This window comes from Brugia malayi (genome assembly GCF_000002995.4).
Source record: "Brugia malayi strain FR3 genome assembly, contig: Bm_v4_Chr1_scaffold_001, whole genome shotgun sequence".
NCBI lineage: Eukaryota > Metazoa > Nematoda > Chromadorea > Rhabditida > Onchocercidae > Brugia > Brugia malayi.
In genome coordinates, this window is record NW_025062475.1 from 11,818,060 (window position 1) to 11,890,148 (window position 72,089).

Below are 72,089 nucleotides of genomic sequence, written 5' to 3' on the forward strand. Positions count from 1 at the left end.
TTATAATAAATAAATAATAAATGAAATTAAATTATAACAAATAATGTTTGGAAATAATTCAGCCAGTAAGTAAGTTAAATTATTTAGTGAATGATTTCTCCTTGATGTGATTAATTGAATTAATTAATTAATTACTTGTTTACTCTCATATAGCTTTATTCTTTTAATTCGCTTAAAACATTTATAATTCTCATGAAATGATGGATTAGTTCAGCTAATTGTGCTTTTTCTAAATCAAATATTCAAATTCAAATTTAATCAAAGTTTAAAATAAATTAAAAAAAAAACAAAATAACTGCATTATATTTAAAGGCTCTATCGAAAAAATAATTTGTTGCCAAAACTTTTCATAAATTTTAAACTATCTAAGATAATTTATTTTTTACAAAATACAATTTTTTCTTTCAAAAGTTTATCATTTTTTTTTTTTTTTTACTCCAATATTTTTTAATTTTTTCAATTTTCTTTACATTTATGTAAGCCACTCCAAAGTGATTAATTTGCGAAATTTTCTTAACAAATATTTAATTAAACTTAGCTAATTAATAAGCAAATAATTAGTAAAATTAGGAAAAAGTTTGATAAATGCAAAAAAAATTTTAACTTGGATGCAATTTAAATTGGCCATAATTTGATAAAATATTTCAATCAATTATTTAATCATTCAATTTGCTGAATTAATCAATGCAATTAATCAATATTTTTATTTGAAACTTTTAAAATGCACTCATAATTCTCTTTATTCTTTCTCTCTCTCTCCCACTCTCTCTCTTTCTTCATTTTTTTTTTTGAATGAAAAATAAAAATAATTTTTATCAATCACAGTTTATGATCAAAAATTAAGAAATTAAAATGTGATCGAATGAAGAAATTTCATTTTTCTTTTTTTTTTTTTGTTTCCTTTTTACATATTATTTTGGTTCATTATCGAAGCAAAAATATATCTTAAAATGATAAAAGATTTCTCTCTCTCCCTCTCTCTCCCTCTCTCTCTCTCTCTCTCGAGACATTAGCGCCACGTTTGATTGGTGAAAATGAAATGCTTCTTTAAATTTTTTTTTTTTTAAAAAAATTTTTCATAACTTTAACATTTATCAGTTATAAATAGAAACAGTTTATTGTTGTTGTTTTTTTTTTTCTTCTAAAATGTTTTCTTTTTTCCTAAAATTTTTGATTGTTAGCAAAAAAAAAAAAAAAAAAGAAAAAAATTTATGAATATACTTAGAGGTTTTGCTATAAATATATTCAACATTTAGATACAAACTTTTAATTATTATTATTTCTTATTAATTTAATTTGGAATAAAAGTGATAACATTGATTTGTTAAATCTTTTAGTTGACATTTAGTTGACAAATTCTCATCACAATGAATTTATGAATTAGAAAATCTAATATCACAAAATAAATATTTAATTGTTTTTGGAATTAAAAGTTTGATTAAATCAAATTTAATTATACATTAAATAATTGTTTTTATTTTCAATTTAATTTAAAACTTTTAAATGAAATGAGTGAAATATTATCATGCATTACTACCTTTCATTGCTATTGAATTCTTTTTTTTTTATTTTTATTATTATTCTAATGACATTCATATTTCTAACAACTAAATCCCAATGGTAATTTTATTCTTAAAATATATAAAAATGAAAAAGGCATTAGCATTAACGTCACCAACAAACTTAAATATCGCACAATCTCAATTTTCAATTCAGTCATTCATCGATCATCCGATGACGCCAACAATTTGAATTGTTGATTATCATCGAAATGACAAGTACTAAAATAGGATATGCAAACATTTTATGAGTTAAGATTAAATGAAAATGAATTAAAATTAAATTACATTCAGAAATAAAAATTCAGATTTGAAATGAACGAAAATTATATCAAATTGAATGAAACTACAAATTTTTAAAAGCAAAATTAAAAAAAAAAAAAAAAAACTTGCTTGATCAAATATTAAAATATATATAAAAAAGATTTTATTACTTGATCAAATATTTAAATGATTTTTTTTTTTTTTGCAAACATCCCAATTTCTAAAAGTCTCTTTTCTGCACAATTTATTTCTTATCATTATTGTTATTAATTATTATTTACTATCATTTGTTATTATTAATATCACTATTATTACTACTATCATTATCACTAATCATTTTTACTCCTATTACTACTAATGCTACTATCACTATTACTATTGTTATTATTATCATTGTCATTGTCATCACCATTGTTCTTATCAATCACCATCACAACCATTGTCATTAATCAGTTACTACTTTAATTTGATGGATCAGTCTTAAATTTTTATTAATTGCCAAAGATCATTTTTCTATTTTGAAAACATTCTCATATATTTGTTACCTTTTCATGCAAAATTTTTCTTTTATTTTATTATGCATTAAAATTATTTTTCTTACTACTATATTGTATAAGAACAAAATCGAAATTTAATCAAATTAAAATAATTACTGTAAAATGTATGCTACATTCTCTCATTTCAAAGATCAAATTTGAAAATCAAAATTTACTATCAATTAGCATTTTAATGCATAAATCCATGATGTAAACATTAATTTAAACTTTCATTCCATTTTAACAGATTAAAAGTATTGTTAAAATAATATATGTTCAAAGTGTAACTAAAACTCATACATTTTATTGTAAAAATGACCAAATATTATGAGTAATATTTCTAAATTTTCATTAATTTTAGATTTTTCAAGAATTGAGAGGAAAAAAAAATTATTTACATCAATTTGAAAGTAAAATAAAAGAAAGTGTAATTGAACAAAAATTTTAATTGAGTAAGATTATAGCAATTGCTGCAATTATTTGATGTATTAAATGTAAGTTTAATTATTTTGTTGAATAATTGATAAGCACTTTAAGAAGTTACAAACAATTAATTTAATTCATGCATATATATATGTATGCTTTCATATTGAATGAAACATTATGTTATGATTTAAATTTTTTTCTTTTTAAAATAAAAAAACTTTTAAAACTTTTTAAATTTAAAAAAAAAAATAAATAAATTTGCATTTTAATCCATTGTTTTCTTTTCCTCTTCCTTTTTTCCCCTCATCTTTTTATTGTTTATATTCAAAAACTTGTTTTTTAAAATTTTAAAAGCTTTTTCTAACTTTGAATTTATTAAGTTTTATTTATTTCTACTTTTTTTTTTTCGTTTTAATTAGTTGAATTTTAGTTGAGTGTTTGATAGAATTTTTTTTTTAGTAAAATGTTTTACATTATTAATACATTTCATTAATTCATACCTATGTTACATTTTATATTTGATATCTAATTTTGAATATTATTTTAAAAATGAACAAAATTTTTATGAAAAAAAAAAAAAAAAAAAAGAGAAGCAAAAATGTCGTAGCATTTATAAAAGAATGTGAGTGAAAGATGCATATGAGATGAGTGCGTACCCATTCAAATTAGTTTTCATTTTTTTTTTTTTAAAATTTAATGTCGCTTTTTAAATTGCTTATTTTATAAACTTTTCTAAGCATATATTCTTCAAAGGATTTTTACTAGCCCAAGGGATTAGAAAACATTCGTCCTACATTTATATCACCACGAAACTTTTTTCTGAACATTTTAGTTACTCAGAAAACTCAATTCAATCTATTCTTTTTCTAAAAATTCTTCTCGTTTTTTGTTTTTTGTTTTTTTTTTTTTTTTTTTTTTTTTTTTAATCGATAAATTTTGATTTTAGAAAATGAAATTTTTATTTAAAAATCAAAAATTTTCATGTCATTTTTTGAGCTAAAAGAAATTAATTTGAATTTGCAATTTCTTAATTTAATTTTATCAAAAAAGAAATGAATTTATCAACAAAAGAAAAGTATAAGAATTAATTTTCGTGCATAATTAATTAGAAATCTTGTAATTATCTTAATTTTATAATTAATTATTCATAATGATTATCATTAATCCTAACATTTTCTTTCATAATTTAATTTAAAACATTTTTTTTTCCATGTAAAATTGGCCAATTCTTTTTCATTTATTATTTTCCAGTAGTTTCCAGTAGTATACTATAATTAAAAATATAATTAATCACTCATTAACAGTGATAATTTCCTTCATTTATTCTCTTTTAGCTCATTAAATCACATTCTATCTCACATATAGTCTAAGTAAAATATAAAGTAAACAAATAAAAATGTAAACAAATTTTTGTACTTTGATCAAATAACATTCATTAATGATAATGAATGAAATATTTTTACTTATATCTTTTTTTTTTAACATTTTTGTTAAATTATAATAATAACTCATTGAAAAATTAATCAAAAAAGTATTAAAAAAAAATTTTTGGAAGAAAAAATTTTTTCATATTTCTAAAATTCTATATTTTGTAATTGTTATTGTTTGTATTTTAACAGTAAAAATTATTGCAGTACAATTGATTTACCCTAATTTTCTCTCATTTTTTTTTTTTTTTTCTTAAATTTCTATACACAATTATTTAACTTTTTTAATTTTTTGGTATTAATTAAAAAATTAAGCTAAACATAAAATTTGTCAAAAGTTTATCATTTTCAATATATCTCTTATTGTTTTTTTTTTTTTAAAAAAAATTTATTATCTTTGAAAAAGTTTAATTTTTTTTTCAAAAAAAAAAAAAAAAAGAGAAACAATGGTGCAATAATTAAAAGTTTATGTTGAAAATAAGAAAATTTCAATGAAATTAAACAGAAAGCAATTTGTGTATGAGAAAAATTATTTAGTTTTGCTAGAAGAGAAATTCATTTAAGCAAATATTTTCGTTTAATATAATTTTATAGCATTTCTTTTGATGTGACTTATGCGCCTACATTTAACTGCATTTCTTTTCATGTATCGTTTGCGCCTTCATTAATTTCTTTTTTAAAATAACAAGTTACATTTAAATTTTCACCTATTTCACTTCTTTATTATTGATTGTTTTTTAAATAAATTTTATAGTAAGAAATAAAATGTAATATATTTAATTTATTTTCGAATATAAACTAAAAAAGAATCAACAAATTTTTTATTTAATATTCCAATTTATACAAATATTTTAACATTTTTTTTTTTTTTTTTTTGCATATCTTTTCTAACTAAAGTAACAGTAAATTAAACAATTGTAATTAATTAAACTACCTGTCAGGTATGTTTTTTTTTTTTTAACGTATGTTGGATAATTCATTAAGCATTTAAAAAATTTTTTGTCTATGTCTTAATTTAAGTAATACTAAAAATATCTCTTAAATGAATTGTAAAATCATTAACGAATAATTCTACTACAAAAATATAAAATTTTCTATTATTCCTTTTAATTTAAAATGCATGCGTTGAAAATTTTATCATTCAATTAATTTTGATTTAATAATTTCTCGATATTATCTCATTTTAATTACAATAATTTTGATTTAATCTTAAATACAACATATAAAACAATAATATTTTCTCTAACAATAAGATTTGATTAAATTTGATATTTTCATTTAATTTAAACTGAGCACAGGAAATATAGAAGAGGAGAAATAATTGAATCATTTAAAAAGACTTTATAAGCATTGAAAAATAAATTTATGCAATTGAATTGATCAAATAATGGAATAAATTTTTCCATTAGAACTTAAAGAAGGAAAGTAAACAAAAATAAAATTTCAATTTCATCAAATTTAGATAACACTTAAGCTTCATACTATTAACTTTACTTATTATTTATTAAACATTTACAATTAACTAAACACTATCATCACAAAGTATAATCAAAGTTTCGTTGTATAATTATTATCAATAATAAAAAACGTTTAGCTAAGATATTTGTATATTTTTTTTTTTTTTTTACTAAAAGTTTAAAATAATTTAAGCTTACAAAAAAAAAAAAAGCATCGATAGCATTTAATTAATTAATTAATCGAACTAAAATGAAAGCATTTTTAATTATCAAAATATATTTATGAGAAAAATTTTTTCACTTAATAAAAAGAATTATCATATAAATAAAAAAAAATAAAAATATTTGTAATAAAATTTTTAAAATTATCAATAATAAATTTATTGATGTGAAATAAATAAAAAAAAGGAAGAAATTGTCATTTATTAATTTCGATTTTCAGTGGATATTTGAATAATTTTCACCAAAAAATCTAAAATTTAACTGTTAAAATTTAAAAATTTTACAATATAATTAATTATATATTTAAATTTAACTAATTTCTTTTTTTGTTTAAAATTTACAAAAAAATATTTTTTGGAACATAAATTTGTTTCTTTTTTTTTTTTTAATTTGCTTAATCTCTTTTTTTTGACTTTTTAACATTAGAATCCAATTTTGATGACATATTTTGCGACATAATCAATAATCAAATACAAAAATCAAAAAAGATTTCATTTCGTTTTTTTTTTTTTTTTTTGATTTGATTTGATTGTTTTATTAATTTAAAAATTTCAGTTTACTAAAAATGTAAATTAATTTGAATTGTAAAAGAATAAAAATTAATAATTTATTTTTGGCAATTATTATTTCATTTTTATAATTTTTATTAATCATTTTTTTCTGCTCCATTTAAAATACAATAATTTGAAAATAGCTTAAAAATTAAAAAAAAAAAAAAAAAAAAAGAAACAAAATATTTTTTGTTCATAATTTTTTCATTTAAAAAATTGAGCAAAAAAAGAAAAACAAGGGAGAGAGAGAGAGAGAGAGAGAGGGACAAAAAAAAAAAAAATGGAAACAACAAATCAAACATAATTTTTTTTTTCTTTCATAAATAATTTTGCATGAATTTATATTACTAAAAATAAAATGCATGCATAAATTTTTGGTTAGCATTTAAAATTTCATTACCTCTTTTTTTAAAAAAATTTCTTCCTTTCTTTTCTCTCTTATTTATTAAAGAAATAAATAATAGAAATAAATTACTTCAATTTAAATTCTCTAACATTTTGTCAACAACTTTTCATCCTTTAATACTAATGATTATTGCATTATGCACGATGCGATCGTATTTTTTCATAAATTTTTTTTTTTTTTTTCTTTTTTAAAAGTACGTTTTTCTTCTTTTATTTATTTTATATAAATGAAAAAAAAAAAAAAATCACATAAATTTCATATATTAGTTATCGTTGAATTTTTTTCATTATGTAAAATATATTTTTTTTATTATTCAAATTACATTTTTTTGAATATTATAAAAGAATATTTTAAACTGAAAGTAATTTTGAATTAAAATTTATTTTTTTCGACTATTTTTTTTTTTTTCTTATTTTTTATTCCACTAACTTTTACATAATTTGTTGAAAAAAGAAAAAGAAAGAAAAATCACATCGAATAGAACTGTTTATTTCATTTACGTTTTTTTTTTTTTTCTTAAATTAAAGTTTTTTGTATTAAATAATACAAAAATAAACCGATAATAATCATCGTAATAAGTAATAATTAATTATTCTTAAACGATATAAGTGTTAATCATTAATTATATTTTATTAAAATTCACTTTTTTTTTTGCTTCATAAATTTATTTAATAATAATTTTTTTTTTTCTTAAATTTTAGAATTAAATAAATATTAGTTGTTTGAAAAAAAAATTAATTTGTTGGTAAAATATGAAATGAAAATAAAAATTTAAAGGATTATTATTATTATTATTATTATCTATATGGGAGGTGAAGCATCAAAAATTCGACATTCAAAATCGACGGTAAACAAAAAATCATTAGCAAATCGTCGTAATACACAAGATATTATATCTCCAAAAATTAATACTACTATTACTACTACTACTACTACTACTACTGCTACTACTACTAATTCTGATTCAATTAATTATACTGATCATTTACTTAATGTTGGTAAGTATTAATTTTAATAATATGTAATTGTAAAATGTTAATAATTACTTAAAATTTTGTCCTTAAATAAAAATAATTTAATTTTTTTTAGTAAATAATCAATTAAAGTAAAGTTTTTTTTTTTTTTGTGGTTTAACTTATTAATGTTATATTAACAGTTATTATCAAATTTTTCACAAAAAAATTAAAAAAATGACTGTTAATGTGTTTTTTTTTTTTTTTTCTGTATTATAAGCTAATGCTAATGAAATAAGAAGTGAAAATTTTCAATAAACTCAAAAACGATGGCTTTTTTTCTAATTTTTTGTCACTTCTAAAAAAAAAAAAAAAAAAAAAATTAAATGTCAGTAAGATTAATGAAAAAAAAAGTGTAAGCTAGACTTTGCTTTTACTATTTAAGCTGTCTTACTTTATATTATTATTATTTGAGAAACTTACTTTTAGGCTGTTTAGTCGTTTAGATTGTTTTCTTATAAAATATAATGTTCAATTTGACTTTATTTCTTTGCTTTAGCTAATTATAATTTTATACACTATTATTTGCATAAAATTAATAGATGCGTAAATAAGATTGAAAGTGTCAACATTATAATTAAGAAAAAAAAAAATTATATTTAAGTTAAAAAAGTATAATATTAAAAGTTCTAAAATGATTTAACAAAAAATGAATTTTGAAGATTATTCGTCATTATAATTAATTTCATAAATATATTAAAGTCATTGTAATTAATTTTATAAATATATTAATTAAATAACTATGTTACTAATTACAATAATTTATAGATTTTGGTAATCGAGCCGGAAATTCACCAAGATTATCATTAGAATTCAATATTAATCGTAGTCGTTCAGGAAGTTTATCCAGTTCACGAGGTACATCAAAGCAAAAGCATCCAATTCCTATTCGTGACCGAAATCTTATTCAGGTATTTCTTAGAATTTCTTCAGAACTAATTAATTATTATAAGAATTTTAAGCAACATATTTAATTGTTTATTAATAGAAGCTACTTATCAATGTTAGCATAAAAAGAAAAAGTAATTATTTAATTGATAATTGAAAAAATTATGCACAAGTTGGAATGATTAAAGGTACAAAGTTACTTTTTTTTTGAAATATTGGAAGCTTAAATAAATTAAATAAAAGTAGGTTAAGTAAAAGAAAAAAAAAGGAAAAATATGAAAGTATAACCATAAATGTAAATATATAATAGCAAAATGATTAAGCAATCATTGCAAAATTATTGAGTACAAAACTAAAATGAAAATTTTTAAATTTTCTATAAAAAAAAACAGTTTTCATTAGTGATATTTTTTCATAATTTTATAGCCGAAATTATTGGAGGAAATTTCAAAATTTTAAAAACAATGCAATAATTTTTTCATTTCTAAATTTTTTTTTTTAAATCAAAAAACTAAAAAATTAAAAATAAATAAAAATGAAAAATTAGTTTTAATTTTAAAAATAAATTATGAAATTAACGAGGATTTAATGATACATGGAAAATGGCATAAATTTTTGTAGTAAATATAAGATTAATTTTTGTTTATTTTATCATTTTAAACAAATTATGCAAAAAAAAAAAAAGTGCTAAGAGAGAAAAAATGAATTAAAATAAAATTTTTATAAAAGAAAAACAAATAGTATGCACAAATAAACAAATAAATTAACAATTTTATGAGTTTCATTGAACAAATAAATACAAAGTAATTAATTAATATTGTAAATATATAATAAATATGCCAAATAACATATAATGAAATATTCTTCTAAATAAACATTAACCTTAAAGAGTTATTTAAAATAATTAATATTAAGTATGGTTGTTAAGAAGAAGAAAACTAAATATAGCTTTCAAAGAATTGAAATAAATCAATTCAATAAATAATTCCTTTTTTGATTTTTGAGTAATGGAAATTATTAGCTGAATTGATCATTCAAATCAAACAACAATATATTTATTTGTTAATAAAATTTAATTCACTCGGAAAAGAATTAATTCCAACAATTGAAGTATAAACGAAAAAGCAAAAATGAAAGTGGAACGAGAAAATAAAATGAAATTTCAGTAAAAATTTAATTTAATTTTAATATTGAGAAATTTTTCTTTTAAAAAAAATGAAATTTCTCTGTTTTTTTTCTGTTTGCTTTATTACTTAATTTTAAATTTTTTTTTTTTTTTTGTTTTGATTATTTTATTATTTTTATTCAGAGTTGTTTCCAAAATCCACACGAAATTATTGGCCATAAAATTTTACAACGAGCATATGAAAAACGAAATGGCTTTGCAAATTTTTATGCTAAATTAAATAATGATGAAAAGGATGATATTGAAGAAGGAATTAAAGTGCTTCTAAAAAAAACTGTCGCAAATATTAATTTCATGGATGAAGTAAGTAATAATATACTATTTATACAGGTAAAATATACTCTTTAAAATAAGTAGTATAAGTAACATTTAAATTTTTTAATTTAAATTTAAAATAAGTAACAATACCATTTATATGTTATATGTATATATAATATTTAAATATTAATGTGTATTTATCCAAAATATTTCGATTTTTACATTTTGTATAAATTTTAGCAAATTTTTTCATGACTAAAAAATCAATGGATTAAATTAATTTCAATAAATGTACCAATGATATTATTTATCAAAAAAGAAAGAAAAGAAAAAAAAAATTTTTTTGATCAGATCTTATAAATTATACCATTTCTTTGTTATTCAAAATTTCAAAACATATCTTACTAATTTCATATCTTATTGAAATTTCATTCAATAAAATTTAATTATAAGTAAACAATATTTTGATTAATTTTACAACAAACACAAAAAAAAAATGAATTGTCTCCAATAATTTATTTTATTTAATAATTTCATTTGCATTTCAAACAAAAAAAGAAATTATTGAAATAACATTTTAGGTACAACGATTAGCAGAAGAATTTGGAGGAAAACATGTTAAATTTCGCTCTATTGGCTTCAAACCTGAATTTTTTGGTGTTTATGCTGATGCTACAATTACTGAATGTATATTTCTAGACAATGCTATACATCCTGCTCATCAAACACTTAATGCATTTTCATCATTTATTACTATGGTTTAAATTTTGAAATTGTTATCTTATAAATTTTGCAAAAAAGTTTTTTGAAAGTTTTTTACTTATTTATTACCAAAAATTTTAATTGTTTACTTTGTTCTTTTGTTTTTTTTTTTCGCTTTGTTTATTTCTTTAGCTATAAATTATATTCAAAAAAAAAGATGAAAATTATAGGTATATTCATCAGTGCGAGATGGTTTTTATAGCGAAATGCGTCGTATGAGACGTGCATCAAATAGTTTTAGCACGGGTTCGAATTCATCGTACGTACGAAAAACTATATCAGGCGATATAAATATTGAATTGCCACAGAGGTTAATATTACTATTATTCTTTTTATTTTTCATTTAAGAAAAATAATCAACTAACGATCAAATATAATTTTTAAAAGATATAATTTTGATGATGGAAGAATATCCAACTGATATTATTATATAATATTGCATCCTTGAAAATTAGAAATTGGAAATATTCACATCGAAATTTATTTCAGATCAGCAAGTCCAGGTAACGAATCTAGTGAATCGGATTTTAGTGCAGTGATAGTGATTCCAGCAGATGATGATAACATAGCGAAATCACCTTCAAATGATCTTTAAACATATTAAATTTTTAGCCAAACAGTGTATATTTGAAATATTTATTTTCTTTAAAATGCCTTATTTCTTACTGTAAAATAATTCTGTTATCAATTCCAAATTGAAGTAATACATTTCTCATCAATTTCTATTCAAAAAAAAAAGAGACAACAACGAAAATTATTCTTGCAACTGAAAAAAAAAATGAATGGTAATTTTTGCTTTATAGATTTGCAATTATTTAGAACATCTCTAAAACTTCTCATTCATGGATGAATGATTACTTTTCTACCTGGCTATGACGCACTATATTACCTTCAATTGCTAGAAACAAATCTCATATAATCCATCCATATTTACATGTGAAAATAACTACAACACTTAAAATTCAAAAGTGCAATCAAGGTAACAAAGTTAAAGTTGCATACACTGTTAATTGTTAATCAGCATCGCATATCATTCCGATTCAATACCTATGCATCTATGGCATTTTCTTTTTAAATAAAAGAGTAAAAATAACTTTCATTGTCGTAAATGTATGAAACGATGGAAGTCCATCCGAACGGAACAACCAAAAATATAGGAAACAAATTTTTTTTTTGTCCGTAAATTCATTTATATATTGATTCACTATGCAACACTGAAATGAAGCTTCCAAAAGTTTATTCAATCTGAATAAAGCAACAGAAAACGATAAGAACAATTACTTTTTTCTTTCATAAATCCATTTATACACCGGTGGTTTCATCAACTGTCCCTTTGCTACCTAAAAAGTACAGGCATAGAATCACATCAGAATATTAATTGCTGTGCTAATAAATTGAAATAAAAAAAAAAAAAAAAAAAAAAAGAAAAGTTTAAGTACAACTAATAAGATGTAAATGATTTGGAAATAAATAAGAAAAAATATACGAAACCGGACATTGTAAAAACGACGAAAGAAAATCTGGAACACTGATATATATGTAGTATAACCTTTTTGGGTCGTAGTTCTTTCCCTCTGCTCTCTACTAAATTCCTTTTAACTTCCAATTTCTCAACAACGACCTTCAATTCTTTTGCACGTTGCAATCTTTTCAATAGTTCACTGTACATCTTTCGTCGTTCATGATCTGCTTGCTAAAAAAATAATGATTCATAGTTCTAGAAGCGAATTAAACAAAGCTATATAAATAAGTATTATATACATACATAAGTAAAGTTTCTAATTTAATTTCTAAATTTTAGCCTTAGAAATAAAAAAGTTAATGAAAACACATCAAAAGTATTATTCATTGATTCATTTTATTCATTTGTTTCTATTATTTTCTTACTTTTCCTCTTTTCTTCCACTTTGCTTTTTATCTTTGTTTTCATATTATGTATTGTGTAAGGTCAGTAAGGATCAAAACTTGTCTCAACAAAGAATATTACTGAAACAACTAAATATATGAAATGAGGAGGAATTAATCAGACGAAAAAGAATATATCAACAAGTGAATAAATGAAATGAATTAATAATCTTCAAAAAATTAAATGATTAATAATGACCTTCAAATATGGCTACAAAGCACAATAAAAAAAGGTGCTCTTAAACATACCTTCACATCACTCTTGCTTTTAGCGTTTGTGATAGCATTGCTCTGTAGAGTAGAAATGCGCGGTCGATTATATCTTCGATCTAATACTTCTTTCGGCGTATTGAAATATTTCACGGGATCAAAATTTTTTGCTAAAAGGTATTGTTTAGACTGATTCATTCTAGTAAATGAACTCATTAGTGTTTAGCAAAATGGATCAGCTTCACAACTAAAACCGATAAAATCAAAAACGACAATTAAATTTGATGGAGAATGTTCTGTTGATTTCCAAAGCTCACCATTAGAAACACACTGAACATATAATTCACTGATATTAAATAGAGAAATATAAGTAACAGAAATATAGACCGTAAAGATTTTAGTTTACAAAGCATTACTTATTTCTATTCAAACTGTTAGTATCTGGATAATCTTCCCAAAACAAATATAGGAGTGAGGCTTCTCGGGAACAGTCTCGCTGTGCACATGTTATTACCTATTCCCAATCAACTAAAATTATAGATATTTCTCAAAACTTTTCCAAAAGAGAATGAAACCTTCTTTTGCTGTATCCACGAAAATGGTATGTGTATTTTTCGCAACTGTAGTGTCAGCAAAATGTAAGGTTGCTTTCAGCTTTTCAATTTTCTAAAAAAAATGACAGAGACATTCGAAAAATATATGACGAAACAATGCCTATATATATTACAAATTTGCATGGGGAATAATGGTTCGAATTCTTGCTCTTTATGTGCCAATTATAATTTTACTTTGCACTCGTGGACACTAAATTTCAAACATCATTCGGGAATAATTTCTTGTTCCAATAATTTCAATATAAAAACAAGAAATGAGTGAAATTACCTGATTTTCAATATTCAGTCGATGCTTCACATATTTCAAATCTTCTAAATTCTTTAATTTTTTTTGCACCAATGTATCCTCATCAGGTTCTGGGGTATTTTCATGATGTACTCCATCATCCTGCAGAATTCGATGTTAACATTTGAAGAAAAAATTTCTTGTTATTTTTAAATGAAATATCAAATCAAAACCAATATATACAATACAACAAGTTAAAAATGATGAAAGAAAAGAAAAGGAGGAAGATCACCCCAATATGACTTCGAATCATATGGAAATGGAATTCATCTGGATTCCGATTCAGTGCCTTCTGTCGCAATCTTTGCAGTTTTGCCTTTTTATAATTGTAATCTCGAGCACGCTGAACATAATCCTTCTTTTTCTCCAACAGACCAAACTGTGCTCGTGATTCGGGCTGAAACTTTCACTTTCAAGTATATTATTTCAAACTAGATGTAGAACAAAATGTAATAATGTTTCAAATTAGTTATTAAATTTCAAATTCCGTCGTCATTACCAATCAAGAATCAGGAAATCTCATTCACTTACGCGACTACAAATCAACTTCTTCCAAAAAATTTCTCAAAACAAAAACTGATAATTGTGAAGATAGTAAAGTCACAAACCTGAGGACGTTCACGATGGATCCGTTGACCAGCTTTCGATGATCGTTTCAATGACGACATAATTGTGAAACCTGCAATACATATGCAAATTACCAGATTACAAATCAGACACATTCCTCCTATGGAATATAAACCTCTCCTGAATCCCTCCGACAGAATATAATTTCTTCCTGAATCCTTCCGGAACATAATCTCCTGAATTCCTTCCACAAAATATAATTTCTTCCCAAATCCTTCCGGAATAAAACCCTCTCCTGAATCTCCCCTACAGAGTATAATTCCTTCCTGAAAATGCCTCTTTCTTTCTTCTTCCCTCCCTCTCTCACTCTCGTCACACTTAACATTCTTTCTCAGTCTTTTATCGCCTTACCCAACTTCTCCACTCACTCTTACTCTTTGATTATCCGACTCTCATGTGATATCTCAAATCCCTCATAATCTTCCTTCACTACAACGAAATTCCTTTATCGTCCGTATTCCACTAACTGCATTATAACTCGCAACTGTTATTTTGTTTGCAATCTCTCACTCCGCACTATTTCCTTTTCTGGCATCTCTGGTCTACTCTCTCTTTCTTTACACACTTCGTCACGAAGTCTAATAATAAACTGCAGCGAAGCATTTTGTCTCGAAGTGATTGACTTCTTTCTGTAATGTTTGTGTGTTTATACATTGTTATTGTTGCGTGAAGTACGTGGTGGGTATGGGTGGGTAAGTATGTGGGTAGATTTGAATTCGATGAAGGGAAGGTTTTTTCCCCGTAAATTCTTTAATTTTTTTTTTTCAGAAAAATTTTTATAGCTTTAGATATTAAAGTGAAAAGAAACAATGGAACAAAAATCGATGAAAGAGCAGAAGAAAGAATCGGAACGAGAATCAAGTAAATTTGGTGAGCTGCCATTAACGCTAAGTGAACGGTTGGCTAAATTAGATGCAAATGACTACCTGAATCGTTCACCGGATGATCCACGTTGGTTTGACCGAAAATACAATCGGAAACAACGGAAAGCTTCTGATAGCCCACTCTGGACAGCTCCATTAGATGCTCGTTATCAGCAGATAAAGATGGGACGCCATTGCGTCGATTATTATCAGGATTATTATCGATGCACCAATTTGTTGGGTGAAGACTATAAACCATGCAAATTCTTCTACAATACTTTTAAGGATCTTTGTCCGTCATCGTGGATTGAAAAATTTGACGAGTGGAGAGATGAAGGCGTTTACCCGGGACATTTTGATCGTTAATACTTCTAGGTGCACTAAGATATTTCTCTCTCTCGCTCTCTCTACATTAGTCTTTACGACTATTTAGGCTATACTGAGTAAGATTCTCTTTTTTGTAATTGTATCCTTGCGAAGTTTTATTTTTAATGTTGAAGTCTTTAGCCTTTGTTTTTAATTACACTTCCGTAGTATACATTGTTCATTCTAATTTAAAAATGGATTATTCGTAGTCTTTGAGTTTTCCCTCATGCAATTTTATTATTTCGTCTTCATATCTAAGTAATCTTTTTTAACTTTTATATGCATTTTGTTGTATTATAAAATTATGTCGAAGACGTTAATATATTTTGCGTCAGTAATGCTGTGTAACATTTTATCTGGATTTAATGAGTAAAAAATAAAATTAAGGGGATGTTAAAAAGCAGTACAGTGGATCAGAAAGAGTTGCAAAGACGTGAGACATTTTTACGCGATAACTCTCGACCCTTAAAACTAGCTGATCCGACAACTTGGCCACGTCGTTGGGGTGTGACTTCTTTTGCTATTGTTACTGGCCTGCTATCTTGGAAATATTATACGGATTGGTCAAGAAAACCATTCTTTTACAGTAAGTTTTGGTCATCAGTAATTAAGTAAGGATTTAAATATTCATTTCAGTATCTCTTTAAATGGATTTAGATTTAAATTCGTTGTAATATAGGTTGGCACTCATATATTATACTTGTGGACTTTGTTTCAGGTCTCGTTCCTCGCTTCATTCTTTTGACCTTTCTGGGTGGCATTGGATACGTAGTTGGTTCTCTTCGTGAATATCACTATAAAACCCGTGACGCCGTTATTGAACATTATATCTCGCTTCATCCAGAAGACTTCGAGCACTTGACAAATTGTAAGCTCTTGTAGAAATTTTAATTAGAAATGTTATCCTATGTTCTGAAGTTTTGAACTAAACGTTTTGTTTTTCCAGTATTTAAATGGTCTTTGATTTTTTCAGTGGACGGACGTAAATATTCGGAGGTGCTTACACCCTGGATTCCTCGACGTGCACATCATAGAAAATTTGATTAGAATCGATTAGCTGTCTTGTACATTTTATTGTTCGTTAGCTTCATCTGGGACGTATTTGCTATATTTTTTAATTTCGTTTATTAATGAAGTCAGAAACAAGCGTTGGTAGTCTGGAATCTGTTTCGGTCAACGAAAAACGTCAACGTATGTTGGCACGATTAGACGCACGTCATACAGGGGATGCAACTGGAATGAAAACATCTTCCAGCGAAACAGAATTTGATAAACTGCTAGCAAAAGCTACATGTATAATGAATTCTTCAGAATTAAACATTGAGCCTGAATTTTTGCAAGAGTTAGAAATTGCACTCACATTAATTCCACTCGGTCGTCAGTCACGTCGTTTAAAAGAAGTTTTGAATGTGCTACGCAGTCAAATGCAGAAGCAAATTGGATTGACGCATCAGCAGGCAGCATTTTCCTTTAGCACTAAAAAAGAAAATGCTACTGCATCAGAAGTACAAAAAGCAGCAGTTGCCAAATGTAATCCTCTTGATTCCACTCAGACAACAACTAAACTATTGGTGCAAAAAGCCATTACAATAACTGATGAGGTATTTTTTATTGTTGTAAAGTAGTTTTATTTATGAATAAATTACCACCAAGTGTTATTCCAACATTTGCATTCTAATGCGATATCTTAGAAAGTTAGAGTAAAATTCCATTACAGCATGGGAAGGAATTAGTAATAAGAGGTGATGATGGTGAAGATGTAACAATCAACGATGTCACTAATTCTATGGTTCGTGTTCCGTTTAAAGCATCGGCTGTACATATTAAGTCGGTGAAGGATAGCACTCTAATTTTTGCGCCAGTTAAAACTTCTCTGTTAATACGGAACTGTGAAAACTTAACGGTTGTGGTCGCTGCACAACAAATAAGAACACACGATAGCCATCAAATCCGGTTCTACATTGAGGTTTGTTTCAAATTTCTGGGAATGTAATTTTCTTGGAAATTTCTTCTCTAGAAATCTATATATCATTTGTTTATCATACTTTTATTAATGTCCTAATTGATGAATAATATATTTAGAAGTAGTTTATGATTAGATTTTAAAGAAAAAAGAGAATTGTAAAAATGATTTAAAAAAAAAAAAATAGTTTAGGTACGCGGTGCTTTGATAATTGAAGACTGTGATGGAATAGAAGTTGCACCGTACAACGTCGTTGGCTTTCAACAAGACACGCAAAATAACAACTGGCGTAACGTGCAGGACTTCAGCTGGCTTTCTTCGGAAGAGCATAGTCCAAATTGGAAAATCATGGAAGAAAATTCGGCAAAATACTTTAATTTATAATACGAATCATTAAGCTTCTCTTTCCAACAAAATTCATGTGTGTTCATCTATTTTTTCTTTTTTTTTTTTTTTTTTGAGATTTACAATTGACTGTTATGAAAAAGTGGTTCTAAATTCCAGTTCAGTAAGTTAGACCAGCATGGATTACACTGTCAGTTTGTTCGTGAATCTCATTTTTCTTTCATTCTTTTGATTCGATAGTTTTTTTTTTTTTTTTTTTCAACAAATATAGATTTATGAGAAAAAATAGTTAGTGTAGATTCTGAATTATCGGTTTTTTCATTTTTTTTTTATCTGCTTCATTTCAATTATCTTTTTCTGCGCGTGTTTCTGTTAGTAAATTAATTACGATGGCTATTCCGATCAGTAAATGTGTGCATAATTTCTCAAATGCGTTAATAAAACTAAAATTCTTTTAATTATTTTGCAACACTGAATTTAACAAGTTTTCTTTCTCATGGACTCCTTGTTCAAACTTTTAAGTTCCCTACTACTTTATCAGGAATATTTTCATATGCATGAATAAAAAGTATGGAACATTTTTCCTAAATTTATTTTTAATACGGAAGCATTGTTGTAAGGTTGTTGTCAGAACTGCGTTTCTGTTTTCATTGCATTAATAAATACTTGTGAGTGTAGGATTTTTTTTAACTGAAAAAAAGTAGAATAAATTCGCCAACTTTTTCCTTGTCGAATGTCTGGCACGAAATAGATTTAATTATGCAAGCTTCATTTTTAACTTTTAACTTCAGTTAAAAGTTAGTAAAGTTTGGTAAAGTAAGCTGCATAATTAAAACACCTAAATTTAAAACCCTTCGTGAATTATATAATATATACTTTCTCAGAATCCAACTGAATTGAATGTTTTTTCTTTTTTTTTTTTCACCAATTTTAGTTGTAATTGACGAAAGTTTGCGTTATTTATTCAGAATGGGTTGTTGTTCGTCGATTATGTTCCATGATGAGGAGAAAGGATTGGAGGATCACTTGTTTCCATATCTTGATTATCAGGAACAACCGGATGATGAATATAAACAACTAGATACTGAAAATGATCAAAAGGGTGATACAGCTGTGGAACATATATTTAAGAAAACAAAGTAAAACCAAATCAGATTAATAGTAAAAAATGACAATTTCTTAATTTTAAATTCATCGTAACTAATTGAGCAAACAAGATTTCTTATCACTTTCATTTACAATAGCCAATTACATGTTTATGCTTGTGAAAGTTCATCGTCATTTTATTCGAAATATTTTTGGTTTAATTTTTTTTTAATGAATAAGGCAATTTTAAAAGTTTGAAAGATATTGAATTAAATCCCAGTTACCACTATGATTGCTAAAATTCATTATTAATGCACAAGATTTAACAATAATAATATGATCAAGTGTTCTGCATGACATCAGAAATAGCTGATAATGTAAACAGTGGGAGAATTCTTGAGCTACCGATAGATCAATAAATCGATAGATTTAATCCTTAGGTATCGATTTATCGATCTTATATAGGAAATCGATTAGAATTTTTAAATCTCAACATGCTTTACCCTAACTTGTACATGCCATTAGTGCATAATACAGAAATATCGTGATAAAATTTTATTAGGAAAGAAAAATTAATTCTCAATTACGTACGTAATATTTAAAATAATAAAATGGAACTTTCTAAATGATTTTTTGTCATCCATGCAAACAATAAACAAACAACAGTCATAAAACTTTCATTAGATAATTATTTTGAATCATTTAAATTTCATCATTTTTTTAAACTTAATTCGTGTCACAAAAAAACAAAATAAAAAAAATGATTTTTTTTTTTCTCAGAAAATAATGTTTTATTATAACTTAAGAGGAATTTATTTTAATTTTTAGAATGGTATATGGACAACCACCTAAAGATATGAGAAATATTCAAATCGATTGGAAAAAAGAATATCATATTGATTTTAAGAATCGACCATGCCCATATGATTTTCCAGCATTTGAAGGCGATAAACCACCTGATTACGATGAAAATGTCTTCTTTTTTTTTTAAAAAAAAATTGATTTCAAAATGAATCAAAACAGAAAGCAATGCAAATAAAATAAATAAAATAATTTGACCGTTTAGAATGAAAATTTTACACATTTTAAAATTTTCGATTTCAGAAAGAAGAAATGAATAAAGCCACTACTGTAGATAAAGGAGAATCAAAAATGGAGAGTGAGGAAAGAGAAGGAAAAGGAGGAAGGAAAAGAAAATCGAAGAGTAAAGGCAAAGATGGTTAGATTTAAATTTCATTTCAAATCAAATTTATTTCAATTAATTAATCAATCAATCTAATTGCAGGGAAAAAGAAGAATGTTAAGAAAGATAACAAAATGACTTCTAAAAAGCCGAAACGTTCAACTAATGAACTTGATCAATGTAGTCTTAGTGAAAAGGATTGAACAAAAAGAAAGAAAAAAAGTTTAATAAAGTTTTTTTTTTTTTTTCATTTTATTTTAAAATTTCAATGGCTTACTGTTTCTAATGTATTTCATTTCAGAATCTTTTTCCATTGATTTAATTCTATAAAAATGCCCAGCATTCATTCAGAAAACTTTCAGCTAATACAAATTTGAAATTATAAATAATTTAGTTTGAACTTCATCAAAAAAAAAAAAAAGGAAAAAAGAAAGCCAAAATGTTATGAAAAATTTGCTATATCATTTCAAACTTAATTAATCTAAAATTATTTAGCTTACTGATTTTAAAGCAGACAAATTATTCATCTTCATAAACATAATTAGTTGATTTTTTTGTAGCAATAAGTGAATTAATTCAACAATTTTAGGAATTCCAGTTTCAGTCAAATAAGATTTTAATCTAATGTTTAATTTTATCATATGTTATCTATATTTAAATTGATTAAATTATATTTAATTTTTTATTTAATCTAATCATCAAATTGTATACCCAAATATTTTGAAAATATTTAAGTTTTAAAATTGAAACTTTTCCTAAATGTTTAATTAGTGCTTTCATACACTTTTACTCGAACATATTTTATTTTTTATAATATACAATGTAAATAACGAATTGATAAAAAGAGCAAAAAAAAAAGGGAAAAAAAAAGAGAGCGCAAAATAAACAAAAACAAAGGAAACAAAAACATAAATGAAAAAGAAAAAAGAAAACAAAAGGAAAAGCCCCGCAACAGCAAATGTCATGTTTACGATATATACCATGTATCACACATTAATAATGACAATAATAGTAATAATAGTTATAATCATAATAATAATATTAATAGTAGTAAAAATAATAATAATAGTAATAATAATAATGATAATAGTAATAATAATAATAATAATAATAATAATAATAATAATACAACTACTAGAAGAAGTCCTAAAATTTATTGTTTTTAACTTTTCTTCAAAAAAGAAAAAGAAAAACTAACTAAACCTACTTACTAGTGTAATGTTACGATATTTTCGTTTGATTGCTTAAAAAAATAATTTAATACTTTCATTTCTTCTTTCAAATTATTTTTATCAAATCGTTTTTTTTTTCTGCTTTTTGCTATTAATATCGGCAAACTTTAGCTTAGAAAATAATTTAATCAATTTATATTACAGAATGCTATAGGTAAAATCAAACAATCTTAACCAGAATTGATTAATTAAAAATCATTAATTCAAAATTTTCAATAATTTAATTCAATCTAATTCACTGCTATTTTTTTTTTTTTTTTTTTTTAAATTCATCATCTCATTTAAGTCATTTATTAAACAATCAAATAAAATGCGAAACATAAGTCCTATATAGGATAATTGCAATAACTGATTAAATAACCTGAAATCATGAAATGATCCGAGGTATTTGCCCTATGTGCAGGAATTTCTCGGTATCGTATCGAATCGCTCTGACTTTAACAAAAATCTTGAGTTTACAGTAATAAAATTTTTAATTTCTTCAAAAGCATAGTTGCAATCACTTTTTTTTTTTCTTTTTTTTATACAAATATTAGTCATAATTGCATGGCAAAAATTTTTTAACTAATTTTATTACTTTATTTGCTTTAAGTTTGTCTCTCAAAAATGTATTATCATTATTAGTATGTGCCAAAAATTAAAATTTAGAAAGAAAAAACAAAAATCACAAAAAGTTTCAATTTTTGTTTCTTAATAATTTCCAAAAAAAGAAAAAAGAAAATTTCCTTCATGATAATTGTATCATAGAAAGGAAAAGATATATCTAAGCGAATTTATAATCAAATTATCAATAAATAAATAAATGGAGGTTGAAATTAGAAAGCAAAAAAGCAAAAATTAATAATTGTACAATTACAAGTCAAACTTATATTATCAGTTCTAACACCAATTCTGGTATACCTCTCTGACATATTTCCATTTACGTTTTAAAAAAAAAAAAAATTATTTTATTTGCTTAGAAAGTGCTTTTCAGATAAAATTGATAAAATTTGAAAAATTCGCTTTCTTCCCAAAATTCAATTTTTTTTTTTACTCTCTTTTTTTCTTCTTTTGCTTTTTATTTTTTAATTTATGTTTGAAATCATTCAAAATCTTTTCAAATTCTATTCATATATTAATAGAATCATTTATAAAAAATATGTTAAAGAGAACAAATGAAAAATACAAAAAAAATATATATATATATATATAATTATATAAAAAATTTTTGTTGAGATCTCTTTGTCGATGCACTCGTTAATATCGCCAATGATTGATTGCTTATTAGTGTCAAAGGTTATACATAACATATTGAAAAGTGATCAGTGCATTATTTTCATTATGCTTAGAATTAATTAATTAATTTTACAAATTTAAATTGACAGTATTTTTTCACCTAATCAAAGTATAAATAACATTTTGCTATTAGCCGTAATAAGAGTGAAATTTTTGATTAATTTTTTTTTTTTTTATTTAAAACCTTTATCCCACTAATCCTTGTCATGTTGATGGTATCTGTTCATCGGCACTTTCATCACTTTCATTTACTGTTGTTACTTCACCTTTACATTCTTTTTTATGCTTCATTCGCCTATTCTGGAACCATATTTTCACCTGAAATTAATTATTCAATTTTTAAAAGTTTTTTTTTTTTTTAAATCCTAAATTTTATATTAATTTCAAATCAATCAATTCATTTATTTTATCACTAATTACTATTTCATATAAACAAACATTCGACAATCTTATTTAAAAGTTTTTTTTTTTTCTTTTTTGTCTTTAAGACAAAAGATTTTTATGATTAATATCCAAAAAAAAAAAAGGGAAATCAAGTCGGCAAAGAACAAAGAAAAGTTTATTCAGGGAGAAAAAAACGGAACGGGTGAAAAAAAAAAAAAAAAAAAAAAGAAAACAGAGGCTCATGTTTAGTATAAATGAAAAGAATGTTCATTTTTGTCCTCGGGACAATTCCCTTCTTTTCTTGCTCTAATGGGACCACCCAGGTGATGCAATAAATTAGGAAAACCCCATACCGGCGGATACATGCCGGTTTATTTTCATTACAAAGGGAATGAAATTCCGTTATATGATTAAATGAAACAAAAAAAAAAAAGAAATTTATTTTATAAATTTTGTTACGAAACTTTTTTTTATTCTGATATAAATATAATAATTTTGATAAGAGTTATTTCCTTCCCTTTTTCTTTCTTTCAAAACTAACTTTAGAAATGTAAAAAAATTACGGAGAGATTGTAAAGAAAGATAAAGTTTGAAAATTTTTGAAACTATAAAATTTTTTGTTAGCAAAATACTTTATCAAAGATTGGTGAAAATTTTTCCTAATATTGTCTTTTGAAATTGCATCATTTTCAAAAGTTAGTTTAACAAATCGAAATCAAAAAAATGACATTCATTTCTAATTTTGATTTGACAATATTCGATTGATGTTAATATTATTAGGTGAAAATTTGATAAAATTTTAAGTATAATTAAAGATAAAAAAGATATATGCTTAATGCTCAAAATACGAATATTATAAATAATAATATATGTATCATAAAGTAACTTTTAAATCTATCATAATTTATAAAGTCATCTCATAACTTAATTATAATATCTTAATTTGAGGCAATTTATAATACCACAATTTAAACTTGAATTTAAACAATTTAAACTTTCAAAGAAAGAAAACTTTTGCATTTATCGAAGTTTACGTTTGCGGTAAGTATTTTACCTAACATTTGCATTACAAAATTATGGATCAGAGAATTGTAATTATACTGATTAATTGTTATAGTATCCAAGGTAATCTGGTTGTAGCAAAAATTAATTATTAATAAGAAATTTAATAAAAAACAGAGTGAGAGAAAGAAAGAGAAAAAAAAGAGAGGTGATAAAGAAAGAAAGAGATTTTTGTTTTAAAAGTGATACTTTAAAAATCATATGATCAAAATGTCGCAAAAAAAAAAAAAAAAAAACAATTTACTTTAAAAATTTCTAGGATATACAAATATCATGATTAATTTTACTCATTTACAAGTATTCGTTGATGCAAAGAATTACCATCATTTAATTTCACATTTCACAAATACTAAAATAACATCCTCAAGATTTTGTTGATTAAAACACTAGCAGTAATATTTCAATTACTTGTCTACAATCAACCAATCACATTTCTGATACGTTAAAATAATTGAAAATAATACATTCTTTTAATGAGGTTCATTTTTTTTTTTCTTTTCTTTTCTTGATAACACTTCAACGTATCAAAAAATGATGTAAAAATTGTATTGCTTTCTCAGAAATCATCAAAATTTCTCTTGTAACCGACCAAAATGATGATAATGATTGATGTGAAGTGTTTCTTTTTTTTTTTTTTTTCTTTTAAATCGTGAAATGAAACATAAATCACATGTGAAACAACGGATGATCCTATTTTTGGCAAAAAAAAAAAAAAAAAGAAAAAAATAACTGCTTCACAGAATTCTGCAAATTATTGTCCACCTCATATCATTAATTTAGTGCTAATTTAATTTTTAATATTTGTCAAGTATTTATCATGCTCTTCAATTCAATCTTTATATAATTTTAACAAATAATATTTAAGGGATGAATTAGTTGCTAAGCTGATTTCAATGATACTTCAAATATTTCAAAGGTTGAAACAAACCTGCCGCTCAGATAATTGTAAACTTTCAGAAATTTCTTGTCGCCTTTTTCGCGTTAAATATTTATTATAGTGGAATTCTTTTTCAAGTTCCAACGTCTGATTTCTACTATATGTTTGTCGCGTCCTTTTTGATTCACCACCTTTACCACCTGAAACATATAAACAAAGATTAATAATCATTTTAACAATTCATTACCGTAAATTATTCCGTAAAATATAATTATAACTAAAACATAAATGGCAATCACATATAATATTATTTAACATAATGTTACATAATTCAATATAACCTTAAGAATAGCATAAGTGAGATTAGAGAAAAAAAAAATGAATATTTTTTGTAATTTTAAAATACAATTCAAAAAACATAACGTTTTAATTTGCATTTTCAGTTTCAACAATCAGTTTTATCACCTTTTCACTTAATATTAATAAATTTTCTTGAATGCGAATGTTTTCTTTTGTCTTAATTTTACTAACTTAATAAATATATAAGATTTGGAAAAATTCAGAATTTTGAATTTGCCTGAGATTTTCATTAATTTCACCATAACTAAAAACAAAAGTTGTATTTTAATCTTCTATGATGTTAACGTTCATTTTTGGAATAAGATTAATAGATAATTTAAGTGTAATATTGCTATAACTTTTCTGTAGATTATATTTATAAATTTTTTTTTTTTTTGATATAAAAATAGAAAAAAAGAAAGAAGACAACACCGCTAGAACTGCACCAATTTTTATATACTGATCATAACTAATGTAGAAAGGAGTACTGTAAACATGAATATAAAGGTATACTGTATGTGCCAAAATGTTACGGTACATATGAAGATAACGTTTTCTTTTTCGTTTTTTTGTTTTTGTATACCTTTCATAAAGAAATTTTGAAAACTTGTGCTTCTTAACCACTATCATCAGCCCAGTTCGTGATGAAGGAACGAATGAGCGGCTTTTGTCTTTGATGTGTAGCGGTGAAACTGTCAAAGCAATTTTCAAAATATCTGTTGATTTATATTGAAGGAATGATAAACCACTGAAAAATGGAATGAAGATGCTGCTTTTTTGCAAAAAAAAAAGAAAAGGAACTTCTTTTTTTTTTAAAACGTTTTCGTTTTAATCATTCTTGAATTTCAATTGCTTTTTTTTTTTTGTTTCACATGCGATGAATAATTTTTGAAAACTTCACAGTTTTTTTGAAAAATTAAATCAAAGTACAATTAATATAAAAATTGCATTATCCCTGCATTCGAAAAGTCAAATTTTAATTTAAAATATCTAAATTTTTTGGAAAAAAATGGATGAGAAAAAATTTTTACAGCATAAAGCAAATTAATGTAGATCAGATAAACTAGTAACTAACAATGGATAATATTGTAAGTATGAACAATTCCTCAATAGTTTTTGATGTAACATCACAAAAAAAAAAAAAAAAAAAAAAGATATACTTAACTATACTTATGGTACATTAAACTTTTAATTCTAACTTACCATTATGCAATTTCTTGAAAATTTTCAATATTTTTTTTGCAGTTTACGGTAATAGATAGAACAATACCTTTCAATACTAATAAGTTCTTATTTTAGAGTTTTTCTTTTTCTATCGTTTTTAGACAAGAAAAAAGTGAATAAATAAGGTGAACAAAGTGTGAACAAATTAAAAAAAGAGTGGCGGACGTGATACAGCCTTTGTTTAATTTGTGTCATTGAAAATATTGTCATATCTAGAAATGATTTACTTGGCCAATTTCACTAAAACGAGTACTGCTCGAGGGTTGTAATGAAAGAGCAGCGGTAAAACTTCAAAGAATCGTAAAATGAAATATATTCTTCTCAAATAACAACAAAATATTGTTACGTAAGCAAAACGAAGGAAAAAGTTGACGGAAGGATAAGAACAATAGCAGCAATACCAATAGCAATAATAATAGTAATATAATTAATTAATTAATAATAATAACAATAAGAATAATTAATAATGACGGTGATAATAATAATAATAATAACAGTAATAATAATTAATAATGACGGTGATAATAATAACAATAATAGTAATAATAATATTAACAATAAGAAAAATATTAATAAAAGCAACAATAACAACAGCTGCAGTGGAAAAAGTTCGAAAAAAAGTTACGTTTAATTTATGTATTAAATATGTACATACACACACACACACACACACACATGTATTTCGGAAGATAAAAAGGAGTTGTTATCATTTTCTTCATCAAAATCATTCAACAACAACAATAACAACAACAATGGAAAGACGGAAAATTGATAATTTTCACCTGTCGCATTTTTGTAACTTTCAGTTTATGTACATAATGGTGGAGTAATGATATGAGGGAATACTTTAAGATTACATACAGAGCAAAGATTATTCATGATGATAAAATTTCAAAAAATGAATAATTCTTGCAAGTATCTTCAGCACCATTGTAATTATTTTTCGAAATTTGTCATTGACATTTAAGTGAAATATATTTATGGTAAAATGATCAGAATGCTAATATAAATGATAAGTTTATTAATTCATGTGTGTATCTCGTATTTTAACAGAAATTTGTTTAGTTGTAAATTTAATGCAATTATTTCAATAATAGATGTAACTGAAAACAACTCATATCAATATCCCAATAATTTTTCATTAAGATTGAAAATACATTTAAATCGTTGTATTACTTTCCTGTTAATATTCACAATTTTAATCATGCAAAAATTTGAACAAAATTTAAAATTTCCCTTTGTAATTTTAAAATATGTATATCTTCAATTGATCTTATAATAATCTTTCGTATAAACAAACAGAAAAATTGATAAAAGTGAAATTTGTTAGCTTTCTCTTTTTCATTTGAAATTTCATAAAATCATCAGAAAATTTTGCATTTAATTATTGATCAGTATTACACATTCATGAATAGCACAGCACCAAAACACACCCATTGATTTATACCCATCCATTCACCATATCACATAACTAAACTAACTACTACCACTACCACTACTACTACTGCTACTCTATCATTCGATCATCATCAAATGAGTTCCATACGAATAATGCGCAAGCGGTACGACGTATTATCTATGCGCAAGCGGTACGACGTATTATCTATCTATCTGCATTAGCAACACACACACACACATACACACCTGCCTCTTTCCTACAGTATACCATTATTGAATGAAATGAATAGAAATACTACGATGACTCGATTCCATCATTTTATTAATTCAATTCAAACTATCTAACAAAAATGAGTAAAAATAAAAATCCCATTGCATTATCTGAAAAGAAAACAAAAATTTAAAAAGATGAAATAACTGTAGTGTTTAGAGATGAAATAGAAAAGAATGTTATCATTTTAAACTTATCATCTTCATCTATTTTCTTTCAGTAGGAAGAAAAAGAAAACAAAGCAAACATAATTATTTCTAACTATTATTTTGCAATCGATTTAAAAAATTCGGCATATAAAATAAAAAGGAAAAACTAAGAATGAGAAAAAGAAAGTAAACAAAAGTAAGTAAATAAATATGAGAGGTCAATTTAATTAAATAATAAGAGATCATATCTCTTGAAGCTTATGTTCCTTTTTTCTTTTTTTTTTTCATAATATCTGTAATAGACAAATGAAAATTAATGATATCTGAAGTGAGTGCATTTATCATAAGCTAACTGTATCTGTAATAAATATAGGATAAGCTAGTTGGATATTATTTAATTATGAGTATATTAAGATAATCTGATAGCATTATGACTGCTTATTGATGTATCAAGAATAATTGACTTGCATTTAGATTGTTGGAAAAACTGTCAAAGAATTATGAGAATGATAATATGATAACATATGACACATGAAATATTGTACAGTTTGATAAAGTTTATCTAAAATTAATGAACGAATTAAACAGTTGTAAGCAGTAAATTAAAATGGTAACAAGTGTCACAAGTTGGGAATGAAACTCGTCTGAATAGTAGTTCTCACGGGTTTCTGTTGAATGTAAGAAATTTGATAAAATTTATAGTCACCTATATTGGTAGCCTTTTGCTCTGCTGTTGCAAACTTTGAAATTAACGACTTTGTCTAATGATAAATTACAGCAAATACATGGGAACATTAATATAATTGGTAAATTTTAATAGTGCTTATAAAGAGTTAGAAATAAATATTGCTAATGAAGTAAGAGGGCTTTTGATTGAATCTTAATTAAATCATATATTAGATTAAGTCAGATTTTAATTTTCACACTAAAAAAAAAAAAAAAAAAAAAAACGAAATAAATAAACTATTCGTGGCATTTATTTTTTAAAAAATATTTTCAAAAATAGGTGTCTATGAAAAAAAAAAAAATTTTTTTTATTTATAAAAAATTGTCTTTCGAAATGGTCCAAATTAATAAAAATTTTCCATCCATTTTCATTTTATACTTCTGAGTTAAAATGATAGCATAGATAGGTACTACTTAAATTATCAGTATGAGTTATTATAATGTTATAATAATAACAACAATAATGATAGTATCATATCATATCATATCATTTTTGATTACTTACATATGTCAATCGTTTTTCTGAAAACACTACACATTCTTTAAAAGAAACTAATTTTTTATTCTATTACTGCTACTATTACTTCCATTATTACTGATAATGTAATAACTATCTTATAACAATTAAAAATAATAATAATAATAACGTAATAATAATTGATAATAATTATCATTAATAATAATGGTAATAATAATAACAATAATAATTCGTTCATATAATTGAAGTATGAATTGTAATAATTATTAGTGATGATAATCGTTCAAGCATTTTCATTCAACAAAATCATTCTAATATTGAAATTTATTTGCTGATAAGATGTTAACAATTGATAATAGCAATTGAAGATGAGTCCATAAGAATGTTTCCCGAACCAAGGGCATCCATCTGTAAAGCAGTTAATCCAGCTTACTGATGAACAAATGTCTTCTGGGATTGGCGCTATTTTTTGAACTTTCTTTCAAATAAATCACACACAACAGTCTTTTTTTTTTTCGCTTTTTAGCATTGGTATTTATTTTATCTTAAAAAAATTCCCCACAATGCAAGCATTAAAAATTTCCCTTAGTCGTTTTAAAAATTTCTCAAAATTTTCAGTTTTACTGAATAATGTTTATCATTCATTAAAGAATGTTTGTACAATAATAAATTTTAATTAACAAATTCACTTAGGTATTCCTAATAGATTAATTAACTGTTAGTCAATTGTACTTGATTATATGATAAATAAATTTATCGATAAAGAAAATAATGAGAAAGAAAGTGATAAAGGAAATAATCATCGTATTCTAATAAATTTTAAATTATAATTGAAATTTTTGAAGAAATAAATAAGCGGAAGAATGAAAAAAGTGAAAATACTGACTAATCTAATCAATATGTCTGTAATATGATCGATAGATTTGTATGTAAAATTATCAAATCTTATTATGGATAAAAATTCTAACTTTAAAATCCAACCATAAAATTTGGATTTTTATGAAATGATCAATTTATTCTGCAACAGAATCATTTATTATACGAAGTTTTCAATGGTTTTAATTTAAATAAACTGTAATATAGATTCAAAAAACATTTTTTTTTTTCTAAAAAAAAAAAGAAGATAGAAAGAAAAAACCATTTCAAGCTGAAGTTTTAATTTTTTTTACCTGAAATAATTTTCTTTCTTTGAGATATGAAAAATTTCCAAATTTCAATATTATTAAAAATTTTTTAAATTAAAAAATATATGCAAACAATTTCAAAATTTTGCGTTGAATCGATTGGTAAACTGCAAAAACTAAACATTGTTAGGATATGAAGAAAGAAACAAAAAAGAGAGAGAGGGAGAGAGAGAGAGAGAGAGAGGGAAGAGAGGAAAAAAGGGAGGAAAAACATTCGATTTGAGCATTTTTCCAATGGCATTGTCGTAATTCCATTTTATGGGTGTAGAAGAAATTTGGTTTCATATGAAAGATTCATTTCTCTCAGAGTCTGTCCTCTCTTAACGGTAAACTTTCATGTGCTCAATTCCTTTTTTTTTTTTTTTGTTTAGAATGAATTTTAAAATTTTTTCGTGACAATGTTAAACAGTCAGTCAGTCAGTCAGTCGGTCCCTTCCTAAAACCATTCAAACCACAATGCCAGCATTACTGTATGTAAACTTTAATTAATTAACGAATTCGAAATGCAAATAAAATAATTAAATTATCATTTAGAATTAACAGAAACATTGTACTCAATTATTCATTGGTTTTAAAATTGCAATATGCAAAATTACTGTATAGCTGATGACATCTGCTATTAGAAAAGAAATAACCTGATATGTTAATCGGATAATACAACGGATTTATTCACAGTGTTAAACTTGTTTTACACTTCCTAAATGTGACAAACTGCCAATCTCTTCAATGTGACAAGCTATCCATCTTCAGATCACTTTTTGAAATCAATAATATATATCCCTGTTTTCTTCCATCTTTTGATCATCACACATCATATTTGAAAACAATAATATATCATTTTTTTTTTTTTTTTTTGAGTGTAAGTGCAATAGTCTCATTGTTATGACTAGTATTAAACTTAAACATAGTCAAATTTATAAGGTGGACCTTGAACCCTCTCGAATAAGGGAAGTAATTTCGATGTCGCCTGTTGAACAGTTGCGCTCGTCCTCCTTACATATCCCGTCAATTCACACTCAATGGATTTCTAGCAGCAAACATATACACACACACACACACATACACACATACGCACACGGACATTTGAGTTTTTCTCTTTTGATCTTTGCCGATAATTTATTAGCGGGACAAGCGCATTGCATATCACCAAAGCACAAACACACATACACACATACACACACACACACACACACACATACACCCACAATATTAGCTATTTATTTTTGGAAACTAACAAAAATTTTAGTTTTAGTAAGCAAAAAAGAAAACTTAGGGAAAATTCCTAAAATTCAAAATTATATTTATCGTTGATTCATTCTAAGCATTCATTCATTATCAAATGTATGATAATTCATTCTTTTTTCCATATAATTAGATAAAATAATGGTTTAGTTACTGTCAAAATAACAACGGAAAAATTCTTATATTATTTAAATATCAAATTTTTCTTGTTGAATTAAATTAAAAATTTTTCTTATTGAATTAAATTTAAATTTGAACATACTGCTGAGCATAAAATTTGAACACAATAATAATAAAGAATAATTTTTCCTTGTGTTATTATCATTATTAGATGTAATAATAATAACAATAACAATAGTAATGATAATAATGATAATGATAGTAATAATAATAATAACAGTAGTAATGTTATCTACCTATTTGTAATATTTGTTATCAGAGAATGGCAAAGATGTATGTAGTAGCGTAGTGAGCATTTGATGCTAATATGAAGAAATTGTTCTTATCAATCAACAAAATTATAGCTTTAACATGTATTCATTATTCATTCCAAATTGCCATTCCTTTCTGTTATATTTATTCAATCATTCAAAAAATAAATAAATAAAAAAATAAACGAAAAAAATAAAAGGAAAAACCACATTTCCGACTATAGCAAAAATCAAACTATCCGTTTCTTATTCCAACTAAATTGTCAAATATTTTTGAAATTTTAAATAACTTTTTCAAAAATATTTTTTGATTTTTTTATAAATTATTTATGACTTTATTTTTATTTATTATTTATTTATTTATTTTTTTGGTTATAAAAACAATATATTTTTTGATTTACAAAATTCAACTAATTCACACAAATTTAACTAATTCATTCATTCATATTTAACTCTTTTTATTCTATTTTTTGTACTATTTTTTATTTAACAATTTATCAATATCAGTTGTGAAGTTATACTACAATAATTAATTATTACCCAATAGTTTAAAGTAAATCTTGATCTATACTCTATCAATTCCACAAAAATTACGATAATGATAATAGGAATAACAGAAATGGCAAGAGAGAACATCATCAGATCAAAATAAAAAAAAAAAATTGATCTCTCCAGCAGATACCAATCAAATCACTTGCTACCGTATCATCTTTTTCTGCTATACTTTACATTGCTATCAGATAAAGATTGTAATATTTTTTTACAAAGCAAATTTCTTCTCATAACAAAAATTTTCAAATGAGAAAATTAGCTCTGTGAATAATAAAGAAAAAAAGTATATTTGAATTAATTTTTAAATTATGAAATATTTTAAGCAATACTTAATTTGAAGTAAAACAAATTCACTTCTATGCAATGCAATTTTTACAATGAATAATTTATTTCCAATCATATTTATCTCTAATACAAATATTTTTTTTTTGTTTAAACACTTTCAAAACTTGTAAATTAGACTTACCACTCATTTTCATCCATGGAAACACCGGCTGGTTAATTTGCACCGCTCGTTCACCACTTATCACCGGCAAATGCGATGTTGACGCTGGTTGTAAAGCATTATAGTTTGGAAATCTGTAAATTATACAATTTAAAATAATAAAATTTCCAATGAAATTTATCTTATAGCAATGTTTTCAACACCACTTTCATTAATCCAAAGAAAAAAAAAAAGAAACTTAAGAGAGCAAAAAATGATATGTCCTGTTTTATTTTGTGGCTATTTGAATCGAACATACTGATTAGAAGAAAAAGCTTTTTTTCTTAAAGGAAAGATTAATGATTAAAACTACTGCTTTCTTTTCAGTCACTTTTCTCAATAGCAAAAGGTCAGGTATTTATGTACTGCTTTTTCAAAGTCTGCCTATGAAATCCTTTCAAGTGTTAGAAATTCCTTTTCTTGAAAAAAAAATTTAAAAAAAACAAAAAAGTTTCATCAAAATAACAAGAGCTGAGTAGAAAATGGCCAATGTATTGTCCTAATGATAGACTAAACTTCATTCCTAGCATTTTACAAAGTTTCAGAAATACAAAACAAAATAATTATAACATAAAATAAACCTTGTTGATAACAATTAAAAGTAAGTCTCATGGAATAATGATAATAGAGATAATATAAGTAAAAATAATAAAGTAGTAAGACTGAAATAAGAATTTTTGTGTTGATTATGGAAAATGTAACATGAAGTGTTGTTGAATTTCATTGAAAATGAGTGCGATTGAACAAACTGAATTAATGGGAGGATACCCACAAACCATGACGATAAATGATGACAATAATGATGGCATAACGACGATAACGATAAATTACGGTGATAATAATGATTATGATGACAACAATGATATGATGACAGCTAGATGACAATGCCAACAGGAATAACAATGACAGTAAACACTTTTTTCCTATGTGAAAAAAATAATGTGACCTTCTCGACTTCTTATCCCTGCAATTCTCCCTCCTTTTTTTTCTTCTTCCCGTTCTTGTCATATTTTCTTGTGTCATCGTTCATGTCCGGTGACTGGTCAAGTGTACGATCGGTGTATATACGTATATATATATATATATACGTTGTATAAAGGATTGAAAGAGATGAGTGATGTAGACAGAGGGAAAGGGTAAAGATGGGTAAAAATTGGGGAATTGAAGGGAAAGAGTACATTCGGCCATTATCGTAAACGAGTCGTAAATCGAGCAGTAAAATGTAAATTATGTATGCAATATAAGGATGGGAAGATGTCAAATATACTGCACATGCATAGTCTATTAACGAAGAATAATCAGTGATAAAAATGATATGAACAATAAAATAAATGATTGTACTTCTCAATCATTAAACATAAATAATCTTATGATAATAACTTAACTTATAATAGCTCATTATGCTAAGTAAAATTACAGACATTATTGAAAAAAAATGATTATTGATTAATCGATCGATTATTATTTATTCCATTCTTTTACTAAGAAAAAAAAATCAATGAATATAATTTGAATGCTTTTATTCTTAATAAATAAAAAGCTAGAGAAGCATGGGAAAAAGATAAATAAATATGAAGCATAAATAAGCAATCATTCATTTGATAAAAACTTTTTTAAACTTATCAGAAAATATTGTTTACTGTAAAATGCTAAAGTAAATTTAATAGAATAAATTAAAAAATTATCAAAATAATCAATGGGATATTTAATAAATGTGAATATTATAAAAATGGTTAACTTTTTAAAATTAACATTAAATGATTATTGGAAAAAAATTGTAAATGTAAAGAAAGAGGAAATGATAGAAGAAATAGTGAACAGTTCGGCAGGTCGTAAATGAGCAATAAAAAGTAAATTATGTACGTTAGTAGGGTTCAAGTTTCCTATTCAAACCACTGGGTTAACTTTTGCTCACATTTTTTCAATCCATCATCGAATGTCAAAAAAATAAATATCTAAAGTTTTTTGAATTCATTCATTTTGTGATCATAAACTATAAACAAATATTTATCAATAAAAATCAATAAATATTAATCAACACAAATATTCGTAACAGCTACCACTGAAATACTTCGTTTGAAAGTGAAAAAAAAATTATTGTAGTAATATTTTTTAGTAAGTGTTAATTACATTTATTATTATCACATTTTCTAAAAAGCCAAATACAGTATTTTCTATACTTCAATCTATTTATCAAATAATTTTAAAAATATATTTAAATTTCTAGCAAAAGTGTTAAAATAATTTTATTTTTAAGTTATGCATTACAAAACAACATTATCAGTTTTACTTAAATTCTTTAAAAGATTAGCTAAGAAAATGATAACAAAATCATTAGCAGTATATACTTATTATTTTACAGTATTGTTCTTCTATAGATTGAAATAACTTATTTGTTTTACAAAACTGACATAATAATTAATTTTTGAAATTTGCTGATAATAGCATCACACTCTATCATCGCACAATTTATACTTACTATTGTTTGAGGAAGAATTATAACTGCTTTTAATATTTTCTTTTTTTTATGAGTAAGCATAATTTTACGAATATTTGATAAATTTTAATTGCAAAAAAAAAAAAAAAATCTATTATTATATTTAGGATTTTAGAATGATTTGCTAATACAAATGCTTCTATAATTTTGAAGTTAAAGAAACAATAGTGAAATTGTTTGAGAGATAGTTAAAGAAAGATAACAAATTCAGTAACAAAATATTCTATTTTATTACAATTGGAAATTACTTAATGAATTTAAATAACTTATTTACCAATTAAATGTATGTTACAGCAACATAATACAATAAAATATTGTGTGTTTAATTACAAATTACAACATTGTACAATTCATTGATACATGGAAAATACACAATAATAAATGTACAATTTTACTTAAATACTTGGTACTTACCTAATGGTAAGTTGTTTTTTCAGTTAGAAAACTATCAGAAATGTTAAACTTTAAAAATTATCTGATAACAAAGTTATAGGTTATAAGACAATAATAAAATTTCAAAATATATTTCACAAATAAGTATATTTGTTTTGATAATTAGTAATTGCTGATTGACAGTGCTTTAAGTTGGATGAAGCATCAGAGAGAGCCGGTGACAGTTAAAACCAATCATTTTTCACTACTTTAATTTTAGGGTTGCAAAAAAAAAAAAAAACAAAACAAAACCAGTTCATGGCAGTATAACAGATACCCAACAAAATATATTTCATGATTTTTTTCCGCAAATTTTGAATCAATTTCTAAAATTCTAAAACGAGAAATTTCATTTCATTTATGTTTGATAGAATGAAAATGAAAAGTGCTCTACAAGAAATGTTTAAGTGGCTTGCTGAAATGATTGCAAAAAAAAAAAAAAAAATGTCGGGAAATTTCAAAGCTTTGTACTAGTGGCTGAAAAATTTTAAACTTTCAAAAGATTACTGAGAAATTGACAAAATCAAAATTGATATATGTTATAAGATAAATAAGAGAAAGAAGGAAGAGAAAGCATTAAGAATCCTGAAATAACTAAAACTGAATATGCAAAAGTTTCTATGATTGATATATGGTAGCAAATCTTGTAAGTTCCTACTTTCAATTCCATTTTTCCAATCATTTTTGTAATGTCTTATGATTTATTTTCAACAAAAGATTTTTGTTTTGTTTTGTTTTTGTTTTTTTTTTTTTTTATTTTTTAAATATATGTAATTTAAAAAAAAAAAAAAAAAACGGAAACCTTCTTAAATGACCTAATTTCAATAATTGGTATAAACACATAACCAGGAATGAAACTAAAAATCACTTCCAGAAATCCATTTATTTTTTTAGACCTACTAGTTTCTTGAATGAAGAAAAAAAAAGTGGAATTAGTTGGAGGTAACCTAAAATTGTAGTTCAACTGATAAATTTTTACACCATTACTACTATCAATTTATAGTTAGGCAAATGACATAAATAAAGAAAAAAAAAGTGAAATGAAGAAAATTAGGGATGTTCGAATTGAAGAGAGAATAATTTGGGCAAATCTGATCTTATTAAGATTTGAACTAATAATTTTAGCAATAATCCTCATAGTTTCTATAAAAAAAAATAAAATATTTTACTATTTCAGATAAATACTTCTCCAAAATAGAAGTGCCAATTTATAAAAAAAAAAAAAAGAAAAATATTGAGTCAAATAATTTATTTGAATTTTAACAATTTAAATAATAAATGCAAACGCTTAAATGGCTTACGTGCTTGATGATTCGACCCATTGCGCAGCAGCACCAAGCATATTTTTCATATTATTCATATAATTTTGGGCAGGATATAGCAGCGGATCATAAGCTGCTGCTGCAACCGCAACTTTTTGATGCGTAGCTGCGGCACTAGCTGCCTGACTAACGTGTTGACTCCAGTAAGGCTGTACGGTAGGCGAATCATCAGGACTTTGCCAACTGGGATACATCGACGTGAACTACCGTATAATGTATTATCCAGCCTGTAAAATTGCTCTCTGTTTTGGAGTATTATAAACTTGCCTTAGTGTAATCTAATAAGTTCGTAAAATGGGATCGAAGAATTAACGAGCAATGGCATTTCATTCCAGTAAAATGGGGAGTGTCTGTTATCAAATTAAGAGGAATGGGAGGATTAAGCAACAAAATGTCAACATTTACAACGATAATTAATTATTTCTCATTAAGTATCAATTTCTATTTAATTTAAATGAAAAAAGTAGCTATTTTAAAAAAAGGGTAAATATCATCTTTTTGTAATTAATTTACATATTAGAAATATAGAAAGAGAGAAAAAATTGAAAGTGTAAAAATTTAAAAAAGAAGTGATAAATTCTTGCTTGTTTTTACACGTTTATCAATTATTATAAAGTGTCTATTTTCCTTACGCCACCTTCCAATTATCATCTTTCTTTACGCTTCATCAATTGCCTGCAAAAATGCCATCCTAAATCATCGGCCAATCGCAATAATGGGTAATTTGAGAGGAAATAATGGGATAAGTTTCAATAAGGTGAAGTAAATGGTACCATTTGTAAGGCACCTAATGATAATATAATAAGGATGATGATGATAATGATGATGGGGCGTGCTATACTGCCTCTGTCGGGATGGTAGAGCAGGGCGGACTGCAGCATGCAGGGCTGGCTGCAACCCTGCAGGCAGCCCTGCCAATACATTCGTCCTCCGCCTCCTTGTCTCCTTCGCCGTTGTCGTTGTCGTCCTCGTCGTCGTGATGATCGGTCAGAGTAATACGAGACCCCCTCCCTCTTCCACCTCCTCTCCATTCCTCTGTACCTCTCTGAGCATCTTCAGCTCGGTCTAACCCTCCTCTACTCCTCCTTCAGCCTCTTATCGGCAAGATCAAAAGAGTCCCGCCTCTACCCCGTCAACAACCAATGAGAAAGAAGCCCAATGGATGCGAGCATCTTTGATGTATGCCGCCAACTGGCTCCTGAACCCATAAAACAATGTCGTAAATTTTTCTTCAGAGCTGAGCTCGCCGAACTGGGATGATGAACTCTTCCTTCTCCCCATCTCCGATAAGCTGATACGTGCTTGACTTCTCAAGCAGTTCACGGATGGACGGATGAACTGCTCAACTTCACTTGGCTCGACTACCCCTTTTGCGGGGTAAATTTTCTGTCTAATTCGTTTCAAATATTCAACTTTCAAAAGATGCTATCACTTCATCATCTTATCCTTCTTCTCTTTCACTCTCTGCTCGTTCTATTTACCTATCTATCTACCTACTATTACCTTAACATCTTTTCATTCCAGTGCATTCAAATAAACCTGATTCTGCTTCAACCTCTCCTTATGATTTCTTCTCATCATCATGATTTACTCCATTCTTCTCTTTTCCTCTCTTTTCTCTCCTCTCTCTCTCATAATATTGTCTCCTCATTCTGGATGATCTAATTGGTGGAAACATAATAGCTTATTTCAACTTTGAAAGTTCAAAGTTGAAATAACCTACAAAGTTTCTTTTCAATTTTTTTTTTTCTTTAAAGCAGTATTATAAAGAAAAGTAACTAGTTTGCTTGGTTAAAGGGAATATTCTAGTCGATTAGTCAGTAATCAGTGGAAAACTTTCCTCCCTCACTGGTAGATTAATTATCAACAGCTACTTCTGTGGAAAGTTAGAGGAAACTGATAGCGAAATAGAGAGAAAGTACATTTTCACTTCCCTGAAATGATATCATTTCATATTGTCGGTCACTGAACTAGAAAATAGCCAAATTTTGGCACCACTATCTACCTGTCCTCTTTCATCAATTGAAGACTTTTATACTTCTTTTGGCTCTTCCTTCCTTTCCCATCATGATGACAACAACGGCGACAATCACTCCTGCTATCACAGCACGAAACTACCCATTAAACCCGCAATAAATACTATAATCTTAAAGAGAATCCCCTAATCTGAAAAGCGATAATTTACGACTTTTCCTACATTTCCTTCATTCTTTCCTTCTAAGCTCACCGATAAAAGTGACAAACATACCGACTTCAGACTATTTGAGCTCTATGAAAATTAAAATATATTCATCCAAATATACTGATCCCAACATTTCAATACTTATCGTTTTTTCTGCCCTTCGGAATACCGGATTTCTACCCGTTCTCCTACGTACAGACTGACACACACACACACACACACCCATATATATATACATAAATATATCGATATACACATTTAGTGTCTAGTTTTCTTTAATTAGGTTTGCTGTTTATTTGAATTGACAAAGGCGAAATATCGATTCCTTCTTTTACTTGTCTTATGGTATACACCGAATGAGAACATCTGTGTGTACAGTAATGATGATTACAGTACAACAACAACAACGACAACAACAGCAGCAACAATAACAACAACAACAGTGATAATTAATTGCAATTATAACATCAGCAATACCTTACAATGTTTAAAATAGTCTAGTAGTAACTTTTAATTTTTCATAAAAAGGCTTTAACCCAAAAAAAAGCAAAAAAAAAGTAACACGTCATCTAAAAGCTAAAATCTAAAAGCTGTAAATCTACAATAAGTATTTAGTCCTTGATAAAAATTTGAATATAAACGAAATTAAAAACAACAATATCTACGTTTATAATGACTGTATATTGCTTAATTTTAACTAGCGCATATAGAAAAAATAAATTACAGCTTGTAAAATAGTACAACCATGTGAATTTATAACTTTTAATATATAGTCTTACATATTTATGAAGAACTAATATTTAAAGGTAACTTACTGTAAGAAAAATCACTTTAATATTTGTCATTTCTTAGCATTATATATTTATTATTTTAGAATGATGGTCAAAGGTTAAGCAGCAAAGTATAACAATTTTCATATGTAAAATATCAGACTTATAACTTCTAACTATATTCATATAAAAAAATTGTGGAAAAAAATATTTTCCTATTCAAATATTATTTTCTATAATTCAATTTGTACCATTTTGCATATTTACAGTTAGAACTATTCAAATTGCACTAATCATAAACAAAAGCAAAAAACAAAACAAACATATTTTACTTAAATATTTAACTGAAGCAATTCAGATGATAACTTCAAAAAGGTACATTAATATAAGTGGTGTATCATGGCTTAGAAATCATTAATTTTCCTACAATATTTAATTCCAAATTTTTCATCTCATATTTCCAGAAAGAATTTAAGAAAAAAAAAATAAAAAAAGAAAAAAAAAAAAAAAAAAAAAAAAAACAGAATAATATATTGAATATAGATTTTCCATTTATCATTCTTGTTGGTGGTGCATTTTTGCCTTATTTCACTAATGAGAACTCTATCATCACTGTGACATATACGCCATATTATAGTTTGCCATTCAATATATCTATCACATCCGTTTTTTTTTATCATTTTTGCATTAACAGCTATCCATTGGTACTATTTTTTATTTTTATTTTATACTGATAAATATGTGATATGGTAGTAATTTATCAAGAAATCAGTTAATATGGTTGCTAATCAATATGGCAGCTTTTTTTTTCATTTTAAAAATATTATCAATTGCTATTTATTGAATTAAATTTAATTTAGTGTATATCAAATATAAATTTACAAAAGAATATAGAAAAAAAAAACTTTTGCTAGAAAAACGATAATATATGTATTTATTTATTTATTTATATATATATATTTGTTTCATTAGTAATAAATCCTGTAGGTTACATTAACTTAGTAATTAGTATATTTACTTCTACTACTTGCTAATAAATACAAACCAAATATACACATATCTATCTATTAATATATCGTAGTTTCAAAACTATTTAGAATATTAGCAATAAAATAATCCTACAGGGAGGTATTTATGGTTAACGGCAAAATTATGACTTTAAAAGGAGTAGATACGGTAAATTTGCTTAAATTAAAGCCAAGCTTATAACAATAAACAAGCAAAACAAACAAAAAATTTATTATTATCAGATAAAATAAAAGCGAAGATTTTTCATCTCATACTTAAGTTAAATTAAATTGAACAGGTGAAATACTTGAATGATAAAATGTTATCACCATTAACAGATAATAATGTGCTCATCAATAACAACGAATCTTATTGTACATATCTTGTATTTATTGCTTATAGAATTAATTTTATGAATGATTTTAGAAAAAAAATACAGCAAAATTAATTGCCAGAAAAAATGAAAGAATGATGATTTAAAGAATGATGAAGGATGAATTAGGTGAAAAGAAAATGGATTTAAAGGAATGCAAAATGGATTTCACAAGTTCATCTGGCTTATCAATATGTTACCAAGTGAATTTTAACTTAAAAACAAACAAACAAATAAGCAAATAAACAAATAAACAACCTTTAGAATATAATATTCAATGTATTGAACTAATCATTTCATATCATCTATTGCTATAATTAATGAAAATAAAAACGTCTGGGAAGTTAAAGGACGAAGCAGTAAAGTAATATTTATATATATATGTCTGTATGTATGCTGTGTGTGTGTCTGTGTGTGTATGTGTGTGCGACAAATTACCATAATTTGTTAATGAGAGCGCAATAATCATATCGGAGGAACGTAATCATCATATCCGAGAAACGTAATCATCATATCAGAAGAACGTGATCATATCACGAGAACGGAATGATCATATCGAAAGAGTGTAATCATCATACTGCAAAACGTAATCATCGTATCAAAACAACGTAATCACCGCATCAAAAGAATGTAATCATCATTTCCGGAAATCATCATATTGAAAAGCATAATAATCACATCAGAAGGACGTAATCATAATATCGAAACTTAACTGTCAGTTGAATGCATCAGCTTCTGTAACTATTTGAAGAACTACATTCGATAATGATCGATAATTCAAACTATCAGTCTATTCATTGTTTCGATTTCGGATTTTTTCTTTGAAAGAATAATTGCAAGCAAAAAGTTGAAAATATTCTATTTTGATTTTTGAAATTAAAGAAATCAATTCTTTCTTTTTTTTCTATATTAAAATATGCCAAAATATTTTCAGCCATTTTCTCTCCAACATTTCTCTTTTTTTTAATTTATAATATAGCAATTTGATTCATACTAATGCAGAAAAAAGCTTTATTTCCAATTTTTTTTAGAGGAAATTTTTTTCTTCAAAATTAAAAAATAAGTTAAGAAACAATATTGATTAGATAAGATAATTATCAATGTTCTAAACCGGAACAGAAAAAAAAAAAAAAGGAAGCTCATTTTAACCATGATTTATCAGAAAATACATAAATTTGTTTGATAACAAGAAATCCCTGTTTTTTTTTTTATTTCGCCTGATTTTTCATTCCGATCGTAATCTTTCCTCTATTGCTATCATCAAAAAAGCACACAAAAATACTTAAAATCCAAGTTTTAATATTTGTATAAAATTATCAACTATTCAACTATAATTTATAGTAATAATTATTGCAAATATATATGTATATGCTTAATCAAAAAATATAACAAAATCTTTAATCTAATTTTTTTTAACTCAAAAATTTTTTTCAAATTTAAACAAATTAAAAAAGGATTCATTAATGGTTGATTGTTAAAGATTATAATTTATTTGTTAAATTTCATCCCATTCAATAATTTAAACAAAATAGGAAATGATAATAATCGATCTCCTTTAAACAAACAAAAAAAAAAAAAAAGTGAGAAAAATTTCAGATAAAGAAAAGTACTCATTAAAATATCAAAAAAAAAAAAAAAAAAAGAGAGAGAACACCACACGATATGTTAGCGGAAATTGTTTTCTAAAGAAAAGCTAAAGAGTGGCTTTTACGTAAAAACCTTTTGCAAAATGATTTCAACAACCTTTTGAAAATTTTTCAAAAGCAATCAGTTAATTATGTTAAAAATTTTTGCTCTCGTTTTTTTTTTTTCTTATAGGAATATTTTTGTATATAAAATTATAATTTAAAAATGGTTAAAATTATATATGTTTGAACTTTTCTGTTATAATGGTAAAAATAAAAAAAAATTGAACGATTAAAAATTCAATTGTTACAAAAATTCTCTTTTTTTTTTTTTAATTTCTGGTAGAAAAAATGAAAAAATGAAAGAATAATAATGTTATGTCAAGGATTTTAAGTTTTAAAATTTATAGATAAATTGAAATATTTGTATGAAATGTCGTTTATCACTCAGATTAGCCTCATTTTTTAAATGTATCTGAATTTTTTTTTTAAAATGTATCTGAATTTAATCAAATGTTTTTTTACTCCCTTTTCCCTCTCCAAAAAAAAATCGAAAATTATTAAATAAATTTTTTGAAAATTAGTTAGCAGTATCTGTTGTCAAAATGTTATATATACATGATATCTACAAAAATTTTATAATAAAATCGCTCCTGCTAATGTCATATTGATTTATTTCAAATAGAATAATATTTATGTTCTAAAGGAGTTAAAATATTTCTTGATATTATTACTCATTCAAATTGACAGTTTACGTCATTCATTTCACGTTTGACGTATTACATGTAAATGATTTTTGAAGGATGCACTTAATGAGTTATAGAAAATTGGAGTTGAAATTTAGAAAGTTAAGATGTTGCTAATCTAATTAATGCTTCTGCACAACTTTAATATATGTATTTTAAGTGCATATACTTCTGGATATTTCCAAAAAAAAAAAAAAAAAAAAAGGTATTTTAATGTATTTAGCTAAATTGCATCTTCAAATGATAATAAACTCAAGTAATTAGCTAATTATCAAGTCACAAAAATAAAATCAATTGGAATTTTAAATAAAATAAATGAAATAGAAAGCAAATACACAGGTGTTAGTCGTTTGATTTTTCAAAATATATTTAAATTCAAAACTTATTTAGCAGATTTTACGATACATAAAAGTTTGTATATATGCTTTTTGTAGTTAGATGAAAGATTATATGTTTTAGCGAATGTTCGTTGTTCGAATTAGTCGATAAAACCTCAGAAACATTGAATCATTATTCAAAATTATTGCATTTCATGTTTGCCGGTAACATTTTCAAAATTTGAATATTGGATAACTCTTCACGATAGACCGTGGACCGCGATGTTATAAGCATAAGTATAGCATAAATCAGTTCAAATCGGACAAGAAGAGACAAGTCGGCAAGAAACAAGCAGATGATGCCGGGAACCGGGAGCGGCATAGCTCCTTTGAACTAAGATTTCACTCCTGAATTTTCAATTTTCCACTCATCGATGAGAACAAAGAACGCGCTGAGCAAATGGTTTTCGGAATCTTATCGATTGCTAATTAAAAAGGGTCACAATAATGGTTCGTATATGTTTATGAATATGGTAAGTGATCGATCTGTTTTTAAAACAGTTAATTTTAAATTGATCATTTTATTATTGATAGAATAATTGAATTGAATTTTGTTATGAATAAATAATAATTTGCAGAAAATATGCTAAAGTTTTTCTAATTTGAATAAAAAGTAAAATGAAACAAACATTAAAAATATTTGTTATAATAAATGAAATTTGAAATAAATGAAAATGAATAATTGCCAAATGATTACCTGCGATTACAAATGAATTCATATTCAATTCCATCACAGTATTGATGAAAAAAAAAAATTCACTTTCATATGATATGTCACATATCATTTATAATAATATCTGAAATGTGACAAAAAAAATAAATAAATAATCATCAAAAGTATTTAAAAAAAAAAATCATTTGCGGCTGCAGATTTGAGAGAAATTCGTTCAGTAAGAACAATTCATATATTATTATTATTATTATTATCGTTATTGTTATTAATTGCTATTACGATTGTTATTCATTATTAATAATATTATTATTAATTATTACTATTTATTATTATTATTATTATGCAAGAGTAATTATGTAAATATAATAAATAGAAAAAAAGAAAAAAAAAAACCATTTATATTTAAAGAAAATTTTTTTTCTATTGAAATTTTAATTTTTTAAAATGAGACATATTATTAAATCCATTTTAAAGAAATTCTTTTTTTTTTCAACATTTTAATGCATTGTTAGAAAGAAAATTTGCTTATTAGCTGCATTATTTTATATTTCTTGTCAATATTTAATGAAATAATTCATTTGTTTTTTTTTTTTAATTTTATTAATTGCAATCTAAAAAATATTTCCTACAACTATTGCTAGCAAATTTTTGAAAATTTTTAACAACGAAATTAATTAAACATAATAATTCATGTAATTAATTAATTGAATTGATTAATTTTTAATAATTTATCATTCATTCTAATATCATTATTTTCTTTTCTAACTTATATCAGTTGTAAATTTTATCTTATTTTCATTCTAATTATATATAATTATACCAAAATTCATTACCTAATAATAATAATTATTTGTTCTCTCTTTTAATCCTTAAAAGAAAAAGCTATGAGACAATTATTTAATTAATTTTAATCACTTACACGTGAAATAATTCCTCCTATTTATACCATATTATGATTACTATTTCAATCTGTGCAGTAGCAGTATAATCACAATTTTAATTTAAAGTTTATTAATCATATTTAATGTTTTGTCTATATGATTACTATTTCCATCTATTCCATATTATGATTACTACTTTGAGTTCATAGTATTACTATGATTACTACTTTGAGTTCATAGTATTACTATGATTACTACTTTGAGTTCATAGTATTACTATGATTACTACTTTGAGTTCATAGTATTACTATGATTACTACTTTGAGTTCATAGCATTACTATGATTACTATTTCGAGTTATGCGATACTATGATTGTTACTTTGATCTAACGATATCACTATGATTACTATATTAAGCCAAATTATAATGAAAATATTTCAATATATATTATCATTTATTATCAAAGAATTCTTTTGCTAATTAATGATTGTTAATTAAATATTGAACATTTCAAAGCAATGATTTCTATTTCGTAAAAAATTGTTTAATAAATAATTTAGTTAACATTTCGTTGTTTTCTTGTTATTTGTTAAAATTATTAAATTTAAAATCAACAAATATTCTGAAGACAAATAAGTAATATAAAATGTTTAGTTGACATAAAAAAAGTATACGAAATTGTTTCTTTCATTTTTTTTTTTTTTTTGTAAATTATAAAAAATTAAAATTGAGGTTATAAAAAATTTCATATACTTAAATAATGAACTTTCTATCAATTTTATTCATTTATCTGAAACATTTAAAACTATCATCAACTATGTTATTATTATTATTTTATAATAAATAACATCAAATATCATTTTAATAAAAATTATTTTTGTCAATTTTATTCTATTTTAAACATAATTCGTCATTGAAATAATTCTTCATGATTGATGACTTTATCGGCATCATTTTTATTTGAAATGAGAGAAATTTTTTATTTTACTAAAAAGTTTATTTATATTCTTAAGCTAACTAATTTCAAAGCTATTTTCTGTTTCAAATAACTAAAAAAAAAAAATTAAAAATAATTAAATAAATAAACATACTATATTTTTTGAATAATTCAAATAATTACAAACAAAAAAGAAAAGTTTCAATTTTTTAAAATCGTTTTTAAATTATTTATAGCAAATAACTTTTAATATATAAATATAATCATGTGTCGTGTGACACGTGAAAACGTGAAATTAAATTTTATATTTTTATTTTATTGTAATAAATACTTTATCAATGATATGTTCCATTAATATTTTACGATAGAAGGAATACTTTTAATCAGAGTTCGTATTTTATGTATTTAATTAATTGATTTAATGCTAATACCTGACGAAATTTAATTACAAATTTAATTAGCGAAACTTCTATAACGCATAGGTATGCAATAAATTTTTCAATCAGTATCAAAAGAAATATGCGATAATTTGAAGTTTGATTATATTTTAATCGAAATTTGATAATTTTTACAAAAGTTATTTTCTTTTTTACTTTTTAAAAAATATTTCTATGCTAAATTTTGTTTGACATGTTTAGACACTAATTTTATATTCAAATGTTACTTAATCCTTGTCTAAAATTAAATTTTATAAAATTTCAAAAACAAACATTCAAATTTTATTTTTATTCTTTGTAAAATTCACTACAATTTACCAAAAAAAAAAAAAAAAAAAAAAAGAAATGATCAAAAAATAAATTAATACTGTATGACTGATAAGTAATATTTAATTAATATATTATAATGAAAAATTTTTTAAATATAATTTAATTTTGTAATTCGTTAACAAATTAACTGCTAACTTTTAACATTTCATTTCTCTCTTTTTTTTTTTTTTTTTTGCAAAATTTAATTAAAAAATAAAGTAAAAGAGAGAGAGAGAGAGAGAGGGGAAAGAGAGAAAAGAGAAAGGAAAACTATTGAATTCTTTATTAAAAATCAGATAAGACAATTTAGGCATTAATTTAAGAGTCTTTTTTCCATTCTCCTAAATCACATTTCATCTCTATCAATCTTTTGGTGGTGTAATGCTTTTGAAGATAAAAACTGCTTCTTGTTTCACTCTCACACTTTTCAGTTTTAAGCTAAATTGAAAGAGCAATAATTCAATGACTTGTTGGAAATAAATAATCTATTCCGCCTTTGATGTTTACATTTAAATCGGTTTCTGGATTACATACTTCTGAATTCCGTTTACTCATTCATTCCTTCATCAAAACAATTCGTAATATTTCTCATTTAATTTTGACAATTCAACTATTATACTATTAATTATTAATTATTTTTTATATCATTAATAATGTTTATTAGATGAATAACATTTTTTTTTAAAAAAAAGTTTATTTACAAAATTTTGAATAAAATACATTAATTTATACTCTTTGTTTTGTTTAATTTAAAATATCTGATTTATAATATTAATTGTTTTTATTTGTCAAAATAAATATTATCATTTTCATACTTATCCAATTGCATATTTATTCAAAAATTTCAAAGCATACGGTAAACGATAAAGGATAGTAGTCATTTTAGCGTATTGAATGGGACGCTTATTAAATAATTAAAAATTTACAAATTTTTAACGGTGAATAAACTTCATGATAAAATGCTGATAATATAATTGCTGATAAATACCATAATCAGTTCAATTTTTTCTTGTTTAGCTCAGAAACAAATTTTTTACCTTAAAATGTTAAATTCGTAATATTTGATAAATTAAATTACAGGTTAGTGATAAATTTAACTTCTTCGGTATTACTTCAAAATTTTTCCCAATTTACAAAATAAACAAATTTTCACGCTGTTAATACAAATTAAATATTTACTTTTATTTGTTTGAATTTGATTATGATTAAATTTATCTAACATTTGAAAAATTATTTAACTTCTTGTAAAAAACAAATTACTTAAAAGATTTTTCTCAACAAATTTCTATTCAAATTTTGCTTAATCTTTTCTAAAATTAAATTTTATAAAACTCATAAATATAATGAATTATTAAATATAAAAAATCATAAACATAATGAATGATACAATGCAAAATGTGTGATTACAAAATTGTAATTTTATTAAAACTATTTTTATTTCCGCTTTTCATTTTCTTTTTCCTCAAAAATTAGCATTACTTTTTAAAAGTTTCTTTAAAAATTCTCAACATAAACTAATTTACATCAATGCAATAATAACTTTTATTATTTCTAATATTTATAAAATTGTAATTAATTAAATTTTGATTAAAATTATAAGTAATTAATTAATTATAAATTATGAATAATTAAAATTTCACAATTGCTAAACAAAATTTGCTTTTTCCTTCAAAAAAAAAAAAGAAAGGAAAAATGTTGAATTGTGGTTGAATCATTTTATTGTCCCTAAAATGAGTTCAAGTAAGCATAAAAGAAAATGAAATATCTCAATGCTATGCTATGGACCATTTAAAAAAAGCAAAAAGCAAAAAAGCAAAAAAAAAAAAAAATGAAAAGAAAAAAATCAGAAACGAAACAATAACAATGTAAAAACTAAAAAAGTTTTGTGTTTCTTTTTTTTTTTAATAATCGAATTTCCTGTATTTTAGTAATTTTCGGTGTTTTTTTTACCAAAATAATTTTTTTATTAATTCATTTTGAAAAATTATTTCATCAGAATAGCAAAAATCATTTCAATAAAATGATAAAGAAGTTATTAATTACAATATTTTTAAGTTTTTAAGTATTTAAATTCATTTTTCTTTCTTTTTTTGATTTTTTTAAAACACTTCCATAATCCAATTGTATTTTTTGCATGCACTTTTTTTTTTGTTGTATATTAAATTTAAAATAAATTTGCACTAATAACTTATGGATTTCTTTTTTTTTTTTTTTTTTTGATTAAATCAAAATTTTGCAAACATATGAAAATTGTTATTTCAATTATAATTTTAATTTTTTTGTTTTTTGAAAATTATAATTTTGTTATGCATAAATTAATGTATTAATTTCTTATTTATGCTTCACATTACTTCTTTTTTTCTTTTTTTTTAACAAAAAACAATAAAGCATCATTTAAATGTAGTTAAATTTAAATAAATTGAAATTGAAAAAATACTGATTAACATACTTTAAATTAAAAATTCTTTGTCATTTGATATTATTGTTATTTTATAAAATTTGCCCAAAAATACACAAATATATGTTTATTTACTGCAAAAATTATACGACAATAATTTAGTTTATATTATTGCTGAAAAAAAATTTGATACTAATCAAAAATAATTACTTTTTATTTTTTTTTAATAAATGATAATTTTGCTTTATTTATTTATACTTTTTAAATTGTCTTATATATTCTGATCAAAAAACATTTATCTTAAATTATCCATTTAATTTTATTTATTCATAATAAACAGTTATGCCATGAAAATTATTATTTATTAAAAAGTTATATTATTATTTCTATTACATTCATTAGGTATTTAAGTTCTTATTTGATTCATTAAGTGCTAAAAATTTTAATTTTATAATAACTTTCATGATAAAATGATAAGGAAAAGTATAATGCTTCCTCCGAAAATTTTTTTTTAAAACTTTATTAACCTTTGAATTAGATCAATTCATTTCAATTTGTTGATTTTTACGATTTACAACCAAATGGGATTTATAGGCAAATGTTGCCCAGTTGGAATTCATAAAAAGCAAATGAAAAAAAAAAAAAAAAAAGCAAATTAATGTTAATTCAAAATTATCTATTCGTTGTTATAAGAAAATATTTAAACAAAAAATGATGGATGAACTTTGACACCAATTAATTCAATTGTTAACTTATCTGCTATCTTAATTTCTTAATTTAAAAGAAAAAAAAACAATTTTTTTTGACTAAACTTTTGCAAATTTACGTTAATAAAGATAATCGTTTTTTTCTTTTTTTTAAAAAAAAAAAAACCAAACTTTCAAATTATTGTAAAATAGAAATCTAGAAATGAACTAAATTGTTAAAAATTAAAACAAACATTGATGGTAAAATTAAAGCGATTGAAAAAATTGGCTAAAATTAGAAGAACGAATTTGTGCAAATAACGAAAAAAGAAAAATGAAATTTAAAAAAAAAAAAAAAAAAACGTTGAAATGTTTTATCCAAACAGACAATCTTTGTATTATTTCCTGAAAAAAACGACAAAGGATATTACACGTTGAATTATTAACTAAAACGTAAAGAATATTTTCAAACAAACAATATACATAATAATTTTAGACGTGAAACAGACGTGAATAAAATAGAGCTAATGACGTAACAAGAAAAAACACGAAACAAAGTGGTTGAAAATTACTTTTAAAAGTTGCATTTTTGCAATAATTAGCTTTTATTAGCTAATTACTAGCTGTTTGCTATTTCTAATTGCCATTCTTAAATTAATGTGTCTCATTCGTTATAGTCTAATTTGATACTAATTAAAAAATTTTTAATGAATGAAATGAATTAAGAGAAATTATCATACCATATTTAATCAAAATTAATTCACTTTTAATATATTATGTTAAAAAAAAAAAAAAAAAAATTAAAATGACTGTGATTAATTTGTTTTCAGCACTTTTCAAAATATTAGCAAATATTTAACTAATTTTCTGATTACTGCTAATTTCAAACTATTTATAAGCTTAAGACCATATTCGTTAACATTTATGGAAAATTAATTGCTAGCAAAATTAAATTTTGAATTTATATTTTCGATTGATAATTGATAAGATTGAATAAAAAATATACATTAAGTGAAATCAAACAAAATTTGTAATAGTATGAAAATTTCGTCAAAAATTTAAATATTTAGTCATGCAATAGTCATTACAAATTTGCTATGATCTTTCGATTAAACAATACGATACGATATGATATGATAAATGCTTATCACTTATTGTAATACCTTCTGATAAGCAAACATAAATCAATATGAGCAAGCATATGGTTAATATTCACTAACTTTCATATACTGAACCAAATAATTTATATAATTGGTAGCTTAAAATTTTATAAGCTAATATTTTATTTTAATAATAATAATAATAATAATAATAATAATAATAATAATAATAATAATAATAATAATAATAATAATAATAATAATAATAATAACATTCAACAAATAACAACAACAGTGATAACAATAATTGATATTAACATATTTTAAATAATTATTTCCAAAATATATTAGTATTTATTATTAACTATCTATAAATTATTTATTTGATCAATCAAAAAATAAAAAGTGAGAGAAAAAAAAAAAAAAAAACGAAAAAAAGAAATAATTTTAAAAATGAGTGAAAAAGAGAAATGATTAAAATAGACGAGAAACTCACATTGACAGAATTCATACGTACTCTATCACAATACTTAATTTACGATTAACTTATCATCATTTCATGATATGTAATTTTTAATATTTTTTCACCTAAATTATGATTTTTTTTTTTAAAAAAAAAAGAAATCTTTTTGCGAAATGAAAAAAAAAAAAAACTTTCAAATTCGGTTATTTTGATTAATTATAACTGTTACTGTAATAATTTATACATCATTCACTATTAATGCAAAAACAATTGATTTATGTATTTGAATTTTTTCCTTCTTTTTTCTTTTTTTTTTTTTTTTTTTTTTTGTAAATTTATTATTTGGATTTGTATTGATGCTTAATGTACATAAAAAAATTATAAACTATCACTGCTACTTTTCACATTTTTTCTTTGATCTATCCGTTTTCTAATCATTTGGAAAAAAAAAAATGGAAAATTCAAAATCAATTTTGTCATGCCTTTTGAAATTAGTTTTTTAATTTCTTAAGTTTTAATAAAATTTGAAAAGGGAAAAACAAATTTTGTTTTAATTTATTTCCACTATAAAATAAATCACTGAAATAATATTTGCTTTTTGAAAAAAAAAAATTTTTTTTATTAACATATTAATAATGATTAATAAGGAAGAAAATAGTAATTCTTTTCTATTTTTTATTTTGTTTTTTCATTTTGTCATTTTTTTTTTTTATTAAAATTGTCAACTAATAATTTATTACATTTCAGTATGATGCATTTTTTTTCTAAAAATAATCTTATTCACAATTTTCATCAAAAACTCTTAGCTGTTAACTAATTTGTTTAAAATGCAATTTATTCCCAACAATTAAATTTCATTATAATCATAAATTTGATTAAAATTTATTATTAAATTAATTAAAAAAGTATTATTGGATTAATTAAAAAACTATTATTGAATTAATTGAAAAATTATTATTGAATTAATTAAAAAATTATTCTGCTAATAACATGTAAGGTACAAAATTAAACATTAACTCATAATCAATAATTGAATTGCATAATTTAATTAATTAATAATAATCACTATTAATATTTATCATTTTGATTTAAGTAACTGTCAAGAAATTATGCTGTTCTACAGTTTCCACAGTTTTTTTTTTGTTACATTCGATTTATTTGAATATTCAAATTTATTTTTATTTTTAATAATCGGAACAATTAATAGAAACAGAATGATTTTATGAGTAAAAATTATGCATTGAAAAGATTACTGTTAAAATCTGCTATTTATGGTTTAAATATCATCTTATATACGATAGAATATCTTTAAATAATTAAATTCGATTTAAATTTTTTATTTAATTTCATTAAGAATTACTCTAGAGTTTGTAATTTAAAAGCAATTAACAAACCTTTAAGTCATTCAATTAATTCATATATAAGCTCAAAATTGTATGCAAAAATTTTAAAGCTTTTAAAAATCTTTTAATTTAGTATTATGAATTATTTTAGTTAAAAATCAATGGCTGAATTAATATTTAAAATAATTAATGTATTTCAGTTCTGATCACAATACTTAATTCACTGCTAAAAGCATTGCCAAAATTTCACTCAGATTTCATCTAAATTTATTTGCTAATTTATAATCAAATGATTTCAATGAAATCGTTTGAATAAATTAAAAATTTTTTAGTAACAACAAAAAAGAGAAAACATATAGTAATTTCAGTACGGAATGACCGTTTAGATAATTTGAATGGAAATAGAACTAAAAAAGTAATAAAAAGTTACTTTCTATATTACTTAAATGAAAAAGAAAATATAATCGTAAACTTACATTATAATAAAATGTTATAATTGTCAAATAAATTTAGGTAAAGTGAACAGAATGCATATATTATTTGTCACACGTGAATTTAGCAAAAAGCATACTTACGGTTTTCACGTTTTTTATCGTGTCTTTCACTTAACCAAATACTTTCATTTTAAGTATTGATAGAAGTTAGATAAATGATAAAAATAATGTAACAGCTATAGTTAATATACCTGTATCATTACTTTTTTTTAAAGTAAAATTAGCTAATTTATGTTTATCTCATTGTTATCATATACTGTTTAATCAGATTAACTCTAACAATATAAGTTAAAAAATTTAGGAAAAACCTAAAGTATTATTTAAAATTAATACTTATTAGCATGAAATATCCATCTAGCATTTAGTTAATTATCTATTTGCTAACGAAAAATCATAGATATATAAATTTAATAAATTGATTAAAAAAGAAATTAAATGTTGTTTTCAAAGAGTTAACTTTTTGTATTCAAATTTCTATTTAATCATAAATTTATTTTATTATACTTATTACTAAGATCATTTTTTGATACAAAATAAATTAGCATACTATTTCATCTAATTTAATCTTAATGCTATTCAGATGAGAGAGGAGGAGGAGAGAGAGAAGAGGTGAAAAAAAAAAAAAAGAAAGAAAGAAAGAAAAGAATTTGATTGAATCGGTGAGATGAAACATTTCAGGTTTGTTCATTTACAAATGTTCTATCCTATCACACTTTTGCTTTGTGATAAAACAGGTATTTCTCTCTTTTTTTTTTTTTTTTCTTTTTTCATTTTTTTTTTTTTTTTGTTTGAAATAAATGATTACAAGATTATTAAGAATATGAAAACAATAATACTAAATCACTCAAAATCCCTGCATTTCCCGCATTTCCGTTTCTCTTTATTCTTTTATTTTATTATTTTATAATATCACTTTAGCATTTTTTTTTTTTTATTAAACTTTTTACATTATGCTTCTTTTCAGTTACTATTTATGTTTTTCTCTTCGGGAGAGGAAAAGAGAAAGACTTTAGGAATGAATTTTCATCTCTGTATATCAAATTTAACAATTTTATTAATGAATGAATTAAATTATTTAATCAAAAAAAAAAAAAAGAAAAAATTGAAATATCTTAGACAAAAATTAATAAAATCAATTCATCTCATGTAACTAATATCATCAATGTAAATCTATATCAATAATTGAAATAGTTCAAAATAAGAAAAAAAAAATAATTTAAATGGAGTAGAATTTAAATGAAATGGAATGATACATTTTGAAAATGTTACTTCGTTTCATTTCTGATAAATTTTTTATTGCATAAATGTTATGTGAAAATATAATTTGTAAATCAATTTTTTTCTCCCTCTTTCTTGGTTACGAATTTATTTTTTTTTTTTTTTCTTTTATTTTTATTTTCTATTTAAAACTGAAATACTTTTTTGTTTATTTGATTATCGATGTATACTTCTTGACAATATATATCTATCTATCTATCTTCCATATTCCATGTATCTTTTGTTAAATTTAGATGAAGAGGTACGACAATATTCTTGTCGTCAACGAAAAACTTCTTTTGATGCTAAGCGACAAATATGGCGTTCCACATCATCATCGTTAACATCTCAAAGGTGGTCTCCGACCTATTCTATCACTTACAGACTCTATCAGTGCGCGACATTTCAAAGATTATAATAAATAAATATGAGATCAAAATAGTCTGAATGATTAATTTATTTTAATGAAATTTGTGAAATGATAATTTTTTTTCTTGTCAAATGATAACATTGGGATGCAGATTTTTTTTTTTTTTAAATAGGATTGATAACATCAGATCATCTTTGTATGATCGTATTGGAAAGAAAACAGTAGTGGTATTAATTGTAGTAGTAGTAGTTATTGTTGTTGTAGTGTCAATATAATAGTGTAATAGCAATAGAGTAGTAGCAGTAGTAGTAATTGTGGTAGTAATAATCACTGTAGTAGTAGCAGTAATTGTAGTAGCAATAGTATAAGGCAGTAGTTGCAGTATTAGAAGCATTAGTTGTAGTAGAAAATGTAGCAACAGTAATAGTAAATGTATCAGTAATAGTAGCTATAGTAGCAGTACCATTTTAGTTGTAGCAGTAGTAATAATGGTAATTGTAATAGTAATGGTAACTGTAGTAGTATTAGTTGTTGTGGCTGTAGTAATATTAATAATTGTAGTAGTTGTTGTTATAATGGTAGTGGTAGTAGTTGTAGTAGTAACAGTAGTAATATTGGTAGTAATTGTAGTAGTAGTAGTTATTGCAGCAGTAATTGTAGTAGTAGTAGTTATTGTAGTAGTAATTGTAGTAGTAGTAATCGTTATCAGCGTCAGTACATTATTCCCATTTGTTATCGCATTTTAACAGCTCATAAAAAACGACAATTATTATTCCCATTCTCGTCAACCATCTATCTCATCACTGTCACCGCCATCCGCAAACCTCATTTTGTCAGTTTTATCAGAAACGAAAAAATCAAAAATAAAAAGAGAGAGTAACTGAAAAAAAAAAAAACTAAATTTTGTCAAATATAATATATATGCAATGATCATTTTATCGACGTTCTTTTTTTAAAAAAGAAATGTGAGAATAAAAATTTTGAAATTTAATAAAACTTAGCATATTGATGAGAAGTTATTTTAAAAACTTTCACCTTCTTATTTTCTTATAAGTTTAAAATATTTTCGAAAGTTCAATCCGAAAAATAATGTATTATAATGTATAAATTTAAAAAAAAAATGTAAAAAATAATGCATAAATTTTTTGAAATAACTTATTATTAATAATGAATATGATTAAAAATATTTAATCATTATCAGTTACGGAGAAATTAGCAAAAAATTATTTAACAAAAACTGTAGTATAGAAGAAATAATATTCATTAAATGATCAATCATAATTCATTAAATTTAGAGGGTCGGACCAAAAAAAAATTATCAAACTTATCAATAATTACTTAGCTATGAATATATGTCTGACTTTACTAAAATTTTTGCAAGATTTATAGAAGTGATAATGATAATGTTAATTATGAAAGATGATGATCAGTAAAAATGATAGATAATGATTATACTATTCAGCAATCACTGAACTATTTGAAATATTTATAAGATATAAATAAATATCTTGTTGCTTTTTAAATTTTTTTTCAAAAATTTTAAATATTTTTCAGCGAAACCTAAGGCAATTCTTCTGAACATCTGAAAATAATCATTTAAAAACATTCATAATACATTTGAATGTTTAACAGATATTTGAAAAAAAGAAAAAAACTTTTTTTCTAAAAATAGATTTGTTATTTAAATCGTTAGAAAATTGTATTACGTAAAAATACTTTTCCAATAAAATATTGGTAAGAAAAGGGAGATTGTCATCTTCTACAAGATATCAAATTCGCAAATATAATTATCATTTTTCAGCGCTTATCATTCATTATCAAAGCTTTTCATACTTAATTATGTTATCATTTATCACACATAAAGCTGGAAATTTTTTAGTTTAATTATTATTCTATTGAAGTTTATTAATTTAAAATGTTCTTCACATTTTGCCTGAAAGTGGAATATTACATAGAAAATTAATTCCTTAAATTATTGATGTTTGAACTGTTTTGAAATTGTTTTTTGAGACTAAGAGTAAATTAATTTGTAAATATGAAAAAAGTTTGAAAATGTTATGCTTAAGAATTCTAAAATATTTTACTGATTTAATTAATTCGTTGCATTTATCATATCAAATAAAAAAAAAAAGAACATAAAATGGTATATTGGATTTTTTTTTTTAATTTTCTTCAATAATCTTCGAACTTCCAATCGTTTTTTTTTTCTTTGTAATGCTAATTGAATTAGCTAATAAATACAATTTTTTAACTTTCATTTGCAAAATTTATAAATTAAAAAAATTAGCAACTGATTAGTTAGACAAACAAAATTTTGCAGACAACCTAAAACTTTCAGTTATCTTTCGCAGTTTCATACTAACACTCACACTAACCAATCATATATTCTTTTTCTGCCTTTGAGGCATTTGTTTGCTTTTATTTACTCTAAAACTTGTCTTACTTCACTGTTGTTGTAGCAAATTTTAACTTTTTAAATTTACATTTCAAATTTCAGTTTGACGTCATCCATGCTAAGCTTATCAAAAAAAATTTAACACTCATTCGATCAACAATTTTTCCTTCTTTTTTTTTTATCACAAAAATATGTTTTTATCACAAAAATATGTTTCTATTTTAATTAAAAGAAAATTTTTTTTTTTTAAAAAAAAAAAAAGAAATAAAGAAAATAAGGACATTTAAGTTATATTACATTCGAATTTCAAAAAAAAAAAATATCTGCATCTATACGCCTAGAATGTCTATTTGCACTGAATAGGTGGGTGCGCATGTGTCGTATCATTCGGAAAAGGGAAATTTATCACAAACAACGGGTGTCGGCATTTTCTCTTTGATGTTTCTAAAGATAGTATTACGGTAATAGAAGCACACACGCACACATACACACACACATACACAGACATACACACACATACGTACATACACCCATATATATCAGACATACACGTACCCAACGGGACAACAAGAGCAGGAAAGTAGCAGCAATTTGGAACGTACAATTTTCACACTCGAACAGCAAATCAACACACTTTCAGCAGCACTACTAGCACCTCATCATTGTTATCATTGTTATCAATATGTTATCATCATCATCATCATCATTAATAATCAAATTATCGTTAATATCAATTGTGAATGTTAACGATAATTTCATTTAGTCGTAGGATAATGTCATCATCACTGATTATTTGCTTAATTTTCATTGGTTGATAATTTCATAGTGAAAAAATTGATGATTACAAAAGATTTATTTTTGTCATTTAATATATATTAAAAAATTTATAAATTGAATTGTTTCTTTTTTCTTTTTTTTCTTCTAAAAACTTTTTCAGCAATATCAAATATTGGAATTTTTTTCTTTTCTTTTCTTTCTTTTTTTTTTTTTTTTTTGAAACGACGAAGATTATAAATTGAATTGAACGATCATAAAAAAGGTAAGTGTTTTTCTTTTTTTCCGCTTTTTTTTTTGTAGCTTGCTATATAGTTTTTGATAAGATTTAAAAAATAAACTCAAATAAAAAGCAATTTAAATATTTTAAAATAAAGGAATTAAATTATAATAATATTAGTAGTCATATAATTTAATATTAACATTAAATGATTTGGTATTAGAATAAAATCTTTTCGTGAATTAATTTAATAAGTCAAATTGGAAGTAATAATAAAATGCTTTTTAATAAATAAAAATTTTCATCAAATATCAATAAGAAAAAAAGCAAAAAAGAAGAAAATATTTGAACATAGATAAAATGAATATTTAATATTCTAAATTATTTAATAAATTTTAATGATAATTATAATTTTATCATTAGGCAAAAAAAAAGGAAAATAACAACAATATTATAGGTGTCAAAAATAAGTTTTTTAAATGTGATTAACATACTTACTTCCTCATTTTTTCCTCATTCTCTTCTCTCATCATATTATTTTTCCAATTACAGTTCAAAAATCAATGTGATTTGCTTGTACTTTTGTGATATGACAATTTATCAATGAAAGGTAAGATTAATTACTAACATTGTTACATTGACATTGACATATCTTTGGAGTGAATTTATTTGAATTGTTAAATGAAACTTATAAAATTAGTAGTTTACAAATATCTAAAAGGTTAAAGTTTAGTTTTAAAAAAAAAAGAGACATTATTGGCAACATGATAAAAATTTTTTCACTTCTCTCTTTTATTCATCCTAATCTTTTTTTTTTGAGAGAGAGAGAGAGAGAGAATTATTGACCTTGAAGAGCAGTTGTATTATATTAGAGTTAACTGATTTTTGTTATGGCAGATGACAACAGATGTAAACAAGATACTCATTTCATAATCATTCATTGATTTTTGATTTTTTTTTTTAATCATAAAAATAAGTCATCATACATTTATGTTTTTCATTTTTTTCTTTTTTTTTTTTTTTTTTTTTTTTTGATAAAAACTTGATATTACTAATAATTATAAAGTTATTAGAAAAAAAGTAATTTTAACAAAATTTCAAATTATCACAATATGTATTATTCAATTAGAATTTTTTAATCATTATATTAAACAATTTAAGTTAATTGCTTTGATATATCAAAATTTTTTACCTAAAATTAATTTTTGCATGATTTTGGCTAGGCAAATTATATAATAATATTTCACAGTAATAATAATATTTCATTTATAAAAATACTTCAAATTAACACCTAAAAAAAAAACTAGGATGTAAAATTAAAAATATATTTTCAAATACAATTATCGAAAATGTATAAGTTTTTTTTTTTTTTTTTTTCTGGTATAATCGTTGAATATTAGCATTAGTCAGTTTAATGGGTTACGATAAAGTTGTCAATAGGAAAAAGTTTAAAATTAAAATTTAATATATCAAATACTTCAACTGCTATAAATAATGAAGTGAGATTGCAATGATAAAATTAGTGGGATTATAAGATGAATAATTAAGTGAGATTTTAAAGATTGAAAATTGATTTTGTGATAATGCATATCGTACACAGCTGCAAGAGGGTGTAATGATTGAAATGTTTATTTTTAAATCTATTGGTTGAAGTGATGTAAGAGAAAGCTAAAATCATTTGAAACACTAAGCAATGATATTTCACATAGTTTTAACTATATAAATTTAAAAAAGAGAAATTCAAAATCACTAATTATTATTTTGTAATTTCATTTCAATTTTAATTCATACATTTTTACAAACTAATTTAAATTTAAAAGCAAATATAGTCATTTAAAAAAAAAAAAACAGAAAAAAAGCTTCATTTATAAAAAAAAGTTTCTTTCTTCTTCTTCTAAAAAAAAAAAAAAGAAAAAAATGAGAAAGAAAAAAAAGCAAACGTTTATAAATATTTAAAATGTATAAAATTTATAAAAATTAAAATAATGCAAATTTTTAGCTACATAATAATCGTGTAATAACAATCTACTATAATTTGTTTTTTTTCTCTCTCCCTCTCTCTCTCTCTCTTTCTTTCTTTTTTTTTTTAATGCAATTAAAGATACGGAAGAAATGCTTTCTTTTTTTTTTTTTTTTTTTTTGAGGTATTGGTTTGAATTTTCATCGATATCTTCCATTTCTTTCTCCTAATTGCTTTTATGACATTAAATATGCCATATATCACAGTGTACCCCAATTTCTCATCCCTAACAGCAACATAAATTTCATCCTTAGTACATGTAAATTCCTACAAGTTGAAGTATTTTAATTTACAAAAAAAAAATAAAAGAAAAAAATAATATCATTTAATTAAAAAAAAAATATTTCATTTAAACTAAATATAATTAAAAATCTTTTTTTTTTACCATTTTTAAAAAAATTTTTTTTTTTTTTTTTGTTTCAATATTTAATAAAGTAAAGAACAAAAAAAGAAGAAAAAAAAGAGAAAAAAAAGAAAGATGTATATTATTGAAATAAATTTAAATAAGTACTAAATTATTTTTATTTCAATAAATTTTAAACAATGTAATAAAAGAAATACATAATGTATACTATTTAAATAAATTTATATTAGTAATAAAATGAAACAAATTATTTTGTTAATAAATATATCAGAATTGATTAATTAAAAAATATGATAAGCTAAGAATATTGTTAACAAATAAATTCGTTATGGAATTCATACATATATGCATAAATTTTTGAAATGGTAATACAAAATTTAAGTAAAAATTTAATGAAATAATGAAAGAATGCTAAAATATTTTCATTAATTAAATTATTTTAATATTTTTTTTTTTGCTAGTTTAATTGAATATTAAATTACGTTTATTATTTAAACCATTTTCATTAGTTTAATTGAACATTAAAGTGTACTGTAATGTGTTAATGCATAGATATCAATAAAATTAAAATTGGATGAAAATTTCACAAAATATTGGTAAGAAGTTAAGCAGTGATATTTTTAGGTAAATTTAGGTAAATATTTTTGGGTAAATATAAAAGCTATGAGAATGAGAGTGAAATTTAAGAAAATTTGTTTACTTTTTAAATATGAAATAGAAAAACAGAACAAGTTTAATGGAAACTGAAAATAGCCAAATAAATAGTAAAATCTAAAAGAGAAAGGTATGAAGAAAGGGGGAGAGAGAGAGAGAGAGAAGAGAGTTCTATGTTATTAGTGGGTTGATAAAGTAGGAATCAATGGACTATTACTCTTCTGGCAATAATGTGAGCATAAATCACCGTAAAACATTTTGAGAAAATGTTCCTCTCTTAATTACCTTTTATTTTTTGTTTTAATTTTTTTTTCTTCTTCAAAACATATCTGCATGCATGCATGCATGCATGTTTTATTGCAATGCAAAATAAGTTTCCAATTTTAATAGGATGAGTTAAAATTTATAAATCATTTCACTCACTTAGCAATCATAGAAAAAACATAAGTTTTCATTTTTAAATAATTTTAAATATCTGAAGCCTGATTTTTTTAAATTATCATTTGCTATAAGATAAAGATAATAATGATAATAGTAGAAGAGATAATCAGTTGAAATATATTATCAATCATAGTAGTTAGTAATAAAATGAAATTAACTTAAGTGATCTTAACAAAAAGAAAACATTAGTTAATTTAATTATAAAAATTTAGACAAATGATTCAAAAGAAAAAAACTGAATTTAAGAAAAGATAATTTCGAAATTCTTAGAATTCTAAATTTTGAAAACAAAAGAAAAGGAATAAGCATGCATTAATCTTAATTTAATGAGAAATTTAAAAATGGATTTACTGAAACTTTTTTTAACTCAATTCTGTTCCTTTTTAAATTTTCGAAGCTTTATCCTTTTCAATTATTTCTTATTGAAAAATATTAAAAATCTAATATAAATTTCAAAAAATAATTTTACGCAACTAATTAAGGCAATGCTTGAAATATTTGATAAATATTTTTTGACTATTTTCGTTGAAAATTTCTCCAATAATTTTATTAAAACAATGTAAATTAACTTTTTGCTTTTTTTTCCTTTTTAATAAATTAAAGATTTCTTTTTAAATTTATTCGTCAAAAAAAAGGAAAAAATCATCATTAAATGAAATTATAATTGATCATTTCAAAATGAAATCTCTAGATGCTAATTTCATATCTGTTTGCTTATTTTCTTCTATCCAAGTGAATATATTTCAAAAAAAAAAAAAGCTTAGAATAGTAAAATTTATATGATATGAATAATAATTAACTGAATAAATTAATAGTTTTGCTTTTTCCTTTTTTTTTTTTAAAGAAAAGGAAATTACTTATTGCATAAATTAATCCAAAAAAAACGATACCTATAAGTAGCAAAATTGAATTGACTGAGAATAATTAATTAAATTTAATTCATCTTACCTTCTCTTACCTTTTTGATAATTATTAAACAATAAGCTGAAAAGAATAAATGAAGCTTTTCATTAATTTAAGCTAATTTGAAAACAGATGTTAAAATTTTAATTAAAGAAGGAATAAGATAATTGAAGTGTTTTTACACAAATTAGAGGTGACGCTCTGAACCGCATTTAAAATATTAGCAAAATATTGAGGTATTAGGATAGTAGCTCCCTGGTCTGTCTGTACGTAGATTTATATGTGTATGTGTGTGTGTGTGTGTGTGTGTGTGGTGTCTAAGTCGGCAAACATCAAAAGCAAAATTCATTTGTGTCTGTGTATTCGTATATATTTGAAATATATATATATACATATAAATAAATTTCAAAAGCAAGTCTGAAATGAAGGGATAATGAAATTAAATGTGAAATAAAAAAAGAAATTTGGCATTTAAGAAAAATAATATCATCATTTTACTTTAAATCTTATTTCTAAAACAAATAAATAAGTTGATAATTGAGATAGAGAAGACAAAATGTTGGAGAATTATTCTTAAATTATATATTTTTATTATATTACTTTTAATATCAATGCTAAAATAAACAGGTAAGTTGTTAGAAAACGAGAATAAACAGTTAGATAAAAATTCTAAATTCAAATTTTTTTGAAATAATAATAAATAATTGAAATATATTTTATGCGCTAAATTTTATAAAGCAATAGTAATTGTAAAAATTTTCCACTTCTTATTGAAATTAATTTTACAGCAATAGTAATTTCAAATTTAATTACTATAAATGAACATTTTATAAAATTGAATTTTTTGAAAATGATTTTAATTTTTTATACCTAATAATCTATTAGAATGATGAATAACACTTGAAAATATGGTATATGAGAACTTTAAATATTCCAATACACATCTAAATATTTTATTTTTATTTCTATTTTTTTTTTCTTGATTTATTCCATTTTATTTAATTTAAACTACAATGATTAACTTAATTAGTTCTTCTAAAAAATTTTCAATTTAATAATTTTATTCGTCAATATTACTGTAGCTGAAGAATAATATCGCAAAATGTACGAAAAAGAGAAAATTGTAAATATGCAAAATTTGTAAGGTTTAAAATAATTTAAAAAAAAATGAAAATCGATTAACTTAAAATGACAATTGTATTTTGAATCATACATTATAGTAATTATTATTTTGAATTTGATTTCTATAAAAATCAAACAAAATTGTAAGAAGTTACAAATGCAAAAAATATTTTATTTTCTTTTGAATTAAATTAATTTTTTGAGAGAAATATTTAGTATAAAAGAAAATTTTGTAAAACAGTAAGGATAGTGTTCAAATTTTATTTTAAATTTCAGCTAGCAGCTACGAAAATTTTCATTCATTTTTTAGTACTCTTAATTAATAATTTTAATTAGTCATTAAGAATAATTAAATTACAACTAGTTTTTCAAAAAATTTTTTCGTTTTCATTCGTTTAAAAATAGTTCGTTTTTTCTCGCACATTTTAACTAATATTTATTGTTGTCATTTAAAAAAGATTAAAAAACTTTACTACGTTTGAATTAATTTCTTTTTCATAAATTTAAATCAATTGTTAAATTTTTCTATCAACTCATAAATTTATTTTTAAGTAAAAAAATACGCTAATTTAAGCGATTGTTTTTGTCAATAAGAATAATAAAATGAAAGCAGAAGTGATATTATAAAATAAATTGTAAAATATGTAAATTAAATTCTTTCAAAAATTTAACATTTCATTTTTCTTTTGCTTTGTTGTTTGCTTGACATTAAATGATTAAATTATCTTTTTAAATTGTTCAAAAACTAATAATGATTATATCTATCACCATAATAAATATTCATTTCTTGCAAAACATAAACACATAACAAATTTAAATTATTTCAGTCTTTATTTTTTAATTATAATTATTTTGTTTTGTGTTGATAATTTAAAAAAGGCAAAGAAAAAAGGTTAGAAAGATTAAAAATTTGCTTTTTAAAATTTCATATTACTTTATTTAAATTTTACGTCTTACAAATGCTTGCAAATACTAACTAAATGTTTTCTATGAAATAATTTGAAGTAATTTCAATCAAATAATTATCAAATTAAAATTTAAATAATTTTCTGAGAAATTATTGTAATTATAAACTATTCTTAGTTATCACGCTATTTATTAGCCTTTTGTTACAACATAAATTAGAAATTAAATTCAAAATATAAATTGGCAATCTTAGAATTTCTTTTAATAATTAAAACTATTTCAAGTTTTAATGATTGTTATGCTTCAATACACGTATTACCTTCAATTTTTCAGCGTAAATATAATTTGCATCTTTTTGGCCTTTTGAACTTTGATCGAGAAGACAATATACTTATATATATTAAGTATATCCGTATGACAATTTCCTTAAACAAAAAATTAAAATGAAATGTGTTATGGAGGAAAAAATTTAGTGTTTAAAAAAAATTATAAAACTTACTTAATGAAAATTTTTTTTTAAAAATTTATTGCTCACTTCATTAAATTCTTATATTTATATAATTAGTTTGCGAGTAGTTTTTTTTTTTTAGTTCAGTAAAGAAAAAATTTGTATAATATGAATTGCAAGAAGGTTAAAGGCTTCAAATGCAAGGCATAGGAAAATATCTTGGGAAAACTTAAACCGGTATGAGCAATGAATTATCCGGTCTAGAATTATCCGGTTCAAATTAAATCAGTCTTGCAATACGATTTAATTCATTAATATATGATTATTTTATGAAATGCTAAATTAATTTGCGCTTTTATTTATTTATTTTTTTCGAAATTTAAAATCAAAAATGATTGTTTACATTACCTTTGAGATTTTTCTTACCTGTAAGTTATATATCAGTCTAATAATGTTAGCATTGTAAACTATAATTTTAATTTCACATTTTAATTTTCATCTCGAGATTTAAGCAATTAAACATAATAGCTTATCTTAAACGATAAAAGAATCATTGATATTGCAATTTACAATCTTAACTTCACTTTTAGCTTCAATCCGGAAAATTTTAGCAATCAAATTTGTTATCTTCTCTTCAACAATAAAATTAATCATTTATTGGTATTAAAGATTATTTCCTGACGATGATCATAGACAAAGAAAAAAAGATTATTCCGGAAAAATGCGATCTTTCCAGAATGATTATAATAGTGACACGTAAAGAAAAAGCCCTATCAATATAATAAGTAATAATAATCAAATATAAGCTATTTCATTAAAAAAAAAATATTCGTTTTTCTTTTTTTTTTTTGCAAAATTAAATTTGATAAAAGGTTTAAATAAAAAGTTTAAATTGAAAGAGAAAGAAAAAAAGAAGATTTTTTTTTTTCTAAATAAATATTCTGGAAAAGAACAGATTTTTCAAAAATTTCGAACTAAATTTTACGATCGTTTAAATAATGATCGTAAAGAAAACAAAGGTCATTGGCAACAGTGTTCAGTAGCATTAGACTTTTATGACCCTTCGTCAAATAGTAGTAATAATTATAATTACTAAACAACAATCGGTATTATCTATTCATGTTATCGTATAATGTAATAAGATAGCCACTCTTCAACGTTATTCAAAAATTAATTAGCTAATAAATGAAAAAAAGAAAATCATTATCAAAGAGGTCAAAAAGGTCAAACACTAAATTCATTTCGTTTTTTTTTTTTTTTTTCCTCATTTTTTTTTTTTTTTTTTTAATCTTTTTCGGCATAAACAGCAGCTGCAACAAGTTAGCAATCCGATGAGAATTTTATGAGCTCGATTTATTGACCTGATATAGATTTAAACGGAATGCATGGATGAATGAATGAATGGATAGATAGGATGGATGGATAGCTTTGATAATTTGTTTCAAAGAAATTCACCGAAAAGTTGACAATTTTTTTTTTAAAAAAAAGGAAATAAATGAAAAAGTAAATTCATTAAATGAGAAAAGTAATAGAAATGAAAAGAATTATTTCAAATTTTAAGTTTCTTTTTTCTTTTTTTTTGTGTTTTATTTTACTTAATTTATATTTACTTTTTCATATTATTATTTTTTTTTTTTTGTCAGTAGTCAAAAAAAATTGTAGTTTTTTAGTTTTTCTTCTAAAAAAAAATTTACAAAAAAATATGAAAAGTTTATTTTGATATTGCTTTTTTGTTTTCCTTAATTAATTCTTCCATTATGAATTATGAATAATTAAAAATTGCTTTTTTCTTTTCTCTGTTTCTTGAATTATTTAAATTGTAGTTTTTTTTTTTTTTTTTTCACTTATTTTAAAGCTCATATCAATTTAATTCTTCCTGTTCACATTCCATTTGCACCATTACTTCGATACTAAATGTTAACATAGTGATTTTTCAAATTTAAAAAGAAAAAATAATTAAAAAAATAAGAAATCAATTATTTAAATCAATAACTCACTTAATTTTGAGTTTTATTAGTAAAAAAAAATAAAAATTAAATAACAAAATGATAATATGCTAATAAAACTTTTGAATGATTTAATATTTATTTATTTAAATCAATTATTCATTCAAAAAATTTTTTCCTATTCATATCAATTAGTAAACATTTCAAATACTACAACTCTTTCAATTTTTTTAAATATCCTTTAATTATTCTACAGTCTAATGTTAGGTATAATTCTATTTACACAATTCATTTTGCATAGATTTCAAAAGATATATGACAAAATAGCTCTAATTCAAAAAATTGTCGTTTGTTTCTTCAAAAATTTTTCAAAATTTCCCTTTCATCTAACCACCACCTTTCATTATAATTTCTTTTCATCACACCGCTTGCCGTTGCGGTTTTTGCAAAGAGAAAACCACAAGAAAAAAAAAAAAAAGGAATGAGAGGTTACCCGTGAGAGTTACGGGCAAATGACACCTCTTCGTATACACAATCCTACTATAAAGCATGTTTAAAGATGAAGTTGTATAATTTCATTAAATTTCATTCCTTCCATGCTGTGTAAATTGTTTGTTTGAAGTTTTCGGTTTTTTTTTTTCAATTTCGTTTCACTTTTTTTTTGGAATTTACTGTAAGCTAAAAATGAAATAAGAAAAGACAGAGAAAACGAGAGAGAGAGAGAGAGAGAGAGGGAGGAAGAGAGAAAAACGAAGAGAAAGTGTGAAAAAATAATGAAATGGTATTATTGTAAAAAAAAAAATTAGTTAACAGTTAATGAATGAAATACTTTCTGATATTATTAGTTCTATTGTATTAATTTCAGAAATTTAAATCTGTTTAAATTTTTTAAAAAATAGAAATTTTACGAATTTATTCTATTTAGTATCATTAATTAGATAAATTAATTAATGGTTCTAAATGTGTTCAAAAATTAGGTTTTGTCTTACTTTTTTTTTTAACTTAATAAATTTTTATGTTTTAATTTTTCAATTTTGTAAGTCTAAACTGTATTTTTTAAATTAATTTATTCACTTATATTAATTCGCTCTTTTGATAGTAAAATTGTTGACAATTTTTACATTGCTTATTCATATTTTCAAAATTCAACATTTTGCCTTTATTATTTTTGAAAGTACAATTGCTGATTATTTTGTATTATAGGAGAGCAAATGATTTACAAATACTGTTTTGTTTAATTTTAATTTCAGATCCAAAGTTTAAAAAGTGTTAAAAACAATTCCAAATCACTCAAACTACTAAAATTGCTATTTCAATTGGCAAAAATAAAACAAAACGAAGAAAAAAGACACAGATCATCCTTTTGCTTTTATCAGCTAACTTACGATTTTTTTTTTTTTTATCCTTAAATTAAATCAATAAAAGCATATGGTTATATTCAAATTGAAATTTGCGCTTCTAACTATATAACACATTGCGCATCAAAAAAAAAAAAAGAAAGGAAGAGGAAAAAAAACTTCACACTATTAAACATTAATTAATTAAAATGAAAAACTTTATTATCATCTCTCACATCAACTAATGAGCTTTTTTCTTGCATAAATCTTGACGAGCACTTTCAATGACATTAGCTCACTTCAATTTACACTATTTATGCCATATGCGCTTTTGCGCTTTAATGTACGCTTTCTTCTTCTTTTTTTTTTTTTTTTTTTTTTTTTAATACTACTTTTATTTTGTAAAGAATTTTTATAAACTTTAAATTTCTTAAATTTCAAACAAAACATAATGTGAACAAAACATTCTGCTATTGCTCAATTTAAAATATTTGCTGACTTTAACAAGTTTGCTTAATAATTTTATAAATTTGCAGCAATATTTTCTTTTAAACTAATACTTAAGAATTGCTTTTTGATGGTTTCAATACAAATGATTTATTGTTTACGTTAATTTCACTTATGGTTGATTAAATTAGTAAAAAAATTTTTTAAATTGATAAATTTCAAGTATATTTGAAATTTGAAAGATATTAAATGTATTCTATAAGAGAAGAAAAAGAGAGAAAGAAGAAAAAAGATATGGAATTTTGTAATTCAAATATATTTTTGTAATTTATGAAAATCAGATAAGATAAAGCGAAGGAGAGAGAGAGAAAAAAAAAACTTTTTTCTTTAACATTTCAGAATTTAACATTAAGATTTTAACACTTTAAAAAATTTTTAACATTTTAGAATTTCAAAAATCTTAGAAACACAACATTTTAAAATATATCAAAATATAACATTTTTTCTTTACAACATATATATAAATTTATTTATTTACTTTATATTGATGGTATAAATGCAATTAATTTACATTTAGCACAATTAGAAGTATGAATTCCATTTTTATTTCAGATATTAGATATATTACTAAAAGATATATCTACACATATACGCCATCCCAATGGAAAAAAAATTCTACAAAAAGTTTTCCTTTTTTCCTATCTCTTTGCATCACTTTTGTTTTACCATCTGAATTCGTTTGATGTTTGCCGACAATAATGATAAAAACGATGAACTAACAAGATTGCCTCTTCCTTAATTTTTGCCTTTAGGCCTTCAACAATGAGGCCATTTTTATCCTGACATCAGCGCCTATATATTCATCATTCATAGTCCTATTATTATTATTATTGTTTTTTTTTTTTTTAATCAAAATATTTTTAAAGAGCAAAAATTCCGTCTTATTATTTTACCATTTTTTTTTTTTAAATTAATGAAAAGAAAAATAAAGGGAGAGAAAAAAAATTGAATGAAAAAAGAAGGGATAAAATTATTTGACAGGTTTTTCTTGTTTTTTTTTTTTTTTTGAATCATTTTAATTTTGTACTTTTTAAACATTCTGATATTTGTAAATGGAAGGAAATAAAAAGAAAAGAAGAGAAAACTGATTGGTTATTTATCTTTTGTTCTAATTCATTTAAGATTTAATGATAATTTAAATTATAATTTCATGCTTATTTTAAACTTATTTTCTTTTAATTTATGTATTTTTATATGCACAGTTCAATACAGAAAATATTAGTTGGTAGAAATTAATAAATGAATATATTGTTAAACTTCATCAAATAAGAAATCATACCTGTTTGATGAATAATTAAATTTAATATTCATCCTGCAAAATGAGCAAAATCAGTGAGATTGTATTTTACAATTTTACTCAATCACTGTATCTATCAGTAATCTCTAAATAATATTAATGATTAAAAGTTTTTGTTATTCGAATAGAGAATTAATGATAAATACTCTCATTAACTTATGGTAATAATTGTTAGCTATAATAATAGTACTAATTAAAATTAACCTATGTGAATTTTTATAAAATTACAAATCTAAAGCTTTAATCTTTTTTCTATTTCAGTTTTTCAATCCCTAAATGTCATTTTTATCATATTTATTTCTTGGCTTCATTGCCTGATTTGATGAATTTCTGATAATGCATGCATCATCCGTTGCGTGACAA

The 72,089-nt window shown here is 23.5% G+C and overlaps 7 protein-coding genes across 9 annotated transcripts; 4 read left to right on the top strand and 3 right to left on the bottom strand.

Moving 5' to 3' along the window:
• Positions 1-10,229: 10,229 nt before the first annotated feature.
• On the top strand, positions 10,230-11,550 carry Bm1772 (Uncharacterized protein; the record flags this gene model as incomplete). Its single annotated transcript, XM_043077559.1, has 4 exons — positions 10,230-10,238; positions 10,775-10,951; positions 11,126-11,265; positions 11,445-11,550. 4 exons carry the CDS (start codon positions 10,230-10,232, stop codon positions 11,548-11,550), a joined length of 432 nt encoding a protein of 143 aa, XP_042933493.1.
• Positions 11,551-12,232: 682 nt separating this feature from the next.
• On the bottom strand, positions 12,233-15,617 carry Bm14034 (cytochrome-c oxidase, putative; the record flags this gene model as incomplete). 2 transcript variants are annotated; one of them, XM_043077560.1, is made up of 8 exons in its annotated part: positions 12,233-12,295; positions 12,505-12,648; positions 13,110-13,240; positions 13,646-13,736; positions 13,953-14,072; positions 14,203-14,367; positions 14,579-14,649; positions 15,524-15,617. In XM_043077560.1, the coding sequence occupies 8 exons, from the start codon at positions 15,615-15,617 to the stop codon at positions 12,233-12,235; spliced, it is 879 nt and encodes a 292-aa protein (XP_042933494.1). The 2 variants fall into 2 exon arrangements, with proteins under 2 accessions (XP_042933494.1, XP_001902218.1); XM_001902183.2 differs by lacking the exon at positions 15,524-15,617 and having other exon boundaries at positions 14,579-14,638.
• Positions 15,618-16,216: 599 nt separating this feature from the next.
• On the top strand, positions 16,217-16,873 carry Bm7067 (NADH-ubiquinone oxidoreductase subunit B14.5b, putative; the record flags this gene model as incomplete). Its single annotated transcript, XM_001902181.2, has 3 exons — positions 16,217-16,412; positions 16,545-16,694; positions 16,800-16,873. 3 exons carry the CDS (start codon positions 16,217-16,219, stop codon positions 16,871-16,873), a joined length of 420 nt encoding a protein of 139 aa, XP_001902216.2.
• An 83-nt stretch (positions 16,874-16,956) lies between these two features.
• On the top strand, positions 16,957-18,173 carry Bma-tbcc-1 (uncharacterized protein; the record flags this gene model as incomplete). The annotated part of the gene is made up of 3 exons (XM_001902180.2): positions 16,957-17,427; positions 17,544-17,792; positions 17,982-18,173. 3 exons carry the CDS (start codon positions 16,957-16,959, stop codon positions 18,171-18,173), a joined length of 912 nt encoding a protein of 303 aa, XP_001902215.2.
• Positions 18,174-19,103: 930 nt separating this feature from the next.
• On the top strand, positions 19,104-20,606 carry Bm9750 (Uncharacterized protein; the record flags this gene model as incomplete). The annotated part of the gene is made up of 4 exons (XM_043077561.1): positions 19,104-19,273; positions 20,049-20,193; positions 20,325-20,439; positions 20,506-20,606. The coding sequence occupies 4 exons, from the start codon at positions 19,104-19,106 to the stop codon at positions 20,604-20,606; spliced, it is 531 nt and encodes a 176-aa protein (XP_042933495.1).
• A 2,508-nt stretch (positions 20,607-23,114) lies between these two features.
• Bma-mab-5 (Uncharacterized protein) lies at positions 23,115-38,156 on the bottom strand (the record flags this gene model as incomplete). Of its 2 annotated transcripts, XM_043077562.1 has the most annotated exons (4): positions 23,115-23,228; positions 25,285-25,433; positions 33,694-33,806; positions 37,942-38,156. In XM_043077562.1, 4 exons carry the CDS (start codon positions 38,154-38,156, stop codon positions 23,115-23,117), a joined length of 591 nt encoding a protein of 196 aa, XP_042933496.1. The 2 variants fall into 2 exon arrangements, with proteins under 2 accessions (XP_042933496.1, XP_042933497.1); XM_043077563.1 differs by lacking the exon at positions 37,942-38,156 and having other exon boundaries at positions 33,694-33,706.
• A 641-nt stretch (positions 38,157-38,797) lies between these two features.
• Bm9748 (Uncharacterized protein) lies at positions 38,798-39,243 on the bottom strand (the record flags this gene model as incomplete). Its single annotated transcript, XM_001902177.1, has 2 exons — positions 38,798-39,007; positions 39,091-39,243. 2 exons carry the CDS (start codon positions 39,241-39,243, stop codon positions 38,798-38,800), a joined length of 363 nt encoding a protein of 120 aa, XP_001902212.1.
• Positions 39,244-72,089: the final 32,846 nt, after the last annotated feature.